Raw genomic sequence first — 55,936 nt, forward strand, 5'->3', positions numbered from 1 at the left:
TATCTTCATTGTGGGAAGGTATGAAAGAACTTCTAAACTACCACGGAAGATTGTCCTTTTATCCTGAAGGATCACTTTGTTGACATCAAGACCCGTTGCGAAATGGCGCCAGTACGCGGAGCTTTATATGGTTGTCTGTGGAGGTAAAGATGTAAGGTCGACGGGCTGAAATATTAACGTGTGAATTATTACCATCTTTTTAAGTCCGCATTCGCGTGCATTGCCTAACATTGCCAGTCTGCAGGCGTGAAACAATCTGCTTCTAGACGAAAGGACGCTTCGGCCATGACGGCCTTCCATAAGCTCCGACCCCGATGACGTATTTTTCCCGTCTACGTTGCAGTGAGGTTGTTAACATAACATATGTTCTAGAACCCGGGCAGACGATTCTCATTTCCTTTTAGTAGTTCCTGGAGGAAGCAGCAAGTGATAGCGATGGCCAGTTTATTTCGCTATTTCCAGCCGCGCCATTTGCTCTGCGCAACCGGAGTGGTGCTTGCGGCAGCCGGTACAGCGTACCTTGTGCGGCGACTCAGTAAAAGGGTGGAGCTACAGGAAGGTACCTTGATACTTATAGTCTATATGTGTAATATACAGTGGTACCTCGGTTCTCGAACTTAATCCGTTCCGGACTCCGGATCGAATCCTAAAAAGTTCGAGGTCTGATCGAATTTTTCTCATAAGAAATAATGGAAAACCAATTAATTGGTTCCCGCCCCCCCAAAATTACACCTAAATAAATTTTTTTTTTAGCTTTTAAACACAAAATGAACAGGATAAAACAAGAAGAGCATTTTTTTCTTAATGGCTTCCAAAACGATAAAGGTCTTATCCCAACATTACCCCTGTCCTGTCCCGATCGTCCGCTCCTTCCGCGTGCCACGCCCCCTCGTTAACCTCGTGTGGGATCCCCATGTGATCAGCTGTTTCTGATTGTTGTCATTAGTCCTCTGTGTTAAGTCCGCGTTTCAGTTTGGTTCCCCAGTCCATTCATTGGGTGCGTTCGACTGGCTTACAGCGCTGGCTTAAAGCAACGCATTCTGATCCTGACGCAATGCATTACAGTTAGATGCATTGCGACCTCTCACCCGGCTGCACAAACTGGAACTGCCTCCGTGACGACACACCTTTGCCCTTATTGGCTGAAGAGTTTAGTTACACGTATGACGTGTGTATCTCAGGCAGTTCCAATGCGTAATCTGCTATTTCTCCCGAATATCACGTAAAGCTGTGAGAACTGGTTTTCAGTTAATTTACCTGGTAAAATAAAGTTTAAATAAATGACATAAATGCTCTAATAATACACGTAAGTTGGTGGTTTATTTATTGTTAGTTACTGTAATGTTGCGCTTGTTATGGAAATTTGGAGGTAGGAAGGAACAGATGAGTCCAATGGTTTAGCTTGGTTTCATTTATTGAGATATCTTTCTATGCGAGCTCGGGGAGACTCTCCACAGACAGTTCTGAGAAGTTCTCCAAATAGCAGACGCAGCTGCTTTCATTTTATATTGACAGACAAATTACCCTTCTCTGCAACCACAACCGGAAGACCCATGTCTCCTTTGCACATTCTATGCTCAGGACAAGCTTTTCGTCTAGCACAAGCATCTTATATTTACCATATATGGAATAAAAATTCATCTCTTGTCTAGCTTAACATGGGTAAGGTCTAAAACCCCCTCCCCAGTCTCTTGCATCTGTTTCTTCAAGCATAGCAACCTTATTTTGCAGCCTAACTTCCTTAGTAACCATCGGACATCATGCTTGGTGGTAATTTTCCACTACATTCCCCCCTTTGATACAAAATCATTCCTGTATCACACACTGATGTCGTCCTCGTCCGAGGAGTAAGGGTTCCCAGGAGCAGTCCATTCCAGCTGGGCATGGGAGGCAGCAGAACGTGCTGTCTGCTGCTTCGGCCTCTGTGGTGGAACGTCCTGCATAAGCTGTACCATCTGATGATGTGACGCCCGAGGATGAAATTGAGCCATAGTAGAACAACATGGTATACAGCATGGAACAAATAAGCACACACAGACAAGCAATAAAACAATAGGCAGAGCAGAGAGGATAATCAAGGTCCACTTCCCAAACCATGCCTGAAACACATTCAGGGGCCATGGCCATATGCCATTATCATGAGACTCCTGACTGTACAGTGCATGGGCTACCTCATGCATTTTGGCGATGGCCTGTGACAAAGTTCCGTTGTCCTCGTCATTTGGGGGAATGTACGTGCAGCAATGGTCTCCCACCATAGCGCAAACTCCTCCTTCCTTGGCTAGCAGTATGTCTAGGGCTAATCTATTTTGGGTGGTCATTAAACGGACAGCCGTGAGTTCCTCTTTCACTGCAGTGAATGCAACAATGGAGGCATTAACGAACTTGGCCAATTGGTAATGAGTGGTCTCTAATTGGTTCCAAACCTGTGTCATGCCGTAATGGGGAAACAGGCTCATTCCAAACTTTTGAAGCTTTGTATAGAGTTGATGCTCAGGTGGGGGAAAGTCATTATTATCTATATCTTTAAGAAAACGCTTCGTCCGGACATGGAGGGGGCCAGTGTGTCCTGTGAACACCCTATGCACTACGGCTTGTAGTTGCACAAGACCACAAACACCTACCCAATTAGATGGTAACCATAGGTAAATGGAGCTCCCACACTCCCAATACCAATCTTGACCCTTTGTGGTCAGCCAATTTTGCCACACCCTACCCCCAGGGAGTGCGGCATATATCCAGGGGTTTACGCGCTGGTGAACAGTGATATCCAGCCGGAATTGGGTAACATTCAATGCGGAGTGGTTAGTTATATCCTGATTATAGAAAAGTGACATGTTAATTCGGGAATCTTCCCCCTGGAAGCTATCAAACGGCACCCCGCTATTGGGGACATGACGTGAAATTATATTTTTACACTGTGAGGCGAGTAGGCACAGAGGACTTTGTCCGTCCTCTCGTGAAATTGGCGCACAGGACAAACCGACTAACCCCGGGCGATACTGTCATGTCCTGACTTTCCTGGGCGCGTGATGTTCTGGGTAGGCGCAAATATCAGTGCCACCATGCCTGACACAGTACCCGGAGCCGTCCGTAGGGGAAACGGCTGTTCCACTGAGTGAGGAATCAAAGTGCATACCAAACAATGACCAGAAATGCTTTGTTGCATCACCGAGAAATTTGCAAATTGCCAATACGAATTCAGTTGAGGCATATGATACGTTATTGTTCCTACACCCTTTTTATCATCTCTGCTTTCCTTTAGATTCACATGATCATACATATACCCTACATAAGCAATAATAAAACACAAAATTACACAACCAATAATAATGCTTATAGCTGGGGCCCAATACCCCAATCTATGTCTCCAAATCATAGTCTTTCAGGAGGACTAAAGATCTCTTGCAGTGTGACTGATGGACCCAGGAGGAGATACCGTCGACCTTCACGGCGTTAGGTGTAGAGAGAAGGACTTGGTATGGTCCCCGCCACCTCGGTTGATGCCAATGCTTCCGGCGCAGGTCCTTGATCAGGATCCACTCTCCTGGTCCTATGGTCTCTGGCTGATTTGGCTCCGGTCCGACCTGAGCAGCCCTGATCTGGCTATGGATCCTCTTCAAGGAAATCTGTAAACTAGACACATAGGTTAGTAAATCGGCATCAACAGTTTCTAACGTGAGCGTGCCTCCCGGGTATGGGAGCGGCATTGGTCTCCCGGTGAGCACCTCAAATGGAGCTAACCCCGTTCCACTAAGTGTTCTTCGGCTCATGGCCGTGAGAACAAGAGGTAAAGCCAATTTTCGCCAATTTTACTTTAATCGTCTGGTTTGCTCTTTCCACTATTCCACCACTCTGCGGGTGGTAAGCACAGTAGTGCTTTAGATCAATCCCCAGCCACTGACCTAGGTGACGAATGACTTGATTTGCAAAATGGGAGCCATTATCCGTAGTTAATTTTCCTGGTACTCCCCACCTAGGTAGTATCTCCCAAAGGAGGTTCTTTGCAACTGACAGGGCATCTGCTCTGCGACATGGAAAAACTTCCGGCCACCTGGAGAATAGATCTATGATCACTAGACAGTACTTGTATCCCCTACATGGGGTGAGCTCAATGAAGTCCATTTGTAAATGACGAAACGGACCTTCTGAAGGTTTCGTTACTGATTGTGTAACGGATACTGGCCTTCCAACATTGTGTTGGGCACACAGGTAGCATCTCTTTACGAATTCTTGGGCATAGGCAGAAAAACCTGGTGCAGCCCACCTTTTGGCCAGCATTTCTACCATGGCCGTTTTTGAAGCATGGTCTAATCCATGTGTCATTCGGGCCAGGCCCGGATATGCCGATTTTGGAATGAATGGTAACTGCGTCTCCCTCTGTCTCCATAGCCCATCTGGCCCTTTCACACCATCTTTCTTCCACTTCCCCAGTTCCCCCTCTGTCACACCCGACTGGACATCAAGGAGGGTGTGAGTGTCATGTAATACCCATGAAGGCATGAGCGCCACTGGGGCATCAGTGTGTAAGGCTGCCCTCTTAGCCCACCAATCGGCCCAGGAGTTACCAATGCTGACCGGGTCAGAGCACCCCGTGTGAGCCTTACACTTAACCTCAGCAATGGAGTGAGGCAGTTGGATGGCAGAAAGGAGGTCTCGGACTAACTCATGGTGCTGTATTGGTTTACCTGTGCTGGTGAGGAAGCCCCTCTGTTTCCAGAGGGCTCCATGGTCATGGCATACCCCGAATGCATACCTGGAATCTGTGAATATCGTGACATCCTCACCTGCGAACTGGCGGCAGGCCTGGGCTAGGGTGAACAGCTCGTGCAGCCTGTGCTGACCAGGTGGACGGTAACTTACCTCCAGACAGCAATTGGCCCTCTGACGCAACCACAGCGTAAGAGGTAGATGGGCTCCCATCAAGGAGCCTAAGGGAGCACCCATCCACAAAAATGAACTCAGAATTTGGCAATGGGTCTGCACCCAGGTCTGATCTAGGCTTAGCGAGGGATTGAGCAACCTCAACACAGTCATGAGGGGAGCCTTCCATTTCAGTGGGAAGAAGTGTGGCCGGGTTTATTGTGGAACACCTTTGGAGGGTCACATTGGAGAGAGTAAGCAGGATGTTTTGGTAGTGAATCAGACGCGCAGTGGTAAGTTGAGATGTTTTAGCCTGCATTATTAGGGCATGCACAGCATGCGAGGTGTGCACCACAAGGGGATGCATTTGGACTAAATCTGCAGACATGAGGACTGCCTCCGCAGTGGCTGCCACAGCTCTGAGGCAGGCTGGCAGAGAGCTGGCCACTGTGTCCAGACGTTTGGAATAATACGCAATGGGGCGCAACCTGTCACCATGAATCTGGCCAAAGACGGCGGTCATGAAACCACGCCGTTCATCCACATACAATTGAAATGGCTTGGAAAAATTTGGTACTCCTAAAGCGGGCGCATCGCATAGCGCTTGTTTAAGGTCAGAGAATGCCGTCTCAGCCTTAGTCGTCCAGTCCAGTCTGTCATTAGGTCAAAGTCCTTGTCCTCCATGCATAAGGTCTAGTAAAGGTTGGGATCTCTCAGCAAAATCCTGGATCCAGGGACGGCAGTAGCCGACCATTCCCATCCATTTCATCAATTGCCTTTTAGTATCTGGGATGGGGGCCTTGCGAATCCCTTCTACCCGTTTTAGACCTAGGCGTCTGCCTAGGTGATTGATGACATGTCCGAGATATTGAACCTCCTGTTTGACTAACTGCAGTTTTGCCTTTTGAGGCTTTATGGCTATTTTGGGCTAGAAACAGCAACAGCGCTTTGGTATCTTGCTCACAACTCTGCCTAGTGGTGGAACACAACAGCAGGTCATCTACATATTGAATTAGGATGCTGCCGCCCGGGGGCTTGAACCCCTCTAAGTTCTTTCCTAATTCTTGAGCATAAACGCTAGGTGACTCAGTGTACCCCTGGGGCATCACTGTCCACGTATAACGCTTGCCTCTAAAGGTGTGCGCAAACCAGTACTGTGAGTCTGGGTGAGCAGGGACAGAGAAAAATGCATTTGCTAGATCAATAACAGAAAACCACTGAGCCTGAGGTGGTATGGATGATAGGATAGTTACTGGATTAGGAACAATAGGTGCACGGGGATGTATGGCGTCATTCACCCCCCTCAGGTCCTGTACAAACCGCCAGGATCCATCTGCCTTCTTCACAGGCAGGATCGGAGAATTAACGGGGGAGTAGGGAATTTCCTTCAGAGCCCCCTTTTGTACCAGTTCTTGGTGCACCATGGTGATACCCTTCTCTGCCTCAGGTGAGAGTGGGTACTGAGCTTTTACTGGTCTGTGGTTGGACTTTGGCTGGACTTGCAGTGGTGCCGCAGTGCAGATTCTCCCAAAGTCATTCTTGCCACTTGCCCATAGGGTTTCTGGTATCTCAGACAGCCACTCAGGTTCAGTTGGTGGGGCTGGTAGGTTCGTGGTCTGGCGATGTTCTCCAGAGAGGAACGCTTCTCTCCTGAAATCTACTGTGAGGGAGATGGTATGTCTTTGAATGGTTCCATCAGTAGTAATACTTCGGCCATCCTCGACTGGAATCCAGTCTTGTCTGTCTTCGCAGTCTTTGATCCATGGGCCTAGGTCTTTCCATTGGTGGGCATCAGTTTTTCCCAGTGACACATGGAGCATATGATGATCGAAGATCCATGTACTTTGATCTTGGTTGAGCTGGACAGACATGCCGGCCATGGACGCGCTTACATACAGAAACTTCATTAACACGGTCTCAGGGGGTTTCTGTTCTTCCATGAAGAACATCATCCATTCCCTTATCTCATGGTCGCAGTGTGAACTATAGAGAGCCGTGCAATGGAGGATAGGGGGTTGTTCAAGTGAGTGTGGCACCTTGTCTCGACCAATGGTGTTATCAGTGAGGACCCATGCGGCGTAGCATGGCTTGCTTTTTTGGGAGACATACAATCCAAGTGGGCGAGAGGTCAGGTGGACTCCCCTCTCGTCCAAATCAATTTTGCATTGCAGTTTACATAGTAGGTCTCTGCCCAAAAGGTTAACTGGACAGTGGTTATTCAACAGGAAGGCGTGATGGACAGGACCGGACCTTGTGGCAATGGATAACGGAACAGTCTCTAACAAGGTGTGGGGTAGGCCAGAGGACCCCACAACTGTCACATGATTTCCAGACTTAGGGACTCCAGGGAGGTCTGTGTCTTTCACTGTGGACTTGGTAGCTCCTGTGTCCACTAAGAAGACAACAGCACGATCGTCAATCTCGAGGGTTATCGTGGGGTCCTCCCTTGATGTCTCTGTGAGGGACAGGAACTGGCCATTTCCTGGTCCCTCAGTCCCCTCGCCTCTTCATTGTGGGCCATCTGTACCCCACTGGGGTGGGGGCCCCTGACGGCTTCCTCCTCTTCCTCCCCTCTGTGGAGGCAGCCACTGTTGACCATTATTCATTTTTTTTTTTTTTTTTATTCCCTCCTCCACCCCCCCTCTGCGGGGGACTGTATCTATTTTTTTTTTTTTTTAAATCATTATTTATTTATTTATTTATTTATTTATTTATTTTATATTTTTATTTACTTCCTCAAAAGAAGGAGAGGGAGGGGGGGGACAAAGGAGAAGGAGGGAAGAGAGAGAGAGGGAGAGAGAGGAATGGAAAGAAAACAGAAAAAAAAAAAAACAAAAGAAAAACAAAAAAAAACAAAAAAACCAAGAAAAAAACAAAACAGATAATCTGCTTCCATGTCTGTTGAAAAGAGAAAGACAACATACAACATCTGTACTAATCACAACGACCATCAAACGTTAAATGTTGTTGAACAGCACACACAACCAGCCTTACAACCCATGCCCAGAAACAACAGCCGATCAAGACAGTGTGTGTCCGTGAGCACGTGTCCGTGAGCACCTGTGTGCACACCTGTGTGCACACCTGTGTGTCAGCGCGCTGGTGTTCCTAAGGTTTCTCCAAGTAATTGTCTAGTAGTGTGTGTGGGGAGCCACAGCCCCGCCCACCCAGGACATGAAGTCGACACGGGGGAGACCCGGGCCCCAGATATCCAGAGGCCCACCAGGGCACGGGAACCCCAGGAGGACCAACGCAGGGACAATTGCAGCCCCCACCGAGAAAAGGGCAGAGGAGCGCTCCGGAGGGGGGCCATCCGGCAGCCACATCACAGGAGCCACAGGGGGCCGTGGCGACGAGCACGCAGGCCCCGCCGGCGGCCGGCCACACCAGGGCAGACCGGACCCCGGGCCCAGAGATCCAAGGGACCCCCCACCCCCCAGCCAGGGCCCCGACAGAGCCGGAAGGGCCAGGCCCCGGCAGGCAACCGCCGAGAGTGAGCCAGCACACACCAGAGCATCCAGCCCCAGACATCGAGAACCACCAACGCATCGGCGGCCGGGGGCCTCATCCACCAGCAGGGAGTGTGGCGGGGGGTAATAGAGCCTGAGATGTTATTTCAGGTGGAGTCTAAGACCCAACCTGACACATACGTATAGACAGACAGGCACACACATACACAAGCATACGTTCCCACCCTCATGCACACATAAACAAATATTCACCCATTCGCCCAACATGAAGACACAGAAATGAACGCCGTACACACACTCACACTCCCCATATATACTCTATACTCCGAGATCTAGGCACCACCGCCCCCAGAGGGGCAATCCGCCACCAGACCTCGGAGATGGATCCCTTTTTTCCTCTGGCATGGGGACAAGAAGACCACCCCGGACCCCACAGCAGCCGAGAAGCCCACCAGCCCAGACCCCGACCGGACGGCCAGCTCCTCCCAGCCCCCGGCCCCAGATGGTGAACAGAGAACGGGGGTGTGAAAAGACCCCATGCTTCCCTCCGCCCGCTCATATGTGGTGTTGGTGCGTGTTGTTCTAAAGTGCTTTAAAACAGGGGAAGGGCATGGTGCTAACCACCCTCTGCCAATCAGCAGCTGGTGTCAGCTCGGCCCCTCCCCAGAACCCTCAATGTCTATATGCAACTTAAAATTGAGAAGTGGGCACTGGCACCAGAGGTAAGGCTGAATGAACAGACCGCCCTCTGGACGCCATTCCTTGTGCCCACCCCCAAGGCCCTAAATGTATGTGTCATGAGAGAGTAAGTAATGAGAGTGTCTAAGTTGTGATGTGTGATTGAGACACAGGTGGCCACGGGAGGACAGAGGAGGAATCCCCTGCATCCCAGCGACGCACCTGCACCTCAAAGCCCTATATGTGTGTTGGGGTGACGGAGCGGGAGGAGGGAAGCATTTAGGGATGGGGAGGAAAGGATCGGGGGGGGCAAAGTACCCCCCCTCTGGAGCCAGCCCCCCCGCTGACCCCCATAAGCACCCCCGTTCCCCGAAATCCACCCAGGGCGGGAGAGCCGAGGCCCATCCAGTCCGGGGGCCCAGAGCAGCGGCACCACCGGGCACCACAGAGCCCGGGGCAGCCAACCAGACCCCACCACAGAGGGAAAAACTACACCCACCCCACCATTCAGTCAACTCCCAGACTACATAAGACAACAGACACCCAGGTTTGGTCCATTCTCCTACTCTATTGGATTCCCCCCCACCCCCGCAGAGTGGATACCCCTAAGGCAGGGACCACCTGCGGGCAGATGGTAACAACCTCCCCACCAGCTAAAGAGGCCCCCAGCCCCTCCAATGCGCCGAAGGTCCCCGCGCCGGGGCAGGGCCCCAGTGCACGTGCCAGCCCACACCCCGGCGACCCACCCACCAGGACCCAAGCCCCCCCAGCCCAGCCGGAACCCCAGCCCGGAGGCAGAGCGCCCCCAGAACCCCAAGCCCGCCCCGGACCCACCCAGGAGCAGCACGGCCGCCAGGCTGGTACCCTACGTCCGCCGGCACAGGCTACCCCAGCAGCGCTGCATGCAGCCACCAGAAAGACGCCACGCAAGAGCCACCAAAGCCCCATCCAGGCCAGGACCGCAGTCCCAGCGCCGAACCCCCAGAAACCCCCCCCCCCCCCCCAGGGAACCCCCAGACACCCCAAGCCCATAGGCCCCCCCCCACACCAACAACAAAGACCGAAGCGGGACAAACCTGCGACCCCCCACCGCCACTAGGTGATGGAGCTGATCAAAGGAGCCCAGAGAGATTGGTCTAATGTGGCGGCAGAAGCTGTATCAAGACTAATATGGTCCAGCAAACTCTCTCTATATTGGTTGATATTAAGGTTATTTTTATTTTTCCAGTTCATGAGGACAGTCTTCTTAGCAATGCATAAAGCGGTGAAAGCCATGTGGGTTGTGTTAATCTCGGTAGTGACACCATCTAAGTCACCCAACAAGCAGACTGAAGGAGAGGCTGGAATGGTACATTTCAGACACTTTGATAAGTCCTCACAAATCCTGCGCCAAAACATCTGAACAGGTGGACAGAACCAAAGAGCATGGATGTAATTGTCAGGTGTATCCCCTTGACAGTGTGAGCAGTTGTTAGAAGATGTAAAACCCATCCTGAACATCCGATGCCCTGTATAGTGCACTCTATGCAGGATTTTGTATTGTATTAATTGTAAATTGGGACTTCTAATCAGTTCAAAGGTTTTTAAGCATGTCTTAGACCAGAAATTGTGGTTCCAGCTGATTGATAAATCTGCCTCCCATTTTGCAATAGGAAGGGATATTGAGTCATCCATTTTAGAAAGTGTCCTGTATATTTTAGACAGTAATTTGGGGGTTTTGAGATTAAGGAATTCTGCCACCCTTGGTGGTATTTGTAATTTGATTTGAGTAGACTTGAATTTCCTTTTTACTATAGATTTAACTTGTTGATATTCTAAAAATCTATTCTTGTTAATCCCATGTCTTTTAACTAATAAGTCAAAGGGGATAAAGTCTATTTCTTCAAATATATGTTCCAAGTATTTAATACCTTTACAACTCCAATCCGGGAAATTTATGATATTATTGTTTAGTAGTATGTCAGGGTTGTTCCAGATGGGAGTACGTTTGCATGGGATTAATGAAGACTCAGTCATTTTAAGAAACTCCCACCATGCTGTCAGAGAAGAGCTGATGCTGATGCTTTTGAAGCATTCATGTCGTTTAATGTTTGAGCTAATGAATGGTAGATCCGAAATGTCTATGTTATTGCATAGAGCCTGTTCTACGTCTAGCCAAGGTTCATCTAAGAAGGTATGTTTTAGCCATCCTGAGATGTTTTGAAGCCTGTTGGCTAAGAAGTAGTGGTGAAAGTTAGGCAGATCTAGTCCTCCTTTGTCCTTGGTCCTTTGCAGCGTTTTTAGGCTAATACGCGGTGGTTTATCTTTCCAAAGGAATTTAGAGATGGCGGAGTCCAGAGATCTAAACCAGTCAGGTGATGGTTTACTTGGAATCATTGCAAACAAATAATTAATTCTTGGTAACACCATCATTTTTATTGATGCAACCCTTCCCATGAGTGATATGGGCAGGGACTTCCATCTAACCAGCTCATCCTCTACCTTCTTTAAAAGTGGGATGTGGTTTAATTTAGTTAAGTCTGCCAGCCTAGGTGAAACATTAATACCTAAATATTTAATATCCCCAGATTGCAGTGGAGTGGAGGAAGAGTTCTGAAAGGAGCAGTTAATTTGAAGAACTGTAGATTTTAACCAGTTTATTGAATAATCTGAGACTCTTGAGAAAGAGTTTATTAATGTAATTACCTCAGAGAGAGTGGTTTGTGAATGCTGGAGAAAAAGTAACACATCATCCGCATAAAGACTGACCTTATGTTCCACATTCTTGCATTGCAACTGGACAGTGGTTATTCAACAGGAAGGCGTGATGGACAGGACCGGACCTTGTGGCAATGGATAACGGAACAGTCTCTAACAAGGTGTGGGGTAGGCCAGAGGACCCCACAACTGTCACATGATTTCCAGACTTAGGGACTCCAGGGAGGTCTGTGTCTTTCACTGTGGACTTGGTAGCTCCTGTGTCCACTAAGAAGACAACAGCACGATCGTCAATCTCGAGGGTTATCGTGGGGTCCTCCCTTGATGTCTCTGTGAGGGACAGGAACTGGCCATTTCCTGGTCCCTCAGTCCCCTCGCCTCTTCATTGTGGGCCATCTGTACCCCACTGGGGTGGGGGCCCCTGACGGCTTCCTCCTCTTCCTCCCCTCTGTGGAGGCAGCCACTGTTGACCATTATTCTGGGGACAATCCTTTCTCCAATGATCTTGTTTTCCACAGAGGAAACATCCCTCTTGGTCATCACCCCGGGGTTGGGTGCGGTGGAACTGTCTCTGGTCTCGACTGCTAAAGCCGCCTCTTTCTCTCGGGGTTCGGCCCCTTCTGTTGTTAGGTCCACCCCGGTGGTATTGGAGCTGGGCTTGGGCTAACTGGAGCTGGGCCAGTTGCAGAGTCGAGGCCTGCCTCTCTTTCTGGTCCTGGGTTACCTCTTCTGCATGTATAGCGTGACGTCTTAGTTCTTGCCATTCTGCCTGACTCCATCCCAGGCATGTGGTTTTCACCATCTGCTGGACCTTGGGTCGGAGACCCGCCACAAAGAGCGTCTTCATGGCGTTCCTCCTTGCTTCGTCATTGTCGATCCCAGAGTGGTCTTTCATTAGCCCATCCAAACGTGCTTCCCACTGGGAGACGGTTTCTCCAGATCCTTGTTTTTCCTTTTGGATTTTGTTCCAGTCTGGAGTCTCCTTATATTTTTCCTTAATTCTGGTTCCCAGTGCTGCCATGTCTGCAGTGAATGGATTAGCCCGAGTGTTCATGGTATTTCCTCCAAAATCAGTGTTCACTGCGGCCCAGTCACCTTTCAGCTTCCTCCGGAGAACTTGTTCCCATTCTCTTCCACTGGGTTGGTAAATTCCATCCAATGCAAGGACTTCATCCCAGAAAAGGGGCCCTCCCATTTTGTTTGGGTCTGGCAGACTGTTGACCACCTCCTTCAGTTCACTTAGATCCCAGTTCCTCTGCACCTGTACCATCCTGTCGTCTCTGGGGTTTGGCATTTCCACCAAGGGGAACTGTCTTGGCACTCCAACAGTTGCCCTTTGCTCTTCAGTCAGAGGCTGTTGCATGCGTTGTTGAATACACTCACTCCTTCGAGGAGGAGTGTCTTCTTCATCTTCTGCCGAATCTGCAGCTCTTGCGGCTTGTGCTGGTGAGTATGCAGGGGGCGGATCCTGTCTCGCTGGAGGTGGCAGGATTTCCTGAGCAGGGGGAGTTGGCGGCGCTGAAGGGAGGGGTGGGTAGATGCACCTGTCTTCCGCTTTCTTTTTTTTTGCCTCTATCTTCTTTCTCTTTTAACAACATATTCAGACTTTGTTGTGCTTGGACTGCCTTTGCTTTTTCCTCGCCTATTTTTTTCATGATTCCCTCATTCTTGCGTCTCTCAGCCTCTATTTCGATCTGTCTTGCCACATTTTCCCACATTTCCAAACATTCCTCTTCACCTTCAGTACTTCTACAACATCCACAACAGCCTTCTCGCTTCTTTATCTTTCTTCTTACCATCCTTATTTTCGCAGGGTCGAAAGACCCATCTCTTGGCCACTTGCCACCTGTCCTTTTCGCCCACATTTCACACATCTCTGAAAAGTCCTTTCCAGTTCTTTCCTCTACTGCTTCCCTACATGTTTTACCCCGTAGTAAACCCTTATTTCCCTTATCACGTTTTCGCATTTCCCTTTCAAATGCTGTTTCACCTTCCGGATCATAAGCCGGATCAGGAGCCCAATTTGACTTGCTACTGCTATTTCCCATTTTGTCGCACCAGACTTTCAGTACTGATTTTTTTTTTTTTTAAAGATAGGTTACTTAACAAACATGCACAGAATATGTTAGACAAGCCAGTCTTCTTTGCATAAAGAAAAAAAAAAAAAGAAGGTAAACTTGTTTTCTTTGCAGGGAAAGAATATATATATATATATATATATATATATATATATATATATATATATATATATATAAAATTGTCACACAGTAGAAAACTTCTATGCCTGTGTTATTCTGCAAAGCAAGTTCTTCATTGCAACAATGCAGACTTTTACAAAAGACTTATCACAAAACAGTTATATTTGTATAATTTATGTATGCCAAATGAAGGGTGGCATGGTGGTGCAGTGGTTAGCACTGTTGCCTCGCACCTCTGGGATCTGGGTTCGGGTCTCCGGCTGGGTCACATGTGTGTGGAGTTTGCATGTTCTGCCCGTGTCGTCGTGGGGTTTCCTCCAGGTACTCCAGTTTTCCCCCACAGTCCAAAGACATGCTGAGGCTGATTGGCGTTGCTAAATTGCCCTTAGGTATGCATGTGTGAGTGACTGGTGTGGGAGTGTGCCCTGCGATGAGCTGGCCCCCCATCCAGGGTTGTTCCCTGCCTCGTGCCCGTTGCTTCCGGGATAGGCTCCAGACCCCCCGCGACCAAGTAGGATAAGCGGGTTGGACAATGGATGGATGCCAAATGCACATCCCAGTAACATAAATCTCAATTCAGGGTGCAGTTCTGGTAATAGTGACAAAGCAGTCGTGGGGATAATCAACAGTACACGGAGGTCTTTGTTTCAGCCTCTCCATTGAACTATATGTTTGCAGAACCTTTTACACCTTAATTTCTGCTTAATTTTTTTTTTTATATTTATGAGCTAATTTATTTGATATTCTTGACTTGTCAGGTTTCTAATTTCACACTCGGCACACTCATCCAAACCACAAGCCTTACACATTCATACCGTGCACGTTGCATTAATACAATCTTATTTTATCTAGTCTGCAGACAAAACACATTTCCCATCTCGCCGGACGTGATACAGATATTTTACAACTCTCTCAGTCGAACCTGGATATTTTACGACTCTCCCAGTCGAACCTGGATATTTTACGACTCTCCCAGTCGAAAACCTGGATATTTTACGACTCTCCCAGTCGAACCTGGATATTTTACGACTCTCCCAGTCGAACCTGGATATTTTACGACTCTCCCAGTCAAAAACCTGGATATTTTACGACTCTCCCAGTCGAACCTGGATATTTTACGACTCTCCCAGTCAAAAACCTGGATATTTTATGACTCTCCCAGTCAAACCTGGATATTTTACGACTCTCCCAGTCAAAAACCTGGATATTTTACGACTCTCCCAGTCAAACCTGGATATTTTACGACTCTCCCAGTCGAACCTGGATATTTTACAAATCTCCCAGTCGAAAACCTGGATAATTTACGACTCTCCCAGTCGAAACTGGATATTTTACGACTCTCCCAGTCGAAAACCTGGATATTTCTTTACCTTCAGAAAGATACCGCAACAAATTTTCTATTCCACAAAATTTGTCCTACCTTTCAGTCCGGTCGGAGTGACGGGGGACCGCAGGCCTCAGGAACTGTGATGGGTCAGGCTAAAATTCTCTGTCCTCGACTCCAGACGGGTACCTCGTCGTCCTACTAGGACTCGCGTCCTTCTGATGGTCCTGGTGGTCCCCGTGCAACCGAATCCTGGACGAGCACCCCAAGTCTGTTATGAAAATTTGGAGGTAGGAAGGAACAGATGAGTCAAATGGTTTAGCTTGGTTTCATTTATTGAGATATCTTTCTATGCGAGCTCGGGGAGACTCTCCACAGACAGTTCTCAGAAGTTCTCCAAATAGCAGACGCAGCTGCTTTCATTTTATATTGACAGACAAATGACCCTTCTCTGCAACCACAACCGGAAGACCCATGTCTGCTTTTGCACATTCTATGCTCAGGACAAGCTTTTCGTCTAGCACAAGCATCTTATATTTACCATATATGGAATAAAAATTCATCTCTTGTCTAGCTTAACATGGGTAAGGTCTAAAACCCCCTCCCCAGTCTCTTGCATCTGTTTCTTCAAGCATAGCAACCTTATTTTGCAGCCTAACTTCCTTAGTAACCATCGGACATCATGCTTGGTGGTAATTTTCCAGTACACGCTGCTTTATTTGGTTAATCGTCCAGTCTGTGAAGAAGGCATTCAAGTAAGAAATGCATTGTAGTATGACTCATTTCCTGGGACGTACAATTTATATTAGGTCAGCGTTCACGGTTCGACTTCTGATATTCAGATCAAGTTCTAGGTCAAACTGGTTTGTTCGACTTTCAAGAAATTCGACTTTTAGTGAGTTCGAGAACTGAGGTACTACTGTATATACATTTCGCATTAGATAAAAAAAAAACACATTTTTACACACGTATGCCCTATACCCTTGAAAGAGTAATAAATAATATTTTCACAGATCAACACTTAAAACAATAATAATTTGTTTTGATTAAATATATGTTTAGTAACATATCACTTACACTTAACAACGGCAGTGCCCAGAGAACCAGAGGAGCCGACCAAACCCTGCACATCGCCCAGCCCTGCCGGACACACAGCGGAGCCGCCAAGGTTGAATAAGCCACGCAAGTGTCCCCACCACTCCCATCCAAAGGCCTTTCTCATGTTATTTCCCAGGTTTCCCATTTTTATGTAATGTAAGAGATGCTGGTCCGGACCAATAAGTAGAAAAGTAAGCTATCCAATGGATGGATGGATAAATTCTTTGATCGTCTTTAGTTATTCTGGTAGTAATTGTTGATCTTCAGATTTATGAATATCAAACAGGAAAGTAACTACTTCCCTTTTTTTCTTGCTAAAGCCTTTCCCTGGTTCGGAATGGACATTGGTGGGACCCTTGCAAAACTAGTCTACTTCGAAACAAAGGACATAACAACAGAGGAGGAACAGGAAGAAACTGAAAACCTTAAAAACATCCGCTCTGTTTGACCTCTAATGTGGCTTATGGCTCTACCGGCATCCGGGATGTCCACCTGGAAATGAAGGGTCTGGAGCTGTGTGGCCGAATGGGGAACCTGCATTTCATTCGTTTCCCCACCCAAGACCTCCCTGCCTTTCTGCGAATGACCCGTGACAAGCAGTTCTCTAGGCTCCATAAAACACTGTGCCACGGGTGGTGGGGCCTACAAGTTTGAGGCTGATTTCCAAACGGTGAGTTCAGCTGATGTTTCTGACTCAGATTTTTACAATGTAATGCGATTCACTTTGTCTTTGAAAAGGGGAAATTTCCAGAGGAAATCACAAATCCTATTATCAGTTTTGTTTTCCCCCTAACCCCTTCAGATTGCTGGTCTACAGCTCGTGAAACTGGATGAGTTGGATTGTGTCATCCGTGGGGCCCTGTACATGAACTCCAGTGGACCCTCCGAGTGTTTCTACTTGGAAAATCCAACTCATCCAGAGCAGTGCTTCCTCAAAACTTACTCACTGGAGAACCCTTACTCATTCCTTCTTGTCAACATCGGGTCTGGGGTCAGCGTTCTCGCAGTCCATTCCAAAGATAATTTCAAACGTGTCTCTGGAACAAGGTGAGCTAGGCTCTGATGATAATTTTTATATCTTCTAAAGCTAACATTGATATAACAGTTTGATTAATGTCTGGCTTTCAGTCTCGGTGGAGGGACTTTCCATGGGCTGTGCTGTCTGCTGACGGGTTGCTCCACGTTTGAGGAAGCACTGGAGATGGCCTCACGTGGGGAGAGCACACGAGTAGACAAACTGGTGCGGGACATATATGGGGGCGACTATGAGAGGTTTGGTCTCTCAGGCTGGATTGTGGCCTCCAGGTAGGATGTGGTCATATAATATAGTGTAAGTCAGCCTAGAATGACCTGCAACCCCGGCCCTGACACAAGGCTTAAAATTGTGCTCAAGCAATGTAATACTGTAAGAAGTCACAAGAGCAAGGAAGGATGCCTGGAGGTGCTGGGTGCTGAGTAATCTGAAAAGCAGCTGTCGTTCAGTAACCCTCAGTCATATTTAAACCTAGAGGTATTAGCAATAACCTGCATGATACCTGAAGCTGCAGGATTAACCAAGACATGTCAGAGAAGAAAAAAATAGGGTTTATTTAATGCTGTGTACTCTTTGTTTCAGTTTTGGAAACATGATTTCCAAAGAGCAGCGCGATTCAGTGTCCAAAGAAGACCTGGCCAGGGCAGCATTAGTTACCGTCACAAATAACATCGGCTCCATCAGCAGGATGTGTGCCTTGAATGAGGCAAGCCTTTGTCACAGCTTACACACTAGGGTGGGGTGAAAAAAATCAAAATTTCCAATAGCAATTTCCAATAGTGCGGAAAAGTTGTCACTGGACCTCATTATTAAACGTGCAAAATATCTTTGAAATAGGTTAATATTTTCAGGCTCTGCAACGCGATCGAAGTTTTCACCTTTAAGTTTTTCCCCCCCCTATTTTAGCTGTAAAAAGGGCAGAAAATGTTAAAGGGTAAAATCGATCTTTGGACGTACGAATCAATCTTTAAGAACTATTATGAGAATCGATTAAGAATCAGAGAATCGATTTTATCGACACAACACTATAATCATCTTGAAATCTCCACACACATCCCAATTGTAGCTATCGTGGTTGACCTTTTGTAGCAAAGTCTTAACATTGTTATAGTCTTCTTCCAAGTGTAGACTGTGCCAGACTGGTATGGAAGGATGCTGATTTCCATTATGAAGTAGTACAGCCTTCAAACTCCTTGTAGAGCTGTCAATAAACAGTCGCCATTGGTCCGGTTGATGTGTGACAACAATTGCTTCAAACAGTCCCATCACTTCCGAACAGAAGCAGAGTGATTCATCAACTGTAAAGTACTGAGCATACTTAGTATGTCTCTTTCGGTACTTCGAAATTCTCACACTCGGATCCAAAAGATTCCATTCTTTCAATCTGGATGCAAGCAGTTCTGCACCTGCTTTAGGAAGGTTCAGATCTCTGACTAGATCATCAAGTTCCTGTTGGTTTTGAAAGTGAGGTTCACCAGATTGCCAAGCTTCTCCCGCTTCTTCATACTCATCGCCCTGATCCGACACTTCCATGTTGGCTTCATCTGTTGTTGGTGGGTCTGGAATAGGCAAATGTTCATCATGTGGCACTGGTGCAATAGGAGATGGTATATCAGGATAGACTAGCTTCTTGCTGTCCTGTGGTTTCTTATAAACAGCAATATCCACCATGTAGAAGTAGCAGTCATTCAGCTGGTTTCTTGGCTCTCTCCAAATTCTAGGGACTGCAAATGGCATACTTTTCCTGGTGCCTCTTAACCACCCTTCCAATGTTGATTTGCAGCAGCCACATATAACATGAGGGGCCCAGGATTTGTCTTGGTCCCCAATGGGCATTCCAAAATACTTCTCATAAGGTTGGTAATACTTTGTGTCCCTTAATATCATACATTTCATTTGAGCAGGACCAATATAATATCCACAAACGTAACAGAAACAGTCAGCTGGTAATTAAGTGTCTAGAAGACATTTTCATCTACATGTAGACCAAAAAAACAATATATTAATATGCAAAAAGGTATAACAAAAGACCATGTCAGCCGACCCGCCAAGTTTAGTTTTTCCTAGAAATGACGTTTCTAAGTAAACCCTTGATTGATTGAATCATTATTTTTCTCGATTTGTAAACAAACCACCTAGAAGATCACGTCAGACTTGCGTCTTTCCTAGAACGCCCGCACATCAATCTGTCCCGCTGAATTCTGTTTCCATGGAAATGGCTATGACACAAAGTATACAGTTACGTAGTCAGTAGCTGTATATGCAGTAAATGCTAAGGCACATGCAGAGTTCTGGCATTATCACTGTTGTATGCTCATCTTCTGCAATCTGAGTAAATTCTTGGTTGTTGCAATGGCTCCAATTGTGCTTGTCTGGCTCTGCCTTTTGCATTGCTTCCTTCCCTTTGCCCACACCTGCCTGCAGTGTGATCCGCTGGAGCAACTAATGCATAACTAATTTTTAAAAGCATTCTCCAATGCATCAGTGGATGATGATGAAATAATGCGCTATTTAAACTACAGCTTTGCAAAGAGCAGCAGATACTCCTATGGAGTAATAAGTAGGTGTGTGTGTGTGTGCTGTCTTCTCGACAAGCAACAATGATAAAGCATCCTAATAATTTCATAATTAAATAACTAAACGATATATTTTTTCATCACCTGGGCTTTGTTTTGCACTGGTGGTACAATAACTAATGGTGTCTGACCTATAACATTTGTCCAAGATGCCACCACACTGTCCAGAGCGAGTGAGGAGTATCGGACAGAGATCGCCATGCTTCTACGTGACGTTTCTCTCCATACTGGTAAGACAGTTCACTAGTCACACAGCAGCCTATTGTGGAGTTATTAATGCCCTTACTGCACCCCAGCCCGCATGTGTGATACTTCTCTGGAGCTTCTTCAAACACATGCGCATGTGTGGGAATTTCTGCCAGCGAGGCAAATATATGCACTACACTGCACATTTGCACCATACTGCACACATGCACAAAATCAAACAGTTTTATCCACTATTTATATTGTACTGTGTTCATGTCATGCATGCATTAATTGTGTTTGTATTTCTTGGGCCCAAGGGATACCAGATGTCAATGCACTGGGTACTTGTACATGAACATGCTAACAATAAAGAATATTTGAGTCGTGACTTTTGAGTCTTGAGAAATGAGTGCTTCTCTGTCCAGAACAAGAATGAAGGAACGTCATCAATGACATGATGGACAAAGGGAGAAGAATTCTACAGATTTATACATCTAGAAACCTTTGTCCATACAGGTACAGACTTTTGCTCTCATGTTATAACGGTTTGCAGTCTATTAGTGTCAGTAGGAAATGACATATGCATTACTTCCTGGTGGTTTTCTTGCAGGTCTTTGCCCAAACAGTTGCGGTAAGTAAGGTTCTTTTTATTATCTTTTTCATTCAGCAAAGACTTTATGCTGTTTGTTTTCCCTATACTTGTGACAGACTGTACTTGTGAATCTTGCTTCAATAAGAGCAGAGCTCCATAGGTATTCAAAGCTGTCATTCTTTCAGCTTGTTCTGTACACGTCTGGATGTTTTCTTCCCAGTGTTTCTCTCCCACCCTCCACCATGCAGGGTTGCAGTATCAGAGAATGATCAACTGTCACACCTGTGCCTCTGAGATACGCACCTGTCCCCCTCCACCCGACCAGAATACCTGTGGCAGTGAGTGATTGTGACACTTCTCCATCCATCTGTCTGTCTCTCCATATCTGTACACACAAATGCACAGTATGTCTTCCTTTCTGCTCTGCTCCTCTTTTTTGTTTGCTACCGCACATCACCAGCAGGGTAGTATTAATTTTTCTGTCTCCGCCTTGGTCAGAGCGCCACCTGGAAGCAGAGGAGGGAAGCTCTGCAGTCCTGGACTGCTCTTTTCCTTGGCACAACTTGGTGGAAGGAGACAAGCTGTACCAGTTCTCAGCCAGCTCTTCATCAAGTATGGTGCTGAATCACATAAACTTGGACCAGCAAGGATTGTACCAGTGCCATTTACTGGACAGCAACAAGAAGGTTTTGACCAGCTTGAAATACCGGCTGACTGGTGAGGTTTCCATCCAGTTTATATTGAAACTGCATTTGGCCCAGTTTTAAAGCACTGGTTGTCCAACAGTAGTGTCCCCTCTGTTTCTTCTCAGTCAAACCTTCAGCCCCCACCTTCACCACACCTGCGCCCACGCCTCCCACGCTTCTGCCCAACAGTGGCAGCATCACTAAGCTTCCCAAAGAGTTGCTTGCTGCATTTGTTGCTGCAGTGATTGCTTTCCACAGGACAGTAAATGATCATCTGACTCCCAGTCAGAGCAGTTTCATCCCTGAGTGAGCAGCAAACTCTAAGAACAGCGTGTAGGATTCTGCAGGACCCCTCCCATGCTCTGTTCCCGGAGACTGAGTGGCTCCCCTCAGGACGACGGGTCCGCTGTCCCAACTGCAGGACACAGAGGACAAAAAAAAAAAGAAAACTTTAAGCAAAATTACATCAGTTTTACAATCACAGGTACTGACTGTATATTTATGACTACTTAATTATTTAAGATACAAAAATTCACTAACTGAAAATATTAAACAATTTCAAAATTAAATGTGAATTCAATGAAAAATAATACACAAACTTCATTGCTTCCCAACGTGCCGTTTAATTCCCAAGAGGCATCTGCAAACAAAAATTAATAAATTTCAGGGCTTCTTTATGTTTCAAAAAGTTCAATTTAAGACTAAAATCTTTTTAGACCTCTTTGGGGACAATGTAAGACATTTCACATCCATACTGGCAAAAAAGTATGAAGGATATGAAACTAAAATAATCTGAAGTTTTAATCAAATTTGATTTGTAGGTGACATGAGGGAAAGGTGGGTGATTAACCGACGTTCGATCATTTCAGGAGAATGAGGTAATAGTTATTTTATGTTGTCCAACTCCTGTTTCTAAAATGGTTTATGTGGGTCCTTAAGTCTTAAACTATCTTATTTTTATAGTTCTTAATGTATTGAGCATGTCTTATGAACATGCTTTTTAATGTTATGTAAACTTTACCTCTATAATGTTGCATTAAATAATGTGACACCTGTGAGCTACTTCAGGCAGCCACACTTGAGTCCTGCACTGCATTCACATGGCACTTCCTCTCATTGAAACATAAATCTAGCGCATTAACCATGGCAGCAAGGCAGAGCACTGGTGTTGCTTTGACACCCGGGCCCAAGATGACGGTGCATTTTGCAGGTCCAGAATACAATTTACTGTAGGCTTTGTGTAAGTTTCGCTCAGCGTCATCAAGGAGCTGCATGACCCAGCTACAGACAGCCGTTTAGGAAATGTATTTTGTATGGTTATACTGTAACATTATATCTTGCCATACAAATGTGCTGCAGCTGCACTCAGGGTGCACTGTTATTGTAGCAGGGTATGACATTAAATGCTAAATGTCCTTTTCCCAGGGTTTCTGCAGGTTTTCTAAGAGTAAATTTAAGACTTTTTTTAAGACCTTTTTAAGACCAAATAAAGAAAATTTAAGGAAAAAAAAAATATCGTAGGGAAATTCATATGAATATATTATAATCATAAGAATTATGATATTATATTATAATCATAAGAATATACGTATTCTTCGGCCTTCCAATCGCACTACATGTCTAAATAGCGCGCTTTAGAAGAAAGGGTTCATCTGCGCATGCTTGTCAAGTTCTTCTTCGGGTTACTGACAGATGAAGCAGCACATAACGCCATCTACCGTTCAATGAATATTGAGCGATCTAAGCCATGTAGCACAGAAATTACGCTTTCGCTTCTCTTTAAAATCAAAACACATGAGGAAACAATCCCTCACAAAAATTTATGCCATGATCATATGAATTTAAGACTTGCTGGTCTGATTTAAGACCTTTTCAAGGCCTTAATTCACGGAAAAGTGATTTAAGACTTTAAGACTTTTTTAAGACCCGCGGAAACCCTGTTTTCCTTTTGGAGGTTAGCAGCTATTGCTCAGAAAATACGATTCCACATACTTACTATGTTGTGAACACGAGTCAAACCTCAGACTAAACAAGACAACCCAAGTCACATTTTTAAAATTGAACCAAGTGCAAAAATCTTCAAAGCTAAAAAACACACACAGCCATAATGCTTCTTCCTTATAAATTTGACCTCAGTTGAAGCCTCTTTGGCTCTTGCACGTTCTTTCCGGCCACCTCCAGTCAGATGCCATGTTAAACCAACGGACGGTGTAAGAATCTCTCTCTATCTGCTACACTGTATTTGAAAGCTTTGGTGTAATGCAGATCAGCTAAGGAAAAAACAGCTGTGTCAGTGATTAAAATATAAATTTTAATTGATCAAAATTGGTCACGTGAGGCGTAACTTGAGGAATTACTACTAGGGGTGGCACGGTTCACAAAACCCACGGTTCGGTTTGTATCACGGTTTTAGGGTCACGGTTTTCGGTTCTGTACGGTTCTTGTTATTTTTTCTTTTAATCTTTAACACTCCAGAAATGTACTTCAGCATATGATATATAGTTTAATTATCCACAATTTAGGATACAGTATTAAAAAAGTTATATCATGTAATCATGCATAAACTGAATTTGACTTGACTTAAAGCACATTATTAAAATTATTAAACATTATTAATCCCAGAACAGTAATAAAATAAAAGTCTTGTCTTAACATAAATACTAAAAGAATAGATCGCTTTAATCGCTATTACAGTTGGGTATGGGCACGCGGTCTTATTTAGAAAACATACAAAAAGAGACGCATATAATGTTTAATCATTCGTTTTGTATTTGTCCGGTCCACGGGGTTAATTGGGGATCGTTAAAATGATAGATCACCTATCTTGATTAAGCCTGATTCGGTTATATAACGTGAAAAAAATTGGTATTAATTATATTGAATGTTCTTGAGTAATCGATAAAATCAGTTTCTGTGTATGTACAAGACATCAATCTGTAATAGTGCAAAATATGTCCAGTTGATATGTCTAGTATGATCATCTGGCAATAGCCTGTAGGTCTGTGTGGTCAGACACTGTGCAATAAACAGAATTTTTAGGAACATGGCAAATGTTCACATTGCAGCATGGAAGCAGGCTTACTGTTACAACGCTGACCGGGGAAGCAGAGGCGAGGAGACCTAGGATCGGGGGAATGCGGGGTTTAATGAGCAAAAGGAACACAGACGAGCGGTAAAGCAGAATTACAATATAATGACCGGACTGGAGAAAGAAACGGAAATGCGGACTAAATACAATGGAGTGATGACAAATTTGACAACAATCAGGAACAGCTGGTAAACACGGGGAATCCACACAGGGTTAACGAGGGGGCGTGGCACACGGAAAGACCGGACGATCGAGGCATGACAATCACTGGAGTGCTTTGTCACAGATAACTTAATTTTCTTTAACAAAGTGCCTAACCGCACATTAAATAAAGTCACACAACAAAGGCGCACAACAGTGTTCAGATGTTGTGCTATCAGTTGGCTGAAATTTAAACGTTTTCTTCAGAGACGGTGGTAACGCCGAAAACACGAGCTAAACGCAGCAAACGAAAGGCTACCTGAAATTACTTAGCTGGCTGAACTTTTACCGGAACTACATCACACCGCTCTGTGCATATAGCCTATTCTTTCGCGCGAAAGGGAAACACACTGACGTCACATACGGGGCACGAGGCTACATTGCGCATGTCATGAACCGTCGAACCGTGCGACGCATGCATGCTCCGAACTGAGACAAGCGAACCGAACGGTTCGGTTTTTTTTCATGAACCGTGCCATCCCTAATTACTACACATGATGAATTACTTCATGCTTTGCCTTTCTGTTTGCAGGGACGGAGTTAGAGGTGTATGGACTCATGCTGTTTTCCTACATTTGCTCTCCAGGGCTATTTTTTTTACAATGAGTTGGTGCATTATATTTTACCTGTTGTGTATAATCTAAATAGACTCAACTATCAGTCAACTCAAAGACATGCGTGACCTAATGCTGAAATAAAACATAGCTGCCCAAGAAACATTCATAGCCAATTGTCCAATTATGTCTGAATTCTTGCAATGTTGAAATGTTTAAGAACATAAGAAATTTACAAACGAGAGGAGGCCATTCAGCCCATCAAGCTCGTTTGGGGAGAACTTAACTAATAGCTCAGAGTTGTTAAAATCTTATCTAGCTCTGATTTAAAGGAACCCATGGTTTTAGCTTCCGCTAGACTAGCAGGAAGACTATTCCATACTCTGACTACACGCTGTGTAAATAAGTGCTTCCTCAAATTTGTTTTAAAATGTTCTCCCGCTAATTTCCACTTATGGCCACGAGTTCTAGTATTTAGACTAATATAGAAATAGTCATTTGGCTGAACAGCATCCAGACCCGTTAGAATCTTATAGACCTGAATCATATCCCCCCTTAGTCTCCTTTGCTCAAGGCTAAACAGATTCAGTTCCGCTAACCTCTCCTTATAAGACATTCCTCTAAGACCAGGAATCATTCTCGTAGCTCTTCGTTGCACCTTTTCTAAGGCAGCAATGTCCTTCTTGAGGTATGGTGACCAAACCTGCACACAGTATTCTAGGTGGGGTCTTACCAAGGAATTATATAAGTGTAACATCACCTCCCTTGACTTAAACTCCACACACCTAGAGATATAACCAAACATTCTGTTTGCCTTTTTTATTGCTTCCCCACACTGGCGAGAGTGGGACATGGAAGCATCAACATACACACCGAGATCTTTCTCGTAATCAGCTACCTTTATTTCAGTGGAACCCTTAAAATATCTGTACTGTATATTTCTGCTCCCTGCATGGATTACCTTACATTTATCTGTGTTAAATTTCATCTGCCAAGTATCAGCCCATTCGCTAATTAAATCCAGATCCCGTTGAAGCCTCTCTGCTGCTAGATTAGTATCTGCTACACCGCCCACCTTGGTGTCGTCTGCAAATTTAACCAGTTTACTGTATGTATTCGTGTCAATATCATTAATGTAAATTAGGAACAATAGTGGTTCTAAAATTGAACCCTGCAGTACCCCACTATGAACGGAGGCCCACTGTGACATTGTGCCTCTTATAACTACTCGCTGCTTCCTGTCAGTTAGCCAGTTTTTGATCCAAGCTGCCACAGTTCCTAAAATCCCTGCAGCTTTAAGCTTTTAAAAGAAACACAAACTCATAGTTAAAAAAAAACAAAAAAAAAACTGATTAAAAAAAAAGTAGTATCTTTGCCCTATGTACCATAAAATAAACAGCCCTGCAGGAAAGGTGTCTAATACCCAGCTTCTGTGTATATACCATACTTACTGATCAACAAACTTCTTGTATGCATTTCTTTAAAGCACTTCTTCCCATTAACTCCTTTCCAGTTTATTTTTTTGGCTACTGCATCTGAGAAAAACCTTGAAAGTATGTTCCATGTGACTTAGTGTTTGTCCTTCTGTAGTACCCAGAGCAGAAATCTGAGAAGAGAAAAATATTTCATATAAAAAGGCAAAGATAAGTATACAGTCGAACTTCGTTACAACGTACCTCGGGGGACATTAAGAATTTGTACGTTATAACCATAATACGTTGTAACCAAGTCCCTCAAAATGAATGATAGAACACAAAATGTATATAAAAAAAACTTTTAGAAAACGCCCCTCAAGTTGACACTATGACATACAGCTTGTGTAGTTTGAAGAATATAATAGGAACTATATTCTTCAAACTAGGTTAATATCAGTTACTCATAGACAGCCGACATATGTCACGGCTACGTCACGCGGCCCAAATGCCACACTTAAGGAAATGGGGCAGTTATAAAGCAACCCTGCTTCAACCCAATGGGTAACCTAATCACAAAGCTCCCCCAATAACCCTTGAAAGCCTCGACTACGCCACCTGATGTTGCAATAGGGCACCAGGACCCTCCAATTTGGTTCAGACTGGTTGTGCTGGTATGAGTCGCTCCACACACCCCAACACCTGGCAGTTTGCGTTTTACCACTTTATTTTTACAGGGAGAAAAACACACACTTAAAAAGGATGCCAAGGCTAGCCAATGGCATACAAATACATAATAAAAACTTCATAAAAATCCGTTCAGGATCCACTATCGAATCAGCGGGGCCAGGCGATGTCCGTGCAATAAATGGTCCCCACTAGCCGGGTCCCGTCCGCCCGAGCCTAAAAGGGGCGACACACAAACAGGGCGAGCAAAAGCAGATTCCGCCAAGGCACAACCCACAATACCTTATAGGGATACCGAGTCTCACAGCAAAAAGCACGCTACCACACACTCATAACCCCCACAGGGCACCGCAATAATAATCGTACACGCGAATCGAAACACCCGTACACACCCACTACAAAACACCATATCGCGGTATCCACTACAGGGAGAATTGATATCCTAATCTCTAACACCCCTTAACTACTTAGCCCTAAGACGGAGCCCGGACCAGGCGCCGACCCGATATATGGATCTATCCAGGCAAACAAGGTTTCGGCTTAACTCACTGCGGGGGGAGTGCCCAATGACTCTCCCCCGCTCCGACGTCCAGGCGGCTCCCTCTCCGAAAAGCGCCTTGAGACACGATCGCTGCGTCCCTTCAGTCCCAGCGTTATCTTTCTCACCGGCACCCCTCTCCCCTGTGTCTCCTGGGTGTCTCTTCCGGGTTCTCTCGCTCCCAGTCCTCGGAGTCCGCGATCTCCTTCCGGGGTGCTCCGCTATCCGCCCTCCGATATATGCTGATCCTGGTCTCCCGTCCCGTGTCTCTCTTCCTTTGTTGTCGTCTCCCTTTTTTCTGTCATGCGGTCGTCCTCCTTCACTTTTCAACCAATCCCAATTTCCCACCCATTGTCCAGCGCCGCAATTGCCAAGGCAATTAATTAGTCCAGCGATCCCGGCTCACACACCAAAGGCACGAGGGTAAAAACAAAACCCCACATGCCCATAACGCCCATGTAACACATAAGCTGGCAGTGGATTTTGCGTTATCGTTCAAATCGCCTTACTGTAACCTAATGTCAAACCGAAATTATGCACCTGTAAATGATTCAATTGGCTGAAATAAATTTCGATACATGTGTTAGACATCTGTCTTTTGTTAATTTCTTTCACTATATGTCACACAACTACCCCAATAACCACACAGTTTCAGAACTTAGTTCGCATCGGCAGTATAAGTCTGCCATGTATAATTCTGAATTATTTCCACCTTGTCGGTCAGCGAAATCCGTTTCCTTTTAGCAGGCATCTTGCTTGATATGCGGCAGCATGACACCATGCAAAACCATGAAAAAACGGGGGCTGCATGCAAGGAGTCCGGCTGGCGTGGAATGCTTCGTGAGGATAGGTTCATACAGTTAGGCGTTGCTAAGTGATGTAGATGGCCGGCAACAGCCGATTCTGAATTGTGCGCACGCTCGGAAGATGAGGCTGTACGTTGTAACGAAGGTCAGTTTGCCTATTTTCCTCTGAAAATCATACGTTATATCGAAGTTTACGCTGTAAAGGTATACGTTCTAAGCGATACCGGCAAATGGAATAATGCATTACGCGAATTCGGGACATAGAAATTTGAACGTCGTATTGGTGTAAACGTTATAAACGGGGTACGTTGTAACGAGGTTCGACTGTACATACAAACTGTGAAAACCAACTGTAGGAGCTCCTGATTGTGCATCAAATCATGTCATACAAACAATTCAGGGTTTATCTGAACGTTAAACCTAATTTATTATTCGGTTTTGCTGTTTTCATGAACTATGTTAATGGTAAACGATGAAAGTAGTCAATATTCAGAGATCTGATACAATATAAGCAGTATATTGGCACAGTAATGATGCAGTTTTATTTACATTTTAAATTATTTAAATTAAAAAAGGTTACAATACCATGGTTTGCTTAGCATGCGAGTTTCTTGAATCTTTAAGCCACTCCTCCAACTCCTCAACTTCAGACATGGTGTCTGTCGCCATACGTGCAGCGAGATTACTAATGGCAGCAGCAAGCTGCATCTGCTGTACCTTGATATGTTCCAACAGTGTTAGGATGTGCAGTTGAGCGGCTACAAAGAGTTGGGAAAGTATTTAATTAAAATTGTTGATTTAGGTTTATTACATATATATTCATAATGTGGTCAGAAGGACAATATTATCTACCAAGTTCTTTTAAACATCGTTTAGTCACAGACTCAGTTTTCAAATTGAAAGAATTTTACCAGAGCAAGGAATAGGTCCAGTGCCTGTCCTCCCCAGTCTAAACCTGGGGTTAAATGAATGGTCCTGATGTTCATCAGAAAGAGGTATAGCAGAGACCTGGCTCATAGAGCTTGAGGGCATGTGAGAGATGGGGGTGACAACTGCAGGCACTGGAGCTGGAGAGAGGCAAGTAGAATGCATGCAAGTGATCGCTTTGATGAGCAAAGCTTTATAAAGTAATCATAAAAGTATAGTACCTGTGTAACGACCGTGTTCAGAATGTCTAATGGAGAAGTGGTGCAGAGGACTGGAAGGCATGCCAAATGTCGTAATGGGGGCAGGTGGTGCAGCTGTGAAAAATGACAATGATTAGAAATAAACACAGCCATATAAAAGAATTCACTATCATAGCAGTAAATTAAACAACTTTCAATGACTCGTCTGGCTGAGTTCTGCTAAGCACATGTAGTTACAGTAACTGTCAGTCCTTCGGAACTAAGCTGACTGAATAGTTATATTAATGTTTAATAGGTGGATATTCGCATAACCGGTGCTTACAGAATGATTCAACGAAAACAAAGGAACATACTCGTAAAACAAGGATATTCAGTATGCCTCAGGTTTAGCAGAGGTCCAGTAGAGGTCTGGCAAGCTGAATCAGATGGTATGTCAGGAGTAGGTGGAGGAATAGGTGGTGCTGGTGCAGAGGAGATATTGCTGCATCTCCTCTTTTTACCCACTTCTAGTTCATTGTCCGAGTCTGTATCACCAAAAACTTGCCTAACAAGCAAAACAAATCACAGTCAAGCGTAGTCAATATTTTGGCATGAGTAAAAACAGTCAAAACCGACAGACTCCTTGTATCAAACTTGTTCAGTTTGTTTAAACTACATCAATAAACTGCATTAAAATGAGTAAGAACTGCGTAAATTCAATCATACATTAAATATTCAATTAGTCTACACCAGTGTTACTCAAACTTTTTCAGACCAAGGACCACTTTCTCAAAAAAAATCCTTGTTTCATACTATCTGTGTATTTTTTTTAGTTAAAGTTCAATGCTTTTACTGCTTTTTGCTTCTTTTCACTTAGCCTACTGACCTGACAGCGGATGTTGTTTAGGAGACGAAATTGGCGGGGTTGATAGGCAACAATTTAGGCACTGCCAATTCAGATTTATTTTTAGCCTACATTTATTTTTATACATTTTTTAAAATAAAATGTATACATTTTTGTTCCGAGAATAAATTCGCTTTACCCTTCAGTCAATGTTAGGTTAGGTATTTTTTTTTAGAGATGATATCACTTCACGGACCACTTGAGGTCGCTCACGGACCACTAGTGGTCCGCGGACCACACTTTGAGTAACACTGGTCTACACTATAGATCTTATCAATGAATCCCTGTGTCATTTGACCTTTGAAGTTGTGCAGAACTAATAGCCACACTACACACTACCCTTTACTTAATTATTTGATAATTATGGAATATTACCATAGCAGCACAACACCTAGTATGTGCTCTTTGGTTAAATATATCTGCCTAAATATTCTTATATTTTCAAATGTTGCCTATGTCTCACACATCAAACCTTGGCTTCATTTTTCTTTTCCTAATCACTTCTACTTTGTCGTCTGTTTGTAACTCAGACGTGTTACAGGCCCTCAGTTTCTCTCTTGCCTTTCCATAATCACCTGATTAGAATTCACAAAATATCAATAAATGCAAACTCACACGTAAGAAATGCTTAAATGTATCACTTTACACAAAGTACACAAGCAGTTCCATTTTGTGGCATAATCTGATCCTTTAAGTAATGCTGTTTTCATGCATGCAAACTCCAACAGGAAGGCTACAACCTTACCTGTTGTTGTGTCTTACAAAGCACATTGTTTACACACTGAGCTCTAGTTGAACTATTATTTCCTTTGGGTCACTATACTAGCTAAGTAGTTTATTAAGCAGAGTACATTTTTTAAAATTACATTTCAGCAATAATTTACACTGCTGTCCTTTTCTTTGAAAAGAAACTAATGCCAAATGTAAAAAAAATATATTAGTATAAAGTGTTCCAACTCAACCTAGTACCGACTTAAATTTATATAAATTAAGGAATACATTATTGACATACTAACAAACATTTGTATACATCAAATAAGCAAATCTTGGTAAATCAAATTGATAATTAGAATTTTAATTATATTCATTATGCAGTCTGTATATTTCAGAACACAGTTGAGTTGAATTTTGTCTCTACAAGAGACAAGCCAGTCCCTGGTTCCTCACATTTTTGTACAACTCTGTTTATGCATTCATCACTAGTATAATTTGGCCACCAAGTGACACCATCCTCAAACCATGACTCAGCAATAACATTAACAGTCTTTGTTTCCAGAAATTCAACGACTATAAAAACATCTTAAAGAAATTGTTATACATTTAAATACATAATCCATAAAATATTGCTACTTTTTTGACACTTTTGAATCCTTCAATAGTCATTTCATGTCTTTACATTCTGTGATGAATTCTATTACAAGCAGTCTGCCTTTTGTTGCAGGGGTGTACAAGATTGAAATACAAGAGCGCAAATCTCTGCGTGGGTGCACAAAGCTAAGTGCACAAATCAATTTCACACCACCACAGAATTCTGTCATAATAATCAATGCATATAGCCTACCATAACAGTAAGGTATATAAGCAAATAAACTTACTGCAATGAACTCCTCCGTGCACTGAGATTCTTATTTATTAACGTTTAAACGTTTTTCCCCCAATTTGTATTGTATAATTGTCAGACAACAGTTTTACACGGTGGTATTTCTACTCTTTCCAGATAGCTAGAATTATACAATAAGAATAAAAAAAACAACACTTACCCTTGGATATGTGGCCGAACCTAAGGCCACTTAAAATTAATAAATTGTTTTACATGACTAAAACTTCTAAAATATTGTTGAGTAGGGGATTTTATATTTTATATTTTTAGCGAAAAGACGAACGGCAACAGAGATATACTAAAACTAGAAAAGTTCTCAAACAGCTCGCGAAGGGTAACATTACTCGGTATATTGATGCCCTGCCAAGATTTTAATACCGTGGGCCCACACACAATCTGACACCCACGGCGGCCATTGAGAGAAACACAAGATGATTTCAAACGACGACGTTAGTTGTTAAACTAACGGTAGATGGCGCGCGTGCGTATTGACGATCTCTGACAGTTTTTGAGGTGAAAAAAAACGGATTTTTTGAAAAATATAAAATATTAAAAAAAATCGAGGCGGCACCAAAAAAATTGAGGCGGGCGGCCATGTAAAACAATTTATTAATTTTAAGTGGCCTAAAATGGAGACAGTGTGCTATTGAATGTCAAATGTTTCTGCACATTTTAAATCTACTAATCTCACCTGAAGAATACAATTAATTGAAATAAAAACATATTTCAGGGTATGATAACTCTCAGTTGTCTTTTATTAACCGACCCACGCTTATTTTAGTAAGATCGCTATAGCTAACACAGTCTCAGATGCCGGCTAACAAGCTAGTGATAAGTCCAAAAAAATTAAGATTAACTTAACAATTAACGACCCGCCATAATCAAAAAGGCACTAATTGACTTCTAGCACAGTTTGACCGCACTATGTGACTTGCACGTACCTCAATGAAGCGGTTTCCTCGAACTTTTCCTGCGCCTTGACCCTCGCTGTGGTGATCTTGTCAGATTCTACAAAATGAAGCTTCGGGAGCTAGTCTCGCGGATCCGGCCCATAGCTGCTTTGATTCTGCTGACATTATTGCGTTCCCGCCACTCATGGGCGTAAATTCCGAGGAGGACGGAGGGGACATGCCCCCCCCCCCTTCCGAGGGTTGTCTCCCCCAAAAAAAAATATATAAAAAAAATCTCACTCTCTATTGTGAAAAATATATGTATGTATATTTAAAATAATTGTGTAAGTAAAAAAAAAAACAAACGCAAAAAATGCATTTAGAAACAGTTGAGTTCCCCCTCCCCTTCCTCACAGTGGTTTGGCCCACTGCCTGCTTTCCCAGTTCATCTCACCTACTCTACACACACGAGTCAGGTGTGTGGCTGCGGTTCAATTGATGTTGAATTCCAGTAAGTAGGGTATTTTATTCACTTTAAATAAAGCGATTCTCTTTAATGTAGTTGATGCAGACTCATTCATAAATTAGTTGCGGCAAAAGTGCTGATTATCGATGTAATTTTCCATGAGTCTGCTATATTAGCGATTAAAATATTACTTATCTAGTTAACGTTAGCTTGTTTACAATAGCGTGTTGCATAGTGCACTGCAACTAACACGCCAAAGCCGTTTCCCATGCATTGTTTTATTTGTGACGACTTGGCATAATGTTAACGTAACATTAACGGCCACAATTAGCATATTGTTTAGCTGTGCATTTACTAAATAAGGGGTGAGGATAAAATGCGGATTCCGCCGGATTCCGCCGAACGTAAACAAAAGGAGGAGCTCAGCATTGCGGTGCAACTGCGCAGTCAGTACAATACGGTTGTCTGAAATCGTATTGTTCTTAATGTTAACATTAATTTCATTGTTAATTTGTTAAACATGTGAAAATGTTCTATATATTATCTGTTGAGCGTTCTCTGGTCGAGGATAATCTGCATTTTTCCCCTCTCTTGTCCCGTCAGACAGACGTGGATGTCCATGGCTACCAACGTCACTGTTCATGGATGCCTGTTCCTGACGAATAAAATAAATCATAATAAATCAATAAATAAATATGTCTTTCACCAAACATGTCAGTATTTTATTGTAATTCTGTATTTCTGTAGGTCTCACATCCAAGCACTATTGAACTGTTTTGGTGTTATCTGATTAAATTTTCTCATATAAGTACAGCTATACTGTACAGCTTGAAAGCACTCCTGTGACATATCTACGTAGAAACGTGGTTGCCACTGTACAAGCCATTTTATCAGAATTAATACACGAAATAAATAAAAGAAAAAGGATATTGCAATTAAAGCGTCTGTTATATTGAAACATGGAAGTGGCACGTAGAAATCCTGCCCTGGGACATGTGATATACTGCCGGAAAGCTGGCAATTTGTACTATACGAAAATTCATGAAAGTGCCCGGGGCAGGATTTCTAAATGTGCATTTCGCCCTGTACACTGTAACCATGGGGAAGCTGCCATAAATAATCTTCAACTAAAAGTCCACGGAAGTGCTACGTAGAAATCCTGCCCTGGGACATGTGATATACTGCCGGAAAACTGGCAATTTGTACTATATGGAAATGCATGAAAGTTCCCAGGGCAGGATTTCTAAATGTGCACTTCGCCCAGTACACTGTAACCATGGGGAAGCTGCCATAAATAATCTTCAACTAAAAGTCCACGGAAGTGGCACGTAGAAATCCTGCCCTGGGACATGTGATATATATTGCCGGAAAGCTGGCAATTTGTACTATACGAAAATGCCCGGGGCAGGATTTCTAAATGTGCATTTCGCCCTGTGCACTGTAACCATGGGGAAGCTGCCATAAATAATCTTCAACTAAAAGTCCACGGAAGTGGCACGTAGAAATCCTGCCCTGGGACATGTGATATACTGCCGGAAAGCTGGCAATTTGTAATATACGAAAATGCATGAAAGTGCCCGGGGCAGGATTTCTAAATGTGCATTTCGCCCTGTACACTGTAACCATGGGGAAGCTGCCATAAATAATCTTCAACTAAAAGTCCACGGAAGTGGCACGTAGAAGTGAGGCCCCAGCACATGTGATATATTGCCAGGAAGGTCGGATTTGTACTTCACGAAAATTCAAGATTGAAGAATGAAGATTCAAAAGGTTTATTCGTCACGTACACAGTTGTACACATACAACATGTAGTGGAATGTAACCCTGGTCACTCTGAGCAGCTGTGCATGATAAGAGAGTAACAAAATATAGAAAAAATAATAAGATAAAAAATATATGAAATGTTCAGCTGTACATAATCTATACATAAGTGATAGGTAAGAGGTATTTTGCTGTGCAATGTGCAAGAGGCCTGAGGTATGTGCCAATGATTTGGACTGGGTGAAGCAGCACCTAGAGGCATTGAGTATTGTCCTGATTTAGGAGCATTATGACCTGGGGGAAAAAGCTCTTCCTTAACCTTTCCGTTCTGGGGTGCGTTTCCCAAGACCCTATGTATAGTTCGAACGAACGTTCGCAAACACTGTCATTAAGTTGCGTAGTTCGAACAACTCACGAGCTGTAGTTAGAAGCTTAGTCCCGGGTAAATACATCAGCGATGGTGGAAAATGCATTCTAAGAAGGGTATAGTCACCGTGTAAGTAAAAATTTAATAATCTTTTATAACTAATAGGGAATAATTTAGCTCTACGATCATATATAATGTGAAGTTGTGTGAAAATGTAGTTTGAAACGTAATTGTTGTGTGGGTCTCTGGTCATAAGTATGGTAACTGTGGGTAGTGAGCAATAGGGACACCTTGCTGGGTGATGCGGGAAGAGTCCTCTGTGTGACCCATCTGTACGTTGACGTCGAAATTCAACTCACCAGTGGCACTTGCACTCTCATCTAGCACATATTGTATGTTCTAGTCACTCTTTGGCTTCTTCTCATGTTTAGAAACATGTGTGAACAGTTTTGAGTCATTGTGTTTAAGTGATGACTACTGTATGGTGGCTGTGCTGAACTTCTGCAGCCTGTGTTTTCTATTTTGCATCAAAGTTCACCACAGTGCAAAATGTGTTTTGATGAATGGGAATGTGTTTAGAGTTTTGCTCAAATCTGCATATTGTGTTTAAAGTTTCACCAAAAGAGTGATTGATTCAATAAATGAGTTTTGGCAATTGGAAGTTTTGTTCCAAGAATGAGGTTTAGTCTTTTAGCAATTCAGAAAAACTGTAACAGAAACATAAGGCAAGGTAAACTTTAACTTACCAAAGCTCTTTGGGGTGGTCAAACCAGATGTGTCCAGTTTATACAGATACTGCACAGTTAGGGGTAAAAGGCTGTTATGGGCAGGGTTAATCAATTGTACAGTTGTGCTTAAAATGGGGTATAAAATCCTTCAAATACTACAAAAGTTATGTAAGACAACTTTTGTTTTTTGTCTTGTAAACAAGTACACCTACTCTTACAGTTTTAGACTTAACAGGTTTTAAAGAATTTTATATTATATTATATTATATAATATTATATTATATTATATTATATTATATTAACATGACTATAGTGAATGTCTGTCAGCCCCTTTTGACAGAAGGGCCTTTTAGCTATGTTTTCACAGACTCTGAGTCTGAAAAATCAGGGGTAGAACTAATTTGAGATAATGCAAAAAACAATGTGAGAGGAATGGATGTGTGGTTGCAATGACAGATAACATCACACGGTATGTGTAAAAGTCATTTGAAGACTGAATTGTGTTACAGTGAAAAAAACCCACAACAGCACAATAAAGGGCAAGTGACTCAGGCAAAGTCAGTCAGGGTGTGTGAACATGCTTGGCAAACTGGGTGAGAAGTATAATGATGAATGCCTGCTCACCAGTAAGTTCATGCTTATTTCCTTACAGTATCTCTTGAGGAGGCCTGCCAATGGTGTGGACAGTTTCAAAATAAAGATGGTGACTGGTTGAGGAAATTGATGTAGTCATTTGATAGATGGGAAAATATGACTACTTGTCCTATACTGTATGTTGTTAATCCCACTGTAGATACTCTGTGATGGATGCCAGAGGTGGCAACACCGTGTCTGTACTGGCATGACCAAGAGCCAATTCAAACACATAACAAATGTTAAATGGTATTGCACAGCTTGTGAAGAGGAGTCTTCTTTATAAAAACGCAGCCACACTACAGTGGTATGCAAAAGTCTGCAACCGCTTGTTAATTTAGCATTTTTTCCAACTTTTGACCTTTTATTTTTAACCCCTTCATTGAGCCAATGCATTTATTTGAAAAACAGTGTTACAGGGGACACAGTTGGGTATTAAAATCAAGTTTTTATTCTAGCTTGGCTTTACTTTTCTGAGTTTGTTAAAGTTCCCATGTCAATTGTCTTATTGAGTAATTTGCGTAATGTACTTCTCTGGCCAAAGGTGCAAAATAAATGAGTATACTTCATATATAGTAGAAAAGACATGCGTCAAGCTTTCTTCATGTTCGTGTAGGTGGCCTTGAAAAAGGACTTTTTGTGTCTCAGTGATGGCTCAGTATCTGGTGGGCCACACTTTGTTCTTCATCACCTGCCTGCACCGTGTCGGCATTGAGTGAACCAGTTTGATGAGGTGATCATGGCTGATAACATGATTCCAGGCTGCAATGAGTGACTCAATCAACTCATGTTTTGATTTTGGATGTCTCTTGGATATCTCCAAAGCCACCTTGTGCCACAAGTTCTCAATGAGATTCAGATCGGGAGATTGGGCAAGCCAGTCAATTGATCGATGTTGTTCTGACACTTCCAGTTGATCACCTTTTTGGTGCAATGGCACGGTGCATTGTCATCTTGGAACAGGAACCGGCCTTTAAACAGCTTCTGCAGTGACGGCACCATACACTTTTGCAGTACTGTGATGTACCATTCCATCAAAGATGTGCAGACGTCCGATGCCACTGGCAGCCATGCAGCCCCAGACCATGACCTTCAAAGGATGCTTCACAGTGAGGTTGAGGCACTCAGGCTTGAACTCCTCTCCAGGAAACCTCCTCACATAGGTGTCTGCCTGGCTACCAAACAGGCAGAAAGTGCTTTCATCGCTGAAAAGCACCTTTTCCCATGTTTCACATGTCCAGCGTGACTTCTTCCGTGTCCAGTCAATCCGGTTGCACCTTTGGACATCAGTCATCAGTGGCTTGTTGCGTGCCTTGCAACCCCGCAGACAAAACTGTTGATGAGGTGACACTGACATGGCAGCTGTCTGACCACTCACGCAGTAGCTGAGGTGAGGTCAACTTGCGATTGCTCAATGGAATGCGTCAAAGTGCATGATCCTAGCATGATGTTGATGCATGTGGATGACCAGACCGAGGCGTGTCTGCCACCAAACTCACTTTCTTCTTTTGTAGAATCTTTACAACTGCTCTGTGACTGCAGCCGACTTTGTTAGTAATCTGGCAGCATGAAAATCCATGAAAATTTGTTGTTCCAAGGAATATTTCTTAAATAATAGTTTATTTTCATTTGTAATTCTTCATTCTGCCAATGCATATTTATTTGTTTAATAAATGGTGTTGTTCACAAAACTACAAAAAGTAATGTGAGAACATAGTAATTCACTACATTCACTACTGTTCATGGCTTAAGGGCCATTTGTTAGACTGCACAACACAATTGTGAAAGAAGGTGAGAGCTCCCGTAGTGGCTATGGGACTGTATTTCCATAGAGCTGATATTATGTGTGGCAGCCTCATTGCTTTTTAGATCACAAGGTGGGATAGAAGGACAAATCAAATCAATTTGCTCATTTAATATTTAATTTTTTTTATTAGGCTTGATTTTTGGAAGCCCAAATTTAGAAACCCACCGCAACTGAAAATGGAATGCAACAGATATAAGTGTCTTCCATGTAGTAGTATCTATTTGTTGAGCCAGAGTGATAGCTTTTTGGCTAAGGATCTGTGTCAGCAGTTGGAATTATTGCTGGTTTAAATTATGTGAATGCCATGACAAATCCTACTCTATTAGCTACTTGAGCAGTTGCTCTATTTTGGGTGTGATGTTAATTTTCATTTAGCCTGGTAAGGAGGTTTAATGTACAGGGAAATTGGGTGGTTAGTGGCTAAATTATCACTCCAGCTGCTAGAAATAAACTGTGCATAGTTCTTGTGCGTGAGATGGCTTGTTATGAGAATGCAACAATATTGCAGCAGGAAAACAAGCACTGAGAAAACACTTTTTTTTTTTCATTATTCCATGGACATACATCTTTCAAGATACCACCCAAATACCCTCAATGGAACATAAACCAATAGATCCTACTAGGATCCACTGTTGGAAATGCAGTCACTACTTAAAGTCTCTGGGGTATTTATACTGTTGCCCTATTCAACACCATCATAGTGAAAGGTTAAAACAAAGGCAGTACCCTGTCATGCTATGCAAATATACATGAGAGCTATTGGTCTTCAGGAGAGTGGGCAGGTCCAGGAGCTGCAGAGTGAAACAAACTTTATAATCTGTGTCAATGAGCACTGCCTTGCCTGAAATGTTTACCTGGAAATTAACTTAAACGTGTATTACATATTACAGGAGAAATACTTAAAAATTAATTAGATTGGCTGGCTGGCTCTTGAAAGTAGGAACTGTAAATGAACTGACCTTAATGAGTATAATAGTCAGGTACATTGCAATTCATTCCACTTGAAAAGTTACAACTTAGACTAGTTCAGTGTAAGTGTATAGTTCAGTAGTCTAAGTATGTGGGCTTGTAATCCAGGGGTTGCTGGTTCAAATCCAGCTTCAACTAGATAAGTGCATGTTTATGGGCCCTTGAACCATGAAAAGTAGTGAATTGCCATGTTCTCAAATTACTTTTTGTAGATTTGTGAACAACACCATTTATTAAACAAACAAATCTGCATTTGCAGAATGAAGAATTAAAAATGAAAATAAACTATTATTTAAGAAATATTCCTTGGAACAACAAATTTTCATGGATTTTCATGCTGCCAGATTACTAACAAAGTCGGCTGCAGTCACAGAGCACTTGTAAAGATTGTACATGAGAAGAAAGCGAGTTTGGTGGCAGACACGCCTCAGTCTGGTCATCCACATGCATCAAAATCATGCTAGGATCATGCACTTTGACGCATTCCATTGAGAAGTCACAAGTTAACCTCACCGTGTCATGTCAGTGTCACCTCCTCAACAGTTTGTTGCCAGTTCCCGCAGTTTGGTCTGTGGGGTTGCAAGGCACGCAACAAGCCACTGATGACTGATGTCCAAAGGTGCAACCGGATTGACTGGACACGGAAGAACTCACGCTAGACATGTGAAACGGTGGGAAAAGGTGCTTTCCAGCGATGAAAGCACTTTCTGCCTGTTTGGTAGCCAGGCAGACACCTATGTGAGGAGGTTTCCTGGAGAGGAGTTCAAGCCTGAGTGCCTCAACCTCACTGTGAAGCATCCTTTGAAGGTCATGGTCTGGGGCTGCATGGCTGCCAGTGGCATCGGACGTCTGCACATCTTTGATGGAATGGTACATCACAGTACTGCAAAAGTGTATGGTGCCGTCACTGCAGAAGCTGTTTAAAGGCCGGTTCCTGTTCCAAGATGACAATGCACCGTGCCATTGCACCAAAAAGGTGATCAACTGGAAGTGTCAGAACAACATCGATCAATTGACTGGCTTGCCCAATCTCCCGATCTGAATCTCATTGAGAACTTGTGGCACAAGGTGGCTTTGGAGATATCCAAGAAACATCCAAAATCAAAACATGAGTTGATTGAGTCACTCATTGCAGCCTGGAATCATGTTATCAGCCATGATCACCTCATCAAACTGGTTCACTCAATGCCGACACGGTGCAGGCAGGTGATCAAGAACAAAGTGTGGCCCACCAGATACTGAGCCATCGCTGAGACACAAAAAGTCCTTTTTCAAGGCCACCTACACGAACATGAAGAAAACTTGACGCATGTCTGTTCTACTATATATGAAGTATACTAATTTATTTTGCACCTTTGGCCAGAGAAGTACATTACGCATATTACTCAATAAGACAATTGACATGGGAGCTTTAACAAACAAACTCAGAAAAGTAAATCCAAGCTAGAATAAAAACTTGATTTTTATTACTGTGTCCCCTGTAACACTGTTTTCAAATAAATGCATTGGCTCAACGAAGGGGTTAAAAATAAAAGGTCAAAAGTTGGAAAAAATGCTAAATTAACAAGTGGTTGCAGACTTTTGCATACCACTGTAGTGTGGCTGCGTTTTTATAAAGAAGACTCCTCTTCACAAGCTGTGCAATACCATTTAACATTTGTTATGTGTTTGAATTGGCTCTTGGTCATGCCAGTACAGACACGGTGTTGTCACCTCTGGCATCCATCACAGAGTATCTACAGTGGGATTAACAACACACAGTATAAGACAAGTAGCCATATTTTCCCATCTATCAAATGACTACAGTAATTTCCTCACCCAGTCACCATCTTTATTTTGAAACTGTCCACACCATTGGCAGGCCTCCTCAAGAGATACTGTAAGGAAATAAGCATGAACTTACTGGTGAGCAGGCATTCATCATTATACTTATCACCCAGTTTGCCAAGCATGTTCACACACCCTTCTGACTGACTGCCTGAGTCACTTGTCCTTTATTGTGCTCTTGTGGGTTTTTTTCACTGTAACACAATTCAGTCTTCAAATGACTTTTACACATACCGTGTGATGTTATCTGTCATTGCAACCACACATCCATTCCTCTCACACTGTTTTTTGCATTATCGCAAATTAGTTCTACCCCTGACTTTTCCGGCTCAGATTCTGTGAAAACATAGCTAAAAGGCCCTTCTGTCAAAAGGGGCTGACAGACATTCGCTATAGTCATGTTAATATAATATAATATAATATAATACAAAATTCTTTAAAACCTGTTAAGTCTAAAACTGTAAGAGTAGGTGTACTTGTTTACAAGACAAAAAACAAAAGTTGTCTTACATAACTTTTGTAGTATTTGAAGGATTTTATACCCCATTTTAAGCACAACTGTACAATTGATTAACCCTGCCCATAACAGCATTTTACCCCTAACTGTGCAGTATCTGTATAAACTGGACACATCTGGTTTGACCGCCCCAAAGAGCTTTGGTAAGTTAAAGTTTACCTTGCCTAAAGACTAAACCTCATTCTTGGAACATAACTTCCAATTGCCAAAACTCATTTATTGAATCAATCACTCTTTTGGTGAAACTTTAAACACAATTTGCAGATTTGAGCAAAACTCTAAACACATTCCCATTCATCAAAACACATTTTGCACTGTGGTGAACTTTGATGCAAAATAGAAAACACAGGCTGCAGAAGTTCAGCACAGCCACCATACAGTAGTCATCATTTAAACACAATGACTCAAAACTGTTCACACATGTTTCTAAACATGAGAAGAAGCCAGAGAGTGACTAGAACATACAATATGTGCTAGATGAGAGTGCAAGTGCCACTGGTGAGTTGAATTTCGACGTACAGATGGGTCACACAGAGGACTCTTCCCGCATCACCCAGCAAGGTGTCCCTATTGCTCACTACCGACAGTTACCGTACTTATGACCAGAGACCCACACAACAATTACGTTTCAAACTAAATTTTCAGACAACTTCACATTATATGTGATCATAGAGCTAAATTATTCCTTATTAGTTATGAAAGATTATTAAATTTCTTACTTACACGGTGACTATACCCTTCTTAGACTGCATTTTCCACCATCGCTGACGTATTTACCCGGGACTAAGCTTCTAACTACAGCTCAAGAACTGTAGTTCGAACTACGCAACTTTACAACAGTGTTGCTCCACTATGGTCTTTGGAAATGCATCCCAGAACGGAAAGGTTAAAGAGGAGCTTTTTCCCCCAGGTCATAATGCTCCTAAATCAGGACAATACTCAATGCCTCTAAGTACTGCTTCACACTGTCCAAATCATTGGCACATACCTCAGGCCTCTTGCACATTGCACTTATATACCTCTTACCTATCACTTATGTATAGATTATGTACAGCTGAACATTTCATATATTTTTTATCATATTTTTCTTATTTTTTTCTATATTTTGTTACTCACTTATCATGCACAGCTGCTCAGAGTGACCAGGGTTACATTCCACTACATGTTGTGTGTGTACAACTGTGTACATGACGAATAAACCTTTTGAATCTTCAATCTTAAATTTTTGTAAAGTACAAATTCTGACCTTCCTGGCAATATATCACATGTTCTGGGGCCTCATTTCTACATGCCACTTCTGTGGACTTATAGATTATGCAGGGCAGCTTCCCTATTGTTACAGTGTATAGGACAAAATGGATAATTACAAATCCCGCCCCAAACACTTTTAAATGTTTTCATAAAATTTAACCTTTTCCACTACTACATGCCAAGCCTGGGGGACTTATTTCTACATGCTACTTCCATGTTTAAATGTAACAGATGCTTTGCAATTTTCTTTTTCTTTCTTGTATTAATTATGATATAATGACTTGTACAGTGTGTAACGTGGTAATGGAGGAAAGCTAAGCCACGAAGCTAATAGTGCAACTCCGGTATCCGTAGTGGAATAAAACAGCGAGGCAGGAGACAAAGTGGAGGGATTTCCACATTGCACATTTATTTTCATTTACAGACCATATGAGCCAGGTCTCACGGCAGATAAACTATACCTTCGGCGAAATAAAGGGTTTGCGGAATAAACAAAACGTTCGTGGTCTGTAGTATTTCCCCGCGTTCACATTACTGGAGACAAGGAAAACGACTTGGGGTAAAAAGGTGATACGCAGTAACAAAATAAAAGGGGGCGCCACCGTGTGGCGTCAACTGGTAGTGCTCCGTTATACTCTGGCTGTTACATATTCCCCCCTGGTAATAACAAGGCTGACCTCAGCCGTACACAGATGAAGAAGCAGCCTAGCTATGCTTAACACCTCGCTATACATGAACTCGATGAAAAGTCAGCCGTTACACACAGAGAAAGACAGAATGACCAGCCTATTGATATACATATCAATGAATAGAGTATACAATAAAACAGAGAAATAATTAGTAAACATATCAGATGAATAAGGACAGTGTACATCCCCATTTTACAGTTTTTAGCAACGTAATTTTTTTTTTTTTTTTTTTTTTTTTTTTTTTTGCGATGGTGGCTTATAAAAACCTGAACCACACAGCAAACATAAGGAGATAAAGACCTCCAAAAGACTCTACAAGGAAATTGAAATCTTATCAAAACCTGTACCACCAAAAGCAGGATACACAATGTAAACACAAGGCACGCAAAAAAATAGCACCATAACTCAGAACAGTAAAAGGTGCATTCAATTGCAATCTTTAACACACACGTGACGTGACATAAACCCTCGCCTATTACAGGTCAAGCCTGTCAGTATGGTAAGAGTTTGTCCATCTGCTGGCCGACCAACCAGACGTGATTCTGGGGCGACGTCTCGGTCTGAGGTCGTAACGGTCAGCGCTGTAAGGGTTTGAGTCAGTCACACTCACAGCTGATCGGTCCACGGAGTCACAGTCCATGACCGGCATTGGGCCAGAGTCAGCGTAACCATACGAGTCAAAACACATGTCTGCAGCAGGGAGGTCAGTCCGGCTGGCCATCTGGGTGATTGGCTCATCGTCATCCAGATGCCAAGTTCCAGTCTGCTCTTCAGCCGCAGTGCGCCTGCGGGGGGAAACAGAGTCCCAAGTGTGGAAAGGTTGCAAGTTAACAACATGAAAGACCCCAGCATCCACACCGGTGTCCAGCTCAGTCAGTCCGTAGTTGACATCTCCCAGTTTTCGATCAACACGGAGTGGGCCTGCGAACAGGGGCGCCAGTTTAGCAGTAAAGTTGGACTGTGAGTCAGATTTAGGATGTGTCTTTACCCTAACAAGGTCACCAACAGCATAGGAGGCCTGACGGCGTCTCAAGTCATAATAGTGTTTTTGTCTTTTGTGACTGTGGTCAAGAGCCGCTCTTGCGTGGTCATGAGCTTCCTGCAGAGAGGCCCTGAGTGTCTCTGGGTACGGCACACCCGGATCATCCACACCGTCAATGGATGGGTTTGTTATGAGGTCAAGCGGGGTGTCAAGCTCCCGACCGTAAAGCATCATGGAGGGGCTGAGGCCTGTGCTGTCGTGCGGGGCTGTACGCAAAGCAAAGCAGATTTGTGACAGGTATTTATCCCACGCGGTGTGTTTGTCCCCAACATAGGCACGTATGGCAGTTTTGAGAGTCCTGTTAACACGTTCAGTCGCATTTGTTTGCGGGTGGTAGGCAGTGGTGAGCCTGTGCACAGATCCCAGGGTGGAAATAACATGTTCAAACAACTCACTGACGAAGGGTGAACCTCTGTCGGAGATCAGGTAGGTTGGGGCACCATGCCTTGCAAACACCTCACTGACAAATTTTCCAGCTGCCACCTGTGCTGTTGCTTCCCTAACTGCACACACTTCAATCCACTTAGAGAAATAGTCAACGAAAACCAGCAAGTGCGAGTTACCGGATGCCGTCCGGGGTAATGGGCCGACAAAATCCACTCCAGTGTATTCCCATGGCTTTCGGGGAGAGATGGGAACCATGAGGCCGGCCGGTTTCCTCTGGCTTGGTTTAGTGAGCTGACACACTGAGCAGGACATGACATATCGTTTCACATCTGCTGCCATCTTGGGCCAAAAAAATCTCAACCGCAGCCTTGCTAATGTCTTTGAAAAACCGAGATGACCCGCAGTGGGGTGATCATGATAATAGGACAGCAAGGTGCCACGGATTGATGTGGGAGCGTAAAGCTTCAGTTCTTTCAGAGGATGCAGACCACATCTGGCCCTCGGGTCAGAGTAGAAAAGCAGACTATCATGAACAACAAACTGTGAAGGGCTGTTTATGTCTGAGTCGGTGTGCGAATTCACCTCTAGATTTCTGAGAAGCTGGCCAATGTCCGGGTCATCATTCTGTAGCCGCCTTAAATGCGAGCGATCAGTCAAGAGCACAGGGGGTAGAGTGCGGAAGTCCAAACTGCCGATAACAGCGTAGTCGGGCAACAGGTCCATGGGAGCGTCGTCAGTCATGGGCAGAGGGTTGCGTGATAGCGCATCCGGCACCGTGTTGCGAGCACCGGGCTTGTGCACTATTGAGAAATCAAAGTCTTGGAGTCGTAGTGACCAGCGAGCTAGCCGGCCTGAGGGGTTTTGGCGGGACATGAGCCACCTGAGGCTGTTGTGGTCGGTGAAAATGGTTACATGGAGGCCTTCCACGTAAGGTCTGAAATGTTCAAGCCCCCAAATCACAGCCAAACACTCTTTTTCCGGGGTGGAGTACGGCTTTTCTGCTTTGTGAAGAGAGCGACTTGCATAAGCCACAGCAACCTCTCGACCGTCTGTGTCTTTCTGCATCAGTGCAGCTCCGAGCCCAAGGTCACAAGCGTCCGTGTGAATGAAAAAAGGCCTTGTGAAGTCGGGGAATCTTAAGACGGGTGCAGATGTGATGAACTTTTTCAAATTTTCCATGGATTCTTGACATTTGTCATCCCAGCGGAAGACAACATCTTTCCTCGTGAGTGCATGGAGGGGCTCCGCATGGCGAGCGTAGTTCGGGACGAACCGCCGGTAGTATCCGGTCAGGCCAAGGAACTGTCTGACATGTTTCACGGTGGATGGTTCCTGGAACTTTGTCACAGCTTCTATTCTGTCCTCATCAGGTTTTATGCCAGAGGGTGTGATGCGGTAGCCGAGGAATGTGAGTTCACTCAGACAGAACTGACATTTCTTCAGTTTCAATGAGAGACCAGCAGTTTTGAGTCTTTTAAGTACCTCTTCCAGGTCCTTTAGATGCTGCTCGAAGGTGGGAGAAGCAACAACGACATCATCTAGATACACAGCGCACGTTTTGTAAATGAGACCAGCCAGTACTGTGTTCATTAGCCTCTGAAACGTAGCTGGGGCGTTGCAGAGACCAAATGGGAGTACACGAAACTGAAAGAGACCGCGGTGTGAGATAAAAGCTGTCTTCGGCCGCGACTCTTCAGCAACTGCCACCTGCCAGTATCCACGTGCTAAGTCTAGTGTCGTGATGAACTGACCCCTCGCCAGAAAGTCAAGCGAGTCGTCAATACGTGGTAAGGGGTATGAGTCCTTTTGTGTGACTTGGTTGACGCCTCTATAGTCCACACAGAATCTTGGGTCAGAGCCAGGCCTGTTAACAATAACGACAGGTGCAGCCCACGGGCCAGTGGAAGCCTCGATGATGCCTTCTTGTAACATCTGCTCAACCTGTTCCTCAATGATTCTTCTCTTTGTTGGAGAGGTGCGATAAGGAGGGAGGTTTATGGGCCTCGCGTCCCCAGTGTCAATTTGGTGCTCCGCCATTGAAGTGCGCCCCAGATGACCATCAAACATGTCGTCGAACTGGGTGAGGAGATTGAGCATCGCTGCTTTTTGTCCATCCTCCAGGCTTGCCTCGGCGACTTTGGACACGAGACTGGTTTGCAAGGCGTCCAGTGACATGATGGCTCCCCCTGCAGCGAATGATTCATCAACACAGTCTTCATCCTCGTCCACCACAGGACAAGGGATGTCATCCATTAAGACGGTTCTGGATGGGACGTGGATGGTCAAGGAGGCTCGAATCATGAAATCCATGCCTAGGATGAAAGGGGATGACAGGTTAGGGATTACGGCAAAACGTTGGTAGAATCGTCTCCCCATGAAGCCAATAGAGAGCCAAGTCACACCGTCCGGGGTACATGAATCATTGTTGGCAAGGCTCACTGTTGGACCTGTCCATTGATGTGTTTTCCTCGGATAAGAGCCACTAACACAGATGAGATCTGCGCGCACCGCAGAGAGTGAAGCGCCCGTGTCTAAGGTTGCTTCCACAGGCACAGCATTAAAGTTCACTTTAGTTCTCAGTGGTGTATTCCAGGGAGCCTTGGAGTCAGTGTCCTCAACGTGACATAGGACGTGCTGATCTTGTGGGATTGAGGCAAGTGGATGAGGCTCAGTCAGCGTCCGGAGGGAGGATTGCCTCTGTGAAATGTCCTCCCTCCCCTGAAGTTTCCCGACTGCCTGGGTGGAGGTGGTGTGACAAAAGACAATCTGTCTGTCTCGGCGCGTGGCACACCTACATCTGCGGACACAGGTGTTGGGGATGAGTAATTTGTTACAGGCTGCGACTTAGGAAATGGTGGCACCCGTGATGCAGTGTTGCAGGTTGGGCAGGTGCGAGACGTGAACCCAGGGCGAGAGCATTTATAGCAATGGGGCTCAGTATCTAGGTTTCTCCTCAAATGGGGGGGGGGAGACTGGCGTCTACTTGGCCCCAGGACTGCATGGAGTTCATGTGCACGCAGTAACAGGTCCATCACTGAGGGGATAGGGGCTCCATACAGTGCAACTCTATATTTTTCCAAAGAATGTTTACATATCAGTTCAATCTGCTCTTGTGCAGGTGGTGGGCTCCTTAATTTATTAAACTCCCCCAACATGTGAGCTACGAATGTTGGTAGGGGCTCCAGCGGTGCTTGGACACGGTCGAGAATGCCTCTCAGGACACGTTCTTGGAGGTCAGACGGTAGAAAAACAGTTTTAAACAGCTGACAGAATTGGGCCCATGTGGTGACATGTGAACTGAGTGCTTTAAACCATTTACCTGGCTCTTTTGCAAGGAAACGTGGCAGCTCGCGTAGTATCTGCATGTCCGTCAAGTTCAGTGAAGCTCTGTAGGTGTTGACAGCCTGCAACCAGTCTTCAGGGGGCACTTTACCATCACCAGCAAACACAAGGGGCTCGAGCTTTGCATGATGTAATGCAGCAGCGATCACTCTAGATGTGTTGCTCAGCTCAAGTGAAGCGGGCCGCAGAAAAGAGCCTGAGTGATTACCTTGAGCACCAGAATCTGGTGCGGGGCCCAATTTGGTTACAGCAGGTGTGAATGGGGTTGAAGTGGCCATGGGGGTTGGGTTCGGCTGCTGAGTGCCGGGACTAACAGAGTGGATTTCATTCCACCGTTTAAGTAAGCCGCGCTGTAGTTCCAGCGAGTCGCTCAAACACTCACGTAGCCTTTCAACCTCTGACTGCAGATCCTGAACTTGGTCTTCGAGGTCCGCAGCAGTGCGGTGGGGGACAGTGTACCCAGTCAAACTTATAAAGTCCATGTCTGGGTCAGAGTCAGGATCACCAGCTTGTGTTCTTGGGCGAGTTGCCATTATCAGCACTTTTAAGACAAATACCCACTATGAAATCAGCTTTAACACTGTTAAGGAGCAAGAGTAATATAACTGCTCAACCTAAGACTAAATAACAAAAACTCTACTAGAATACATATAGCACTGCATATGAACAACACGCGCATCAAACACCTTAAATACCAGAGAGTATGGCCATATGAGAAAGTCACAGAAAATGTGATACTACAGTGGCTCAATACAGGCACTCAAAACTTCAGATACATTTAGCTCAATCCAAATATTTTTTTTTTTTTTTTTTTTTTTTTTTTTTTTACTCACGGTCCTCCGAAATACTCCAAGAGAGAAAGGTCAGTTCACTCGACGGCAGAATAGCCAGCAATCCCCAGGAATAAAAAGGAAAGAGAAAGAAAAAAAAAAAAGGGCTGGGGTTTGAACACGCTTGATCCAAGGGAAAATTATTTAGCTTTAATGGTCCTCTTCTAATCCACCGAGCGTTCATCAGCAGACACAAATCCAATGCATTCGGCAGGCAGGGAGGCAACGTGAAGTTCACACACACACATCCCGGCTGCGGACACGAGGCGAGATCCCGTACTCACAACAGCAATCACGGTAGTTTTAGCTCTAGCAGAAAGGCACACGTGCGTCGAAAAGGACGGCAAAATACACTCTCACACGGACTCCCACGGTGGAGAAAAGCACAAAGCAGTCCGGTCCTGTCCAGTCCTTCTTCGCGTGCTCAGGCGAGGTCCAGCGAACGATGTTCGGGCGCCAGTTGTAACGTGGTAATGGAGGAAAGCTAAGCCACGAAGCTAATAGTGCAACTCCGGTATCCGTAGTGGAATAAAACAGCGAGGCAGGAGACAAAGTGGAGGGATTTCCACATTGCACATTTATTTTCATTTACAGACCATATGAGCCAGGTCTCACGGCAGATAAACTATACCTTCGGCGAAATAAAGGGTTTGCGGAATAAACAAAACGTTCGTGGTCTGTAGTATTTCCCCGCGTTCACATTACTGGAGACAAGGAAAACGACTTGGGGTAAAAAGGTGATACGCAGTAACAAAATAAAAGGGGGCGCCACCGTGTGGCGTCAACTGGTAGTGCTCCGTTATACTCTGGCTGTTACAAGTGCCAACCAATGTGACGTTTCTATAATAGTGTCGATATTTCACATGAGTGTTTGCAAGGTGTACAGTAGCCTTACTAATTATATGAGAAAATGAAACCAGACAACACAAAGATACAGTTCGATAGTGTTTCGATATGAAATCTACAAAAATACGTCAGAATACACTTTTTTTGGTGAAAGAAACATTTTTATTTATTATTACGATTTATTTTATTTATCAAGAACAGGCACCCACAAACTGTGACGTTCATGGTAGCTGGACGTCCAAATCCAAATTATCCGCGACTAGAAAATGCGACTAGAAAATGCTCAACATGATATATAGAACATTAAAAAACAAAAAAAAACAACCAACAATTAAATAATTGTTAAACATTAACAACAATAAGGATTTCGGACAATCGTATTGTACTCTGTAATATGGATGACAAAATTGCACTGGCTGAACGCGCAGCTGCTGCGTCTTCCTGAGCTCCTCGAATACCCCTTTGTTTACATCCAGCGTATACACCCCTGCAGCCGACGGCAGATCGCGTTCCACGTCACGTCAGCTGCAGACACACCTCGAACGCACCCCGTGATTAGGTAACGTCGTATGGGTTTCTTTCTATGCCACGTGATCTGTCTACGCAGCGTGCGTCTTTTGCGACACGTCTGTTTGTAAACACGGAATCCGCTGTTTGTAAACGGTCCGCATTTTACCCTCACCCCTAAATAAGCACTGTGCTACGTCGATCCGAACTGTATTTTTTTGTATAATCAATTTCTATTCTGTTCTTAAGAGTCTTAATTAATTTAAAATAAAAATTTAAACCTTTTTTAATTCCTTGTTTTTATTGTTGTGATTTTTTTAATGAAAGTTTTACTTTATTTATGTAAAGCACTTTGAATTACCATTTTGTTTGAAATGTGCTACAGTATAAATAAACTTGCCTTGCAGTGTCATAGACTAGATAAAATGACAGAAAATGGACATAAGATCATTTTTCAGTGCACCTAAATGCCAAGTATAAGTACAAAAAGTTCACATATTAACGCAATTTGGCTTTAAGAATGGGTGCTTATGAAAATACTAATGTCACATTATCAGTCACAGGCAAAGGAGACATAAATTATTGAGGGTTAGGTAGGGCAGGGTCAATCAGATGTACAGTGTCAGGTAAGTGTGTTGTGCTTTTATTGAAGGGATAATGACAGAATTTTTTTTGGGTGAACAATTTAATGTTTTCGGAGTTGTGGCTGTTCAGCAGATGAACATCACAGGCTCACCAATTTACAGTATGATCTGTCAGTTTAACAAGTGTAATGTAAACAAGTTAGTTATTATGAGTATGGAAAACATCTTTTCCTGCATTTTTTCTGCTTCAGGAGTCAGTCTGTTTGAGACAGTGAGAGTAGAGGAAGGGGCAGATTCAGAACCAGGGAGGGAGCCGGAGACGACAGAACAAAGAGATGATATTGCCAGCACCAGCACAGCGAGCACAGTAACATACAATGCAATAAATAGTTTTGAAGAAAAATCTGCTTTGTCATTGAACCTGAGGGTGACCACCTAATATAATGGTAGGGGAAACACTGAGTATGGTAACAAACTGTTTTATTAACTTTAAAGACATGGAACACTTACTTGCTCATAAAGTAATTACATTCCAGTAATGCAGATAAAGACAAGTATGGCAGTGTCATAGACTAACTAAATCTGTTTCTGTAATTTTAAAGATTACAGTTCAATTTGCACAGTTCTGGAAGTTACAGTTCAATTTGCACTTGGTTTAACAGAGAACATACTGGAGCTTTAAAACTGGGCCATGTTCCTAAACAAGTTAGGTTGTTTTCATTAACAAACAATCAGTACCTGCTGGTTGAAATTAACCTTTTTAAAGTGGGAAGACAATACTTCTCACATATTAAAAACAATTCACGTACATAAAATACATGAACTAAATTAAAATTATATTGTAACAATATCAAATAATCACAAAATCAAAATGAATTACGAGATGTTGTTACATTTCTGCAGGTGACGACACTGAAAGCAACTGCTGGCCACAGGATGTTTTTCCACTACCCCCCAATGAACTTTTCCACTCTGATAAGGCTTCTTTGCAGGATGAAGTTATATCCCGTTCATGAATGGCATCCTGTAGGACTTCTGTCTGAATCACTGACAGGAGTTTTGCAGTGCATTTTGGATAGATCAGATGAAATGTGTAGTAGTATGCTAGAAGGTAGAGCACACCTTCATCGATATTTTCTTTTTGAAATGTTGTCATGGGTGTAGACTCAATGGCCAGCATGCAGTTGCTCTCACAAACAAAACAGGACTGAAGACTGAAGACTGGTCTTCTCTGAAGATAAGTCAGGGTTTTCTGTGGGCTATAATGAACAAAAATCAGAAAATGTAAATGTAGACAGAAAAGGCTAATTCCCAGCACACTGTAGTCCCTAACCAGGCTTAAGTGAATGAGCAGCTGTAAAAAGTACATCATGATAAGTTTCTAACCTTTGTCTTGTGTTGTTGGCGGTCTCAAAACATTTTAGAAACCCCATAGAACTGAGCTATGCTGTAAAAGCTCTTCCAGTGGGTTTTTAGTTCAGAATTGAAGTGAGAGTTACGTTTGTCAAGGATGCGGCGAAGCTCGTCGATAACCTGGCAAAAGGGTCATTCCATGTCAGAGCATCACACTTTCAGACCTCATCGGCACGGATTTTAACGAAACTTGGCATGCTGATTTGATCACATGAGTAATTCATGAAACTGAAATTGGGCGTGTCTTGGATCAATATTGAGGGAGATTTAAGCGAACAAAGTTTTAACTTTTTTGGTGGGGGACTATAAAAAGAATTTCCCCACGGGGATTAATAAAGTGTTCATTATTATTATTATATTACCGTTTTTAGTGATTAAACATCCGCAAATCCTCCTCATTCGCGACGGGTTCTGGAACCGAACCTCGCAAATGTCCGAGGTCTGACTGTATAGCAATTGTTTATGTTCTTACATTCCCACCTTCCCTTTAAACAGTAGAGTTTAAACTATATAAATTGTTGCATTCTTTTGCATTCACAGTAGGGTAAAACCACAGTTCCTTACAATGCTGTTAGCAGTTTCATGAGTTAATCAAGTGACCAAATCAGCATGCCAAGTTTCGTTAAAATCCGTGCCAATGAGGTCCGAAAGTGTGATGATTTGACATGGAATGACCCAAAAGGAAATGGAAAATACACACATTTCAGTGCAATTATAATTAAAAGCATAGATGAAATTAATACAAATAAGCTTACATGATCTATTACTTTGAAACGGGTATGCTTGCAGTATGTTAGCAGGCCTGTCCAGGTCTCTCAAAATGTCAGAGGCTCTACGAGTATTAAGCAGCTGCCTCTTTGTTAGGTTTTGGTCTTTCATCTCTTGCAGGGTGCGGTAATGTCTTGATTGGATTTGCTGACTATCGTTATCAGATCTGATCTCCTAGATCTTCAGCATGATTAGGTTCTGCTAATTGGTCAAGAGTTTCTGCTTTTTGAAAAATAAAAGTTAGTTTCTTGACCAAATATAATATTATTACAGGTGATGCAGTGCTTCCCGATGAATCTAAGATGGATGCAGTTGAATCATCAGAACTCACAAAATCCAGCCGTCTTTGTTTCCCCCATCTTTGTGGTGTAGGTCCCTGTTACTTTTTGGTGTCTTTATGTTGTGGAATCTTTTCATTAATTGCTTGAAAAGCAGTTCCTTTAAGTAAAAGACTAAGTAAAAAATATTTCAATAATATACTCGTTTTAGCACATTTTATGGACAGCAGGAGCCTAAAATATAAAATATGATAGAAAAGGGATGAAGGGTCAAGGGTTCCAGTCCATGAAAGTAAGATGTAGTTATGTGGTATAAAATGCGGCGTAAATGATCCCAATACTGTGATTTCACTATCACAGTTTTTTTTTTTTAACTTTCCAGCTTAAACATGAGACATTACAGTGAGATGTGTTATTCCAAATATCTATTCAAAGTGTCATTAATCCCTTGATAATTAGAACCTGTGAATTACACTGAGATTTATACTTGTAGTTCAAGAATCCTTGACCCAGTATGTATGATGTAATGAATTTTCCATTATTGAGAAACTTTTTAGATATTTACATTTACGACATTAATGAGAAGTCTGCGTCTTGTATTGACATAGTTCATAAATGGAACACTTACCCAAGTGTGTCTGCAGTTTACAGAGTTATCACGAAACATAGGATAATAATCCACAAGCCGCTTGGACATCATGTTTGGATGGATACATACATTCAGTAGTTGTTGCTCCTCATCATGTTGGTCACTGTGTTTCTCACTCATCGGCAGCAGAGTTCTTTTGAAAGGTGAATCCACCTTCTTGGTCAACATGTTGCATTTCAAAATACTGCTTTCTAGCATGTTCCAGCTGACTGTCAGTATATACAGCATATTCAGGGTTGGGTGGGTGCATTCCCTCCAGTGCATTCCCTCCAGTTCTTGGAGGGTGCATTGGATCTTGCCCATCGGGAGCCTGTACTACAAAGCGGGGTTACTGGCTTATCAGGGTAACTTGTCGGATTTAAGGTAGTCTGGGCGAAATGCAAGTGAACGAATATGAAGTCCATTTAAACTGTGTTACCTTAAATCCGACCAGTTACCCTGATAAGCCAGTAACCCCACTTCGTAGTACAGGCCACAGGTCTGGGAGGTTCAGGATTGTTGGGCCTTGGAGCAGGGCTGGACTGGCCATCTGGCGTACCGGACAATGCCCGGTGGGCCGACGCACATTTTTGGGCCAGCCCGGGGCTGTCATAATTTACCCAAAAAAGTATAACTAATTTTTATCGACCACGATGTCCCATTGGTTGATTTTCTTGAAGGACATTGGGCTAATCCAATGAAATCTCTCAGCCCTCCTCAGCCCGCCCCTCCATCCCCTTTTTAACCAAGGTTATCAAATTTTGCCATTTGAACTGACCGGAGTTGGAGAGGAGTGGCTATGGACAAACCAAAAAAGCGCAAGGGGGGTGCAGAAAAACTTAGAGAAAAGAGGCAAAAAAGCCTTCAAGTGGATGCAGCAAAATGTGCAAAACTTACCGATATGTTTGCCACCACAAGTTTTACTGCTGCAGCAGCTGGTTCAGGGCCAGAGGGGGAGGATGAGGAGAGAGACGTGGCCCAGGGAAAGATTGAGGAAAGATGTCAGATTAGCTACTGTCCAGCCCGGTAAAAAGTAGTCGAAATGTTAATGAAGAGGGACGTTTCATGTAGGGAGTGCAAAGGGCTGTAGTGTGTGTGTGTGTGTGTGT

At 43.6% G+C, this 55,936-nt stretch overlaps 1 long non-coding RNA gene across 5 annotated transcripts; it reads right to left on the reverse strand.

The window, feature by feature from the left end:
* Window positions 1–1,396: 1,396 nt before the first annotated feature.
* LOC140582785 (uncharacterized) lies at window positions 1,397–33,380 on the reverse strand. 5 transcript variants are annotated; one of them, XR_011985565.1, is made up of 9 exons: window positions 33,239–33,380; window positions 30,168–30,358; window positions 29,836–29,928; window positions 29,599–29,754; window positions 27,275–29,445; window positions 26,696–26,850; window positions 21,046–21,816; window positions 15,327–15,501; window positions 1,397–3,636 (listed from the first exon to the last, which is right to left on the reverse strand). It is a non-coding gene; the product is annotated as an uncharacterized lncRNA (long non-coding RNA). The 5 variants fall into 5 exon arrangements; XR_011985564.1 differs by adding an exon at window positions 22,001–22,041 and having other exon boundaries at window positions 15,327–21,816; XR_011985562.1 differs by having other exon boundaries at window positions 15,327–21,816; window positions 29,273–29,445.
* Window positions 33,381–55,936: the final 22,556 nt, after the last annotated feature.

This window comes from Paramormyrops kingsleyae, chromosome 25 (assembly GCF_048594095.1).
Source record: "Paramormyrops kingsleyae isolate MSU_618 chromosome 25, PKINGS_0.4, whole genome shotgun sequence".
In the NCBI taxonomy this organism is placed as follows: domain Eukaryota; kingdom Metazoa; phylum Chordata; class Actinopteri; order Osteoglossiformes; family Mormyridae; genus Paramormyrops; species Paramormyrops kingsleyae.